At 44.4% G+C, this 71,325-nt stretch overlaps 1 protein-coding gene and 1 long non-coding RNA gene across 13 annotated transcripts; one reads left to right on the top strand and one right to left on the bottom strand.

The window, feature by feature from the left end:
• Positions 1–12,579: 12,579 nt before the first annotated feature.
• LOC118147823 (uncharacterized) lies at positions 12,580–38,070 on the bottom strand. The gene is made up of 4 exons (XR_004734427.3): positions 37,792–38,070; positions 18,349–18,463; positions 17,308–17,388; positions 12,580–13,678 (listed from the first exon to the last, which is right to left on the bottom strand). It is a non-coding gene; the product is annotated as an uncharacterized LOC118147823 (long non-coding RNA).
• Positions 38,071–38,153: 83 nt separating this feature from the next.
• On the top strand, positions 38,154–62,132 carry BCL6 (BCL6 transcription repressor). Of its 12 annotated transcripts, XM_078350121.1 has the most exons (11): positions 38,413–43,313; positions 44,385–46,379; positions 49,109–49,147; positions 49,997–50,167; positions 51,765–51,986; positions 53,640–54,611; positions 55,121–55,305; positions 56,741–56,908; positions 57,990–58,120; positions 58,233–58,370; positions 60,937–62,132. In XM_078350121.1, the coding sequence occupies exons 4-11, from the start codon at positions 50,007–50,009 to the stop codon at positions 61,078–61,080; spliced, it is 2,121 nt and encodes a 706-aa protein (XP_078206247.1). In that variant the 5' UTR covers positions 38,413–43,313; positions 44,385–46,379; positions 49,109–49,147; positions 49,997–50,006; the 3' UTR covers positions 61,081–62,132. The 12 variants fall into 12 exon arrangements, with proteins under 12 accessions (XP_035130620.1, XP_078206250.1, XP_078206247.1 ...); XM_035274729.3 differs by lacking the exons at positions 38,413–43,313; positions 44,385–46,379 and adding an exon at positions 38,154–38,264; XM_078350124.1 differs by lacking the exons at positions 38,413–43,313; positions 44,385–46,379 and adding an exon at positions 38,154–38,264 and having other exon boundaries at positions 49,912–50,167.
• The last annotated feature ends 9,193 nt before the right edge of the window (positions 62,133–71,325 follow it).

Genomic DNA, 71,325 nt, shown 5'->3' with positions numbered 1-71,325 from the left:
GAAACAAAGAAACTAAGAGAACGCGTATGAAACATACAGGACATTATTTTCCACAGTTGGAAAGAAAAAAATGCCTATATACTTATCAAAGATAGTATTATTTGCATTACTCTAGAGAGGCAGAACCAATCACATAACTAAATTGAGTTTAAACTTCCTTAAACTCTCTCTCTCATGATTCAAGCCTTTAACTATATGTTATCCTCAAACTTAGCCCAGTGATTTCTCTTTATTTGGTGCCAACACTATAGACTATTATGGTCCAATCCACATTCATTTTCAGCTTTGAACTAGCCTGTTAATCCATCTCCCTTCTCACCCCATCCCACCCTCCTCCTCTGATCACTCCTCCAAGTCTGTTCTCCACAGAGCATCCAGGGTGATCAGATCGAAACCCTCCAGGACTCCCCTCTCCCTCCAGGTCATAGTCAACATGGCATAGTTCTGGGCACTGTTGAGGGGTCAACAGAGCAGTCAACTGGAAAAAAGTACAGCAGACTTGAAGAGTCCTATCCTGTCATCCCCTTCCTGGGGCCATTTCTACAAAGTTGTGGAGTCCAAATGACTTATATTTTCTTTTTCTCCGGAGAAGCTTAAACAATTTTGCAGACAGAGGTGCTATGTAACTATGTCATCCAACAGCGACTATACTGATGTAGAGCATTTTCTTTAGATTATAAGGCTGTTATATTATCCTGATTCTATGAGTGTTAACAGTACCAGATGGCTTGGGCTCAGGCGGGCAGCATTTCTGTTTAGCTGGCTGAGATATCAGGAGGTGCCAGAGATGTACACAGAGTAAGAACTCTGGGAACAGGGCCCAGAGCCTCGGTGGAAGATTTCAAATCCAGGCTCAGCCACTCCACACTGGGTGAGCTCAAGCAAGCCACCTAATTTCCTGAGACCACAGTCTTCTGTAAAATATGAGTCACAAACAATTCCTGCTTAACCACCTTATGGCACAAAATAACCAGTTTGAAAGTTTCTCAGAGTATATACAATTCCATGAAATTGTTCAATAAATGACTAAAAGACTATCTGAGCTCTTAGACTGATTCCTAAAAAGATCAGTGGTCATGTCTGAGTAGACAGTCCCAGCTACGTCTTGCCCATTACTAAAGAATGAAATCAGGAGAGAAAGAATTCCAGCTCTGTAACTAGTCTGACTTTAAGATCTATTCCAGGGCCAGGCATGGTGGCTCATGCCTGTAATCCCAGCACTTTGGGAGGCCAAGGCAGGTAGATTACCTGAGGTCAGGAGTTTGAGAGCCACCTAGCCAACATGGTGAGACCTGGTCTGTACCAAAAATACAAAATAATAGCCAGGCATAGTGGTGCATGCCTGTAATCCTAGCTACTCAGGAGCCTGAGGCAGGAGAATCGATGAACCCAGGACGTAGAGGTCGCAGTGAGCCCAGATCACGCCACTGCACTCCAGCCTGGGCAACAGGAGGGAAACTTTGTCAAAAAAAAAAAGATCTATTCCTGCAGATATGCTCATTTGTCCAAAATACATCTACTGAGCACCTACTATGTGCAAGATTTTGAACCTCAGATTCTGCAGGGAGAAGAAGCCTGAATGTAACCCAGGTCTTATCCTCAGAGACCATGAACATGAGCTCTTTTACAAAGTAGAAGGCGATATGTCAAAAGAAAATGACATCAATTCACTTAGCCCATGGCAATGACTTCAGTTCTCTTGGCTATTGTTTCCTCTTCTTCAATCATGTAATAATTACCAGTTGTTTATGAGAATTAAAATGGGATATATCACTTTGCTTAGGTTCTTTGTAAACCATGAATTGCCATCCATGTCAATTCCTCCTTCCCTTTTTCTCTCTACATTTTTTTCCTTCACCTCCTCCTCACTTTTCCTTCTTGCTACTACTTCTCCTGTTTGCTCTTTGTTTTGATAAGAGACCCGCTGCCTATCACTGAGACATTCTCATAATTAGCTGATCTAGTCTGATCATTAAAGTGACAGCACAGCTGGAAATCTTTTGATCCAACTTGTTCCCTTCTTATGGCACATGAAGGCTGAGAGTTTCTGGTAGATCCAACTCTTGCCTGATTTAGATGACATTTTTTCCAGTTTGTTGTTATACATAAGATACAGAATGGAATCAAGGTGAATAATGACCTTTATTTCCTTAGGGTTTGAATATAACTATGGGAAAAAGTTGTGTAGACACAAAATGTAAAGTATGTAATATTTCAAATCAATTAACATTTATGAACCAAAATAGGCAAACCCGCAACTACTGGGTTCAGCCCTTGTATGTTTCTAGTTAAACCTTGGTTTTCTGGAACTTGTGATAGAATATAAACATGGAAAGAAACCTTAGAGATCAGATTCTCTGATGGCCCCCACCATTTTTTTTGAACAATAAACTGAGGCTTCAGAAAACAGAGGAATCTGATGTCACATGATTGAATTAGCAACACCGTGCCTAGGACTCCTATCTCCTAATTTCCATTCTATTGTTCTTCCACACTCTGTGGTTTACCTTCCAGGTCCAACGGGCTGGGCAGCCACAGACTCCGATTCTTTCCATAGGCTCGCCCCCTTTCTCTTGGTTTTTCTCCTTTCTGACACCCCTCTCTCCCAACACACCTTGTTCTGCGTCGCACCTTCTGACAGTCAAGACTCTCCAGCCCCAGGGCCATCAAAGTCAAAGTTGAACTGGTAAATAGCCCAACATCATACACAAGTGCCCAGGGCTCTATGTGTCTGTCTTATTTAAACTTCACAATCATCAGTGACATGTTGTTGTTCTATCTTATAGACTAGTCAATGAAAGCTCAGAGAACTGTGTGACTTGCCTCAGGTCAGACAGCTAGGCAGCAGTGGGGCTAGGATGTAAATCAGACCTATCTAGTGCCAGAGTTAGTTATTGCCTTATTCCCTCTTCAGCATAGCCTTGACCTTAGAAAAGAGAGACTTTAGGAAAGAGAACCCAGTGGTTTAACTGAACACCAAGGAATAATTGAGTCCTAGCTCTTTTATTTGAGAGAGATAACACTGTGACTCTGGGTTCCTGAATATTTTTGCATTCCTTAACCACATATAAGCAGTGAGAAGTAGGACAAGTCACTTCACTCTCAGATAGGATAAATGATAATACCTCCCTAATGCAGTTGTTGTGAAAATTAAGGATTAAAATAGAAAATGTTAGGAAACACATCAGGTAGTCTGTAAAGGACTATATAAGTACTGAGTTTCAATAATGGACTTATGTTTTTACTAATGCGAATGTTGACCATAATATTGTTTATACTATTTTATTGTAAGCCTTTTCAAATACTTTAGTTAAATGAATATCTACATATAATAAATGCATGAATAATTAAAACATTTTATTGGATTTTTATATCTGATCGCTAACCACAAGAGAGGAAGTTAATTTACAGCTTATGATATTATCATATCATTTCTTTCATCTAGGCAAAAGAGAATCACTACTGCCATCTTAACAAACATTTACTGAGCACATACCAGAGACTGAATAAGTGTTTTACTTCTCATGATCTCATTTATTGTTTTTATTTTTTGAGATGGAGTTTCACTCTTGTTGCCCAAGCTGGAGTGCAATGGCACAATCTCAGCTCACTGCAACCTCTGCCTCCTGGGTTCAAGTGATTCTCCTGCCTCACCCTCCCGAGTAGCTGGGATTACAGGTACATGCCACCACACCTAGCTATTTTTGTGTGTGTGTGTCTTTTTAGTAGAGAAGGGGTTTTACCACATTAGCGAGGCTGGTCTCGAACTCCTGACCTCAGGTGTTATGATCTCATTTAATTCTTCATTGTTATCTCCATTTTAGAGATGCAGAAACTAAAGCCCAAAGCATTTGAGTAACTTGACTAAGATCACATAACTGTTAAGTGAAAAAGACAAGTTTTTGGAAGTATGTGTGATGTTCTTGGTATTATTTTATAGCACTTCTGTAAAAATAAAACTTTCAGAACTCTTGAGTGGCCTTCAGTCAAGGTATTCAGCACAGTAGAACACAGGCAAAATGTTAAAGCTAACAAGTGGATGTGTGAGTGTCTGCATCTGTGTGTGTGTAGCAGGCAGAAGGTGGGGAAGAACAGGCGGGAATGTATAAGAAAACGTAAGCTAAAGAAAACCACTGTAATGGATCTCAGCTGGTAGCTCTGCACTTCATACGAAGAAACACTTGCACAATTATTAGCTGATTCATTTACCAAAGATGACTGATAGCTTACTATGTGCAAAGACTACTGTTCACATTTTAGACAATGCGGAACACATAGTCACAAAGCCTCCTTTTTACACCTCACAAACTTCTGGATAAATTGTTAGATAATTACCCACATACTTAAATTATTTTATATAAATAATTTACACTTGAACATCTTGCCTATGTGGGTATGCTTAAAAATCGGTTCTTATCCAAACTGCTCTTTTATATAACTGCTTAAGGAAAGCTTAAAAAAAAATTGCCTTATTAGGAAGAATGTCCAGCTTCAGGGAATATGACAATAGGATTTGGAGCAGAGGAAGATAAGTTATTTAAATTGGTCTAGATACTGGGACATGGGATACTTTTATCTTCAGTAGAACTTGGAGTTCTTCACACACACAAATCCAGTGTCCTGAAATCTAAATAAAGCCAGCTGGGCCTCTGCTTGCCCCAGGTTCACATGAAGAGCCCAACTCTTCCATGAAGGACATAGGAAATGAGAGACTGGATTTTCATCATAGGTAACTCCAAAGTTTAGTCAATAACAAGTTACTTTGAAGCCCTTTTACAGAGAAAAGGTACCTAGTAGGCCAATCAGGAGAGGAAGGAAAAATCTATAGCTGATTTCATTTTGCATAGCACTTGTGCTGCAAATCACAGCAAAAGAGAGTAGCCAATGGTGGCAGAAGCAACCCCAAGCTGGAGGGCCCCGTTGTCAAAACTTCTTTTCTTTGCCTCTAAGGAAACATGGCCTCGGCTTCCCTCTCAGAGTGGGCTTGTATAGCTCTATCTCAGAAATCAGAAAGGGTTGTAGAATCAGGAGCCATGAAATTCACACTCCAACCCATCCAAGTAGCAGCTGTTGCCACAGACGGGTTATGTCACCTCTCCCTGTGAGTTTCTTCATTGGTAAAATGGGTTCATCTCTACCATGAACCTTCTTCACAGGGCAACTAATCACTCAAGTGACATGAGGGATGGTTAAACACATTGAGAGGTGATCACATTCTCCAAAAATGAAGGAATAGATTACTTAAAATCTAAAGGTGAGAATACAGATGTCCACACTTATCTACAGTTGAAAACAAAAAAGAAACTACTGAACGATGCACATAAATGTACAGATACACACCTGGCCCATTTTGTATGGAGCCCAAACTGCTCGACTAGTTTTCATGGTACTCACCAAGATATTTCCAACTCTTTTCTTTAGGATTGGATGTCTATCCCCTTTATGTCTCCTATACTCCTGTCAAATTATTCACCCAATGACCCCAGAGTTCCGAACATGAACTTACGCTTTAAGATCTCCACTTGCTGGTTGGGCCATTTCCACTTCATGGAATGCCTGTCCTCTGCGTTTCTGTGTGTGCAAATCTGCTGAAATGCAGCCTCCTTTTAAAATGAAGTCTTCCTTGATTTTCTCTGTTGTAAGTCATCTTAGCCTTAATCTGAGCAACACTTATCATTCTAAGAAAATTTACTTATTTATTTATTTTAGAGATACAGTCTCACCCTGTCACCCAGGCTGGAGTGCAGTGGCATAATCATGGCTTACTGCAGCCTCAAACTCCTGGTCTCAAGTGATCTTCCCATTTCAGACTCCTGAGCAGGTGGGACCATAGGCATATGCCATCACACCTGGCTATTTATTTTTTTTTTAGAGATAGGGTCTCACTATGTGTCTCAGGCTGGTTTTGAACTCTTGGTCTCAAGCAATCCTCGCACCTCAGCCTCCCAAAGTTGAGATTTCAGGTGTGAGTCACTGCGCTCATCTCCTTATCATTTTTATTTGTACCTCATGTTCTAATAATTTGTCTCCTGGGTTTTTTGGTTCCTTGAGAACAAAGATTATGGCTGATAGCTAATGGATGACATTCAACAAACACTTAACATGTGTGATCTCCTTTAACAATCAGCTAACTAAGGGTGTTGATGTCGGCATTTTTCATTTTGTAAATGAGATAACGGGGGCCCAGAGAGGTTAAGAACGTTGCCTGAGTTCACAGGTATTAGGTGGTGAAGTCAAATTGGAAACCAGGGATTTTCAGCATAAACCATTAATTATTAACATCCATGCCTTTACTTATTGTAGTTGTTTGGCACAGGAAGTGCTTAATAAATGCTTCTTAATTGAGTGAATGAACAAATAGATGAATGAGGAAAGTGTGAATCTTCTAATATGAATGTTCTCACTCCATCACAGGACCTCACATACCCTATTGATAGTGACTGCACAATGAATGCTTGCTGAGTTAAATGACTGAAGGACTGAAGGAGCTATACTAGATCAGATGTCTAGGGGACGGCTGAGACAAGAGAGGCCGCAAAGGCGAGTCATTCACGCGTTTTTCAACAGACGTGAGTCCTGTTCTTTGGGGTCTTACATTTTGGGAAGATGAGAACTGACTGGTGTTTTTCAAGTTTAGGGAAGAGTTGATGCTCACATAGAAAAGATTATTCAACCTCAGGGAGTGATCAGCAGAATACTCAGAGGTAACCTGAATTTACCTTTATTAATAAAGACAAGTCTAATTCCGAGCATGAAAAAGCTTCTCCTTAAAGAGGAAATTGAACTGAAGATCACGAAGAATAACTAGATGACTCATCGATCAAAATAGGAAGTTCTCTCTGGTAAGGAAGATGGTGGCATTGAGGTGGCAAAAACCACAAAGATCCTCCTGAAACACTTACTACATAGTAGACTTCACTCTTGCTACTTGGGCTACTGTCTCCACAATGGAAGACCTACCCACTGACCAGGAGATGATAGAGCTGGTGAAGCACTGTATTAAAAAGACCCTGGGCCCTGGAGCCACCAGGGTCAGTTTGTTCTGAACAAAGACTCCCTCAAGTATCAGCCCTATAAACTTGGGCATTTGTAAAAGTAGAGATCATAACAGTTCCCTATGCACTTAGTTATTATGAAGACTGAGAGATCATAGCTGTAAGTGTGTAGAACAGTGCCTGGCTTGTAATAGGCACTCACTGTAGGTTAGCTATTTTTATTGTGCTTCCACTGCTGACTCTAATTGTTTGCATATTTGAACTGAAGAATCCTCAGTGAGTTTTAGAAAGAAGATAAGATGCTTACATTTCACTTGAGTATGAAATAAGAGTATAAATCATACATCTTACATCTCATAACAACTTTATTCACAAGATGACAGTTCTTTCATCAGCCCAAGGACTGGCTTCTCTAAACTGCCATGTAATTGTCTTCTGCAGTGTAACTCCACATGGACCATTATGTTTTACGTTTATAGACTTTCACCCAAGACTTTAATAGCAGCAATAGAATGAATCTGCTAAAATGACACGTTTCATTTTCTTTTGCTTTTGGACTGTTGGAACTATCAGAACCCATGATCTACTCTAACATGGAAAGTAGCTATTTCTTTATTAAGGCGGATGCTTATTTAATCCATGTTTTCTATTTAAAACATCAGTATATGTATTTTTAAAATGTATACATGAAAGAAAAAAAAATGTCTGCAAATAATTTATAACCAAATGCTGGACTTAGCATTACTGCAAAAAAACCCCACAAGTTCTGACTTTGAATTTTGCAGATAGTCTTTACTATAAACATGTTTTAGTATAAACAATTTTTAAAATTATGACTGAAATATTTCAGAATATTGTTATTTATTTATTTAAGCTTATATATCAAACATTGCTGCTTAACACCAGATGCTACAGTTTTAATGTGCATTAATATTATTAATTTAATATATTAATAATATGCATTAAATATGAAGAATACACCAATAAATGTAGGAGTTACTTCCTAAGTTGACTGATGAGCTAATTAAACTAATAGCCATGGAATTTTTAAAAAGTCTCAAGTTTTTTCCATACCAGCATGAGCCATATAAAACGTTTGGCCTTTGTTAGTGGATGGGTCACAGAATGGGTTTGAGAAATATAGAGAAGATGGTAGATATGGTGAAAAACAGCACAGATTTTGAGGCCAGAGACTGGGCTCTAAATCTTATCTCTGCTATATTGGCTATCGGTCTTGTGGGCCTCAGTTTACTCACCTGGAAAACAAGCATAATAACACCCATCTTACAGCAGCATTGGGAAGATTAGTGCTAATAATGCATGTAAAGTGCCTAGATCACAGCAGATGCTTACTAACTAGCATCGGGGGATCATTTTGATTTATTTGCATGCAGATACAATCAGACAGGTTTGCCAGTGTTTATTTGTTGTGTTTTGATCATTTAAAAGGTCTGTTAGCAATCCTCACTCAACAAGGTTGATACCTGCAGAGACCACAGGGTTGGCTCACTTTTCAATTCCACAAAATTTTCTATAGTTCTTGCTACAAGGGACGGCAGAGAAACCATCACACCCTGTACATACATAACATATTATTGATAATAAAAAGTAGAGCACTCCACTAGGAGTTGGGGGATTTATTTTAGTTCTGGCGTCATCTCAAAAGAGCTCCGTGAACTTGGGTTAGCTCCTTACATCTTCCAGGCCTCAGTTTTAAGATGAGAAAATCAGATTTCTTCTCATAAATTTCAGTTCTAAGACTGTATTAGGAATTTAATTCTATGATTTGCTGACTTAGGGCATAGGTTCAAGACAAAAGAGAGGAGGAAAACCGGTATAAATGACCAAGGACCTTGGACACAGTAACTGTCCATCTCATTTCCAAGTGTGGGGTATCAGCCTGGTTTTCACATGATCACCTAAAAGACAAAATCAAAGTAGACCAGATCTAGCTTCTTTCTCTGTGACGGAGGAATGATTTCCATAGAACACTTTATCACCAATACTTAGATCTGTAATTCGTAAATATTTCTCCAGTCCTGTCCATAGATGTGCACTACATACAGCACATGATTTTGTCTGTTCATTCTGCTGACCAAGGACTTAAATATGAGTTGAGAGTAGGGGCGTATTCTGTGGTCATAGATCCTATTTGCATCCACTGAGGTCAGCAGCCACACATAGCCCCCAGATATCATTGGTAAGTGGTAGCTTGCTGTGGTAAATGTCGTCCTATAATTGAACCAATACATAAGCCCAAATTTAAACTGTTTGACTTCTAAATATAACCAGCCATGAAATGAGCCACTTTGGAAGGAGAGTTCCTTGCCCTGGAGATATCTAAGAAAAATCTGGATAGACACTTTGGTAGGGGTGTTACATGTTGGAGATTCAGATATGGAGTAATCTAACAGTTTTATGATCCTTTGGTTCTATTTGCTCTTACGGGACCAACTCTAGGAACGTGTGTAATGAGTTTTATTTTTGGACATATTAAAAACAACAAGTTGTCCTGCCCTGTGGGCGAAGAGAGAGAAGCCAGGTCTGTACATGGACTGACTGAGTCTTTTAACACTAAAGACACCAATAGTCCAGGATTCTGAGCCATGGTGTTCTGCATAATGCAATTCAATTAAATATAGATGGCAGCATTGCGAAAAGAAAAAAGAAAGCTTAGTATAGGTAACTGACATGCCCAAACCTGGACCTGGCAAACAGGAGGGGCCAAGATCCCCTTACTAGTATTTGCTGTGGTACCAGACAACTACCCGTCAGTTCTCTTCTCCTTGGATCCTCTCAGAATCTATGAACCCTGCTTATTTTGTGCCCAGTTCAGTGCTCACAGCTTAACGGAGTGTTCTATAACTAGTTCAGACCTTCTCTTGGCATACCGCCTACTCCACGTCAGAAGTTAAACGATTGCACTTCCTTAAAATGCAGTATTTTCTAACAGAACCTGCATCAGTCAACCGATTAGTGTAATTACGCATGCGCTGCTCAAGGCTCCACACTGGCTAATGATCGCTGGCTTTGTCTTATGCAAGGCTGGTCTTTCCTCGAGATCCACCTAAGAAGAAACCACTTGAAAGGAGGTACAAGGGTAGATTTCAAATACCACAAGAAGAACATCACGTCCATTTGTCAGAGTCTTACAAAAGGCAGCATTTGCATCATCTGTCCATACCTGGTAAGACCCATGAGTCTCAGTTTGAATGGTGGGGTATGGAGGGGGACGCGGGAGTTAAAGAATGGCCCGGTGAAGGAGTGACCGAAGAGGTTTTCTGCCCTAACTCTCACTTCTTGGGCTCCTTAAAAGGCTCTGTACCTTCCTTGTTTTCCTGATTTCTATGACTTACCCAGGGTCTGTGCTGTTTTGCTGCTTGGATGAAGGAGTAGCACAGTCCAACACTGGTAGGCGTGATCGTTGGATCTGTGTATGTAAAGAAGGGTTCAGAATTGGTACAGGACTCACCCTGGCTTCAGGCAGAACCTAAGACGGGGGTGGTGGGAAGAGGCCCATCCCTCGTGTACCTGAAAGGCCAGGTCCATGCTTGTAAATGCAAGGCAGAGAGCTAAGCCTGGCTTGCTCCACTACACTCTCTCAGGAGCCACAAATGAGTGATGACACCACTAGCTGGAAAGCAGGGCTCACGTTTCTGCTCCTGCCTGCTCCTGTCTGGGGTTGCTATGACCTTCTCTGTTGAAAGAAAACTATTTGGCTCTGAAGTAAAGTAAGTCTCATTAACCATCATCCTTTCAAAGAACATGATTGTATCGCTCTCTTTCTACCTTCTGTTCACTTGCTTCATCTTTCTTTTGGTTGTTTCTGCTCTGGTGTATGTTTAAGTGGGGGATTTAAATGTTTGGCGTGTTCATCAGAGAAGCCCAGACAGATCTTTGAAGCGGTTGGTGAAAAAAGGGAAGTGATACTTCTGGGTGAGGGATGACATCAAAGAGAAGCCCATGTTCTGTTCCCTACAGCGTGGCTGGGAGTTTTTCCTCCAAGAAAAGAATTAAACAACAACGCTTCCCAGGAAAAGAGTGACTTTCATTTTTTCGCTCCTCCCATCTTCTTTCCCCAATCCATTCAGATATATAAGCATCTGAAGACCTATTTTGTTTTAAGGCAAAGCCTGATGCAATTGAGCACTAATACTATAATTATAATTATTGAAAATGATAATATTTAAATGTTTTATACCCATTCTGTTGACCTTTGAACAACATAGCAGTGATTACAAATGACAAATATGAATATTATCCCAGTGTTTCATGGAGGAAACCAGGACCAGAAAGTCAAATGCCTTGCTCAGGGTCATACATCAGGGCATCATTATATCTATATTTATACACTGACCTGATATTTAGCATCAAAATATAGTCTCTACTCTTTTGACTTTAGGCTCAGCATGTTTTTATCTATACCTTGCTGCCTCTTCCCACACATAATCTTTTAAGATTAAATTTTCAGATTCTAGAGTCAGGGCCATGGAGTTACTAAAAGGTCATGTTCTCATCCTTACTCTGCACTGTGTCTGAATATCAAGGAAAGGATTTTTTTTAAAGGCTGCTTTGAAAATTCATTGTCCCACAATTACTTGACTAATGCCAGTACTGAAATGTGCATATCAAAACTACACACTTTTATTTGATTTTTCTCGGCCCATTACTTGTCTTAGCTGAGTGGCCAGCTATGTGTAAGCCTGAATGGCAGGGAGGTGTTCTGGGAGCAATGACCGGTTACAAAGTTTCTGTTGAGATCCAGGGAGCAACTGTAGGTAAGCACATTTTTGTTAACATGCAGAGGGGCAAGAGGTAGAGCTTAGATCCAGCTCATCAACGCCAGCAGGGAGCTTTGCCGAGCAGCGTCTCCTCTTTGAACACCACCTGGATCACCTCTGGAATCCTGGGAAGGAAAGTGATGGGTGTTGATCAGAATGCTGCTGTGGGCAGGGTTTGGAAGAAAACTAACCAACCGAGTGTGCCTGCTGGTGGGAGAAATTTTCCAGTTCCTACAAATAAGGCCCAAATTACAGGACCTTTTCTCTCCTCTTTCCTCCTATTGATCATTATCAGCCTCATAAAGTCAACCATGGGCATGACTTTGGAGAGATGGAAGTATGGTGAAGAGGGAACACTCAGCCAGGGGTGTGCAGTCCCAGGTTCTCTCTGTGCTTTGTAGTCTGGGACAATAGTTTGACGTTGTGCTCTTTAGTATTCCCGTTTATTAAATGATGAGTTGGATGACGTTGCCTTTGACACTTCCAGGCCTATATTCTCTGATTCCCATCTACGTTGTCTCTCTCCCACAATTAACTTTATAATTAAAAGTGCCTCTGATACGTTATTTTGAGTTTTCTAGAGAGAGAAAAAAAAAGTGCAAGGCAGAGTAAGAAATAAATTGGCAATAAATATTAACAAATTATTTCTAGTTTGAATAAGTGTGTATTTATTTTTATTTTTATTTTTTATTTATTTACTTTTGAGATGGAGTTTTACTCTTGTCACCCAGGTTGGAGTGTGGTGGTGCTATCTCAGCTCACTGCAACCTTCACCTCCCGGGTTCAAGCAGTTCTCCTGCCTCAGCCTTCTGAGTAGCCGGGATTACAGGTGTGCGACACCACATCCAGCTAATATTTGTAATTTTAGTAAAGACAGGGTTTCACCATGTTGGCCAGGCTGGTCTCGAACTCCTGAAATCAGCTGATTCACCCACCATGGCCTCCCAAAGTGCTGGGGTTACAGGCATGAGCCACTGCACCCAGCCTGAATACTTGTTTAGTGTACAAAATTAGAAAGCAAGTAAATGAATGTGAAAATAAAACCTCTCATTATCCCATCAATCAGAGATGTCCACTATAAAGATTTTGATTAAGTTTTCTTCCAGTGACGTGTGTGTGTGTGTGTGTGTGTATTTTATTTATAAAAATATTTTTCATTGAGGTTTCAAAAGATTTTTTAGGACTTACTGTCACTATATACCTTTGGCTTTATGTCAATTGCAGAAGATCTAATTCCTATAATAAATCCATTATTCCATGTTACTTGTGGTGGTTCTGCCTTCCTGATTCAACACTGATTGGTACGAAGAGTTGTTGAAACTGCTAAGACTTGTCACATGTGGATTTTGGTATTGACTTCTCCACTTGGCAGTTTTCAAGAAAGGATTTTGAAGCACTGAATGGTGTGTTCCAAAACAGCTGCAGGGTTTAAAAGAATCAGCCATTTCCGATTACATTTAACATTATTGAACATATACTATACACGTCAGACCTGTGCTAAGTGATTTATTAGTACATGTATTATATTACTTAATCCTAACTCCCTGGGGGCAAGTATATCATTCCCAGTTACCGATAAAGAAACTGGGATTCATGGATGGGCCAAAGTTGCACAGCTAATATTAGTGGCAAAGTCATGATTCAAACCTGGACATTTTGCTTGTGAAGTCCACACTCTGGATTCAAAATTAAGTCATTGACTAACGTACCAGGCTGGAGAGGCCCAATCTATGAGGGGATGGCAGGGTATTGGTTAGTTGCGCGCACTGTGGGAGTGCATGAGCTTGTGAAATGAGTCCTGGTGAGGAAGGTAGCAGGTGTGCTGGAATAAGCACTAGACGTGGAGTCAAACAGACATGGGGCTTTCCCATCACTTTCTTGTCTCAGCATCAATGCTTTCATCTGTAATAGAGAGATAATAGTATCAGTCTTACAGATGCAGATTGTGATGAAGATAGAGAATAACACGTAAAAGCCCCTGGCATGTTTCCAGGCATATAGTAAATGCTAATAGGGTTTAATTGATTCTGAATCTGAGCAGAAAATTTTAAGTTGAGACCTGGTTCTTAATCTTGAATGGAGCACTCTTGATATGCAACTTTGAATAAGATCTAGGGCCTTTCTAGGCCCAAGTTCCTCATCTTCCTAGGAGGTGGTTAAACTAGATGATGACTACAAGCCTGTCTAGGATTCTAGCCCTTTAGCTGGTATTAAGAGGAAGGAATGTGGCAGATGGTGTCCTCCCCTCTCACCTCAGTCTGAAACAAGGCCAGATTCTCAGAGTACAGTGTGTTTCTCCCTTGGCCCCTCTGCCCTGTGGATATTCTTGACTAGATCCAAGCCCTTGGAATTTTCTGAAAGGTTTGAGGTCTGATGAAAATCACAACCATTTCTTAGAAGGAAGGGGTGAGGCCTGTGTCTTTGACTGCCAGGATGCGGTTGCTTTTATTAGCTCTTCTAGGAAAGGAAGGTCACAGCTTTATGGAATTCCCTATGAAGAAAGAAAATAACTCCTTTGACTTGCTCCAAAGAATACAGTTGGGAAATCACAAATACAGATGATTTCTTGGGTCCCTTATACTCTATTATTTTGTGAGTCAGCTATAAGTGAACACATGAACTGAATGTAACTGAAGAGCTAATAGACACTAAGTACTGTGCAGCACGGAGACGGGGCACGATTCTCCCTCTGAAGATACCTCTCTTGAATCTGCCTCCTTAAAGGAAATACAAACCAATCGTTGAAGAGGAGGTGCAAATTTCGGTTAGATTCTCCAGAAAGAATGGTCAAGATTTTCTCCTATCTCCCTGGACACTTCTCATTCTCCTGGGCTAGTGCCTTCTCCTCTCCCAAACCTCTGAACCAAGAGTGCCCCATTGAACTTCTTCTTGTTCTGTGCTCACTTCCTTGGAGATTTTATTCCTTGTCACAGGTTTAATAAAATCTTAGACCCTGACAACTCCTAAATTTCTACCTCCAGCTTAGATTTCTCTTCAAAACTAATTTCAGAAATCCAGCTGCCGGCCAAGTTCTCTCCCTTTGAATGTCTATTATCCTTCTCTAACTGAACATAACCCAAATGGGAGTCCCTGATATGCCCCCAACTCCTTCAAACTGGCTGTACCTAAAGCCTTTCCTATGTTAGTAAATAACAAGCCCATTTGTCACACTTGCTCAGGCCCAAGTACTTGGAGTCTGTTTGAGTCCTGTTTCTCCTTAACCACTTCAAATCTGTCAGAACTTCTATTGTCTCTGGCTTGAAAATACGTACAGGAATCCAAACATTTCTCACTACCTCCCAGTCCAAGCCACCATCATCTCCCTCCAGGATATGGCATTTCCTCCTAAATGTCCTCTATACTTCCACCTTGCCCTTCTCAAAGAGCACTCAGAGGGATTCTGTGGAAGCAAAATTTAAATGCTGTCTAAACCGTCAGTGGCTTTTCATCTCACCCAAATTGATGTGGCTTCCAAAGCCATACGAGGTGTCTTCCTTTTCTCTCCATCTTCATCCCCCACTGCTCTTCCCTCCCTCACTGCCTCCACCACGTCAGCCTTTCCAAACACTCCAGGCATCGTCTGGCCCAGGCCTAGGCAATTACACTTCCCTCTGCCTGATGTTCTTACCTCGATATCTAAATGGTTCTCACCTTCACCTCTTCTCAGCCTTCAGTCAAATGTCTGATGCTCAGTGAAGCCTTTCCCAGCCATCTTATTTCTGATTGCATTTGTCCCTTCATATACATCCTATCCCACTTCCTTGCTTTTTTTTTCTTACTTTCAGCATTTATTACTGTCAAAAAATATCACACAGGCCAGGCATGGTAGCTCATCCTATAGTCCCAACACTTTGATCTCCTATGTTGCCCAGGCTGGTCTCACGCTTGAGCTCAGGAGTTCCAGACCAACCAACGTAAGAGACTCAATCTTTACAAAAAAAAATAAAACAAAAGATTGGCTGGGCTTGGTGGCTCATGCCTATAATCCCAGCACTTTGGGAGGCCAAGGAGGGCAGATTATGAGGTCAAGAGATCAAGACCATCCTGGGCAACATGGTGAAACCTCGTCTCTACTAAAAATAGAAAAATTAGCTGAGCGTGGTGGTTGGCACCTGTAGTCCTGCTACTCGGGAGGCTAAGGCAGGAGAATTGCTTGAGCCCGGGTGGTGGAGGTTGCCGTTAGCCAAGATCGCACCATTGTACTCCAGCCTGGCAACAGAGCAAGACTCCATCTCAAATAATAATAATTTTTTTAAGTCAAGAAAATTATCAGGGCATGGTGGAACACACCTGTAGTCCTGGCTACTTGGGAGGCTGAGGTGGGAGGATCACTTGAGCCTGGGAGGGCGAGACTGCAGTGAGCAGTGATTGTGCTACTGTACTCCATTCTGGGTGACAGAGTGAGACCCTATTCTCAGAAACAAAACAACAGAAAACCATACATATTTACTGTTGAGTTTATTGATTATTTCCTTCTGCTAGAACAAAACTTCACAAGGGCAGTGGAGCACAGTGGAGGGCATTCAGTAAATGTTAACTGAAGAATTGGGTGGGATGGTTGGCCAACAGCTTCATGGAGCAGGCTGGGTTTGAGCTATGTTACTGGCCACAGAGAGGGTCTGAGCAAACAAATAGGATGAGAAAGTGCTTGGGAGAGAGGGACACTGAGGAAAGTCTTGGGTGGGAGCCCAGGGGGGCTGGATAGGTCTGGACTAACTGGCCTGTTCTCCATCAGCCTTCACCCTTCTGGTTTTATTTCTTCCAGAATACCTAGTGTCTCTTAGCATGTGGTAACAATTCTGTGGCGGCTTGGTACAATAGAAAGCTCGTGGATGAAATTCAGAGTCATAGACCTGAATCTAGAAGCATAACCCAGACAAGCCACTTAATCTCTCTAACCCTATCCTCGTCCACCTGTCAAAGAAGGATGACAATGCTGGCTCTTGTTTCTCTTGGGGCTGTAGTGAAGACCAAATGAGGTAACAAATGGAAAAACGCTTCACACCATGAAAGATGGATGATTGGGCCGGGCACGGTGGCTCACGCCTGTAATCCCAGCACTTTGGGAGGCCAAGGCGGGTGGATCACAAGGTCAAGAGATTGAGACCATCCAGGTCAACATGGTGAAACCCCGTCTCTACTAAAAATACAAAAAATTAGCTGGGCATGGTGGCATGTGCCTGTAATCCCAGCTACTCAGGAGGCTGAGGCAGGAGAATTGCCTGAGCCCAGGAGGCGGAGGTTGCGGTGAGCCGAGATGGCGCCATTGTACTCCAGCCTGGGTAACAGGAGCGAAACTCCGTCTCAAAAAAAAAAAAAAAAAAAAAGAAAGATGGATGATTATAGTGGGGATTAGTAAAATGCATCTGTGTATGGCTGAAATAATTACTCAGAGTCATGTACAGATTTTTCACCACAGTGGTAAGGGAAGGGCAAGAGGATTCCAATTGGTGACTAGCTCAGAAATCCTCCATCATTCAGCTTTCAGATATGGGAGCTACATGGGAGGAGAAATTGGAAGATGTACCCACCTGAGGACGTGCCAGTGTGCAAATGAGGAGCTATTAATTCCTTTGCATCAGGTTCTGGTGATTAATTCTTCTCCTTTCACCCTTATAAAAAATTTATGAATTAAATATTACTATCCGATTCTTTAGAGGTGGGAAAACCAATGGTCAGACTGGTTAAGTAACTTGCCTATGGTCACACAACTATTTGGTGTCAGAGTCAGAAGAAACCATCTTGTCTCAAGAGCCTGTGTTCTTCCAGTAGGCCACCTTTTCAGACACCTTGGCGCAAATAATTAAGCAGCAGCAGGACTACCCCAGTTGCTGAATTTGGGCAAGTGAATAATACGTTAAGTCTAACATTGGGGGACCCAGGCAGATAACAGACTGAGCTATTAAACACAATTCCCAGAGTGAAAAGAAAGGCCAGTGTGCATCTAGACTCGTGAACCCTAACCCTTGTCTACCACTGCAATTCCCAGAGTGAAAAGAAAGGCCAGTGTGCATCTAGACTCGTGAACCCTAACCCTTGTCTACCACTGCAATTCCCAGAGTGAAAAGAAAGGCCAGTGTGCATCTAGACTCGTGAACCCTAACCCTTGTCTACCACTGCAATTCCCAGAGTGAAAAGAAAGGCCAGTGTGCATCTAGACTCGTGAACCCTAACCCTTGTCTACCACTGCAATTCCCAGAGTGAAAAGAAAGGCCAGTGTCCATCTAGACTCGTGAACCCTAACCCTTGTCTACCACTGTTCTATGAATGCAGCAGTACCTGGTAACGATTTAGAAGAAACCAAGATTTTGAGTGAAAGTTTTAGTAAGAGTGTAAGAATAATATAGATGGAACAGTGACCACTGGCCTTTCTAAGCATCAGAATTTAAAAAAAAAAAAAAAGCAGTGGTATAAAGGTCAGGTGTGGTGGCTCATGCCTATAATCCCAGAACTTCAGGAGGCCAAGGTGGGTGAATCATCTGAGATCAGCAGTTTGAGACCAGCCTAACTAATATGGTGAAACCCCATCTCTATTAAAAATACAAAAATTAGCCAGACATGGTGGCAGGCACCTGTAATCTCAGCTACTTGGGAGGCTGAGGTAGGAGAATCACTTGAACTCAGGAAGCAGAGCTTGTAGTGAGCTGAGATCACACCATTGCACTCCAGCAGCCTGCGTGACAGACTCTGTCTCAGAAAAAAAAAAAAAAGGCAGTGGTATAAGAAATGATATGATTATTTTGAATGATTAGCAAACTCAGCCTAGATTTTAACTCATAACACTTTTGCAGCAAGTTACCTGCTGCCTGTCACATAATGACTTAATAAATATTCACTGAATATATGAATATATGCATCTCTCTCTCTATATATATATAGATAGATAGATATATGTGTGTGTGTGTGTCTGTGTGTGTGTGTGCGTGTGTGTGTGTGTAGCATGTATGGTGATGGCATTGTTTTAATAATTATGTCTGTAAGTTCATTTGTATAGAAGATGAATGTACAAATGGATGGATACTGGGACCAGATGTCAGAGAAATGTCTCCCAAAATAACCTGTAATCATGTATAGGATGCTGACAGAATGCTTACTTTGAAAATGTATGTACCAGAAAATTTTTACAGAGTACCTACTGGGTGCTGATGAAAGGAAATACAAGGCATATCTCTTTGTATTTGCCTCAGATAGCCACAAAAGGCATATATACAATTTTAATAAATCATTTGTATAGTTTAGAGCTGCTTGGATTTGGAAGCAAAGGAGGACCATTTTCCGTTTGGTGTGACTCACCAATCACAGAGTGTGAGGGGTGAAGGAGGCCAGGGTCATTTGGTGCATTTACCATTTTAGATTTCAAATTGAACTGCATAAAGGAAAGTTACACAGTGATTCATAAGCAGATGTTAAAAAAATAGAAATAAAAAACTCCCTCTCTAGCTGCCACTGTTTTCTGTAAGTGCTACGGAAACCCTAAGAAATAGGTGTTTGCAAAGATGTGGAAAATTTGGTAGGATGGTATAAAGTCAGGAGCATGGGCTTTGGATTTAGTTCAACCTGGGTATGAACCTCCTTCATCTGCATATCGGCTCTTCATCTCAGGGAGTCTATTTGCATTTTGAACCTCTGGCCCCTGACTTATGAAATGAAGATACCTACCCCTCGTGTCTCCTGTCAGGATGAAATGAGATTACATTGGAAGGGGCTCAGCAGAGTGAGTACCTGCTCACATGGTTTCTCAGTATTTCATTCCTCCTCACACCCACACATACTCCCTTTATCTCTAATGCCCTGGGTACCCTTGGGCCAGGGTATCCAGACTGCTTCCTCCCTTCCTCATCTGCCACATTTAGGTTGGACCAGATGGTATCTAAGATAGCATTAAATGAGTCTAACTGTCTAGTCCTATTTTTTACCAGAAAGCTGGGATAGCTGGACAGTATATAAAACAGCCTACTTTGTACACATTTATATTTACAAGCCATTTACTACGTTTTACCGCATTTAATCCTTAAAAATACCTGCCAGGCAGTGGTGCTTTCACCTTTTACAAATGAGCAAACCAAGGCAAGCGTCATAGAGAAGATAATCTCACACCTCCTCCGGCTGGCAACTGGCATGCAGGGAAGACTTTTAAAGACTCAACAGCCGCGTTCAAAAGTGAGGCCCTTAATGATACTCTTGGCTTTGAAAATCAAATGTAAACTTCCCAGTTTCACTCTGTCCCTTCTCCTTCCTTTTACACTAAGAGCTTTAGTCATCTTATCTTTCTTTTCTGTTGTCTCTTTTAAATGTTGCCATTCTGGGCTGAGGTCACGACTCTCTCTCCTAAGAGCCCTAATCAAATTCGGAAGACAACAGGATTGAACACAGAGTCTTCCATACCCGGTTCCCAGACCGAACATGCACAAACAAAGCTAATGGTTGGGAATTCAACCCTCGCCGCCTGAGGCTGTGGGGCTGGCTGTGAAGTTTCACCCAGCTCCTACCCGATTGTCTTTCTTTAGCACTTGATTTGCCTGCTGCTGGATCCATGATAGAGCTACTCTTTCAAGACACTGATTCATGTTCTCCCTTGGGGGGCCTAGACTTGTGCCCTACACAATGAGTGCCCACTGAGCTGGAGATGGTATTGCTGGCAGTGCAGTCCAGAGTTGCATCAAGTGTTTTAGAAATTGCACAAAACTATCGGCCAGTCTGATTTGTAGCCTTTCCCACAGAGATTCACGAAGCCTACTTTCAGAATCTAATTCCTAATAATGCAATCAGTTTTTGGAAACTGAAGCCGAGTCTCATATTTGAATGTTGACTTTCACCATGCAGGAAAGGTTGGCCACATGCAGGAGTGACTGGAAGATTTTTGGCAAGTATATTAATTGGGATTTTCCATTCGTAGAGAAGCCGCATGTGCTAAGGCACGGGCAATACTCCATTCTCAGGGTTCCCAGGGACAAAGAGTGGGCCAAACCTGAAACTAAAAACTAATATGCCTCAGAAGGAATCACTAGCATTCTTAAAATAAATTTAAAAATGTCAAGTAGAGGCAAATTGAACTGTTTCCCCCTTTGAAATGCAATAACACCTTACTCATCAGGGCTATCGTGGGGATGGAATTAGAAGAAACAGGAAAAGTCTAGCACTGAGCTTTGCTCAGAGCATTGAGCAAATGTATTAGCTGTTGGGACTCTTGTTTGAAGTAAAAGGACCAGGTTTTGAACCTCATTCTGCTGTTCACTAGCCCCAGTGCCTTCCCCATTCTGGGTCCTAGTTCTCTTATCTTCTAATTAGAGTAATAATTGCCACATATTTCACAGAGTCATGATGAGAAACAAATTGAAGAATGGCTAGAAAGTTCTTTGCAAACTACATAGCTCAAACAAACAAACAAAAAGCATTATTAGGTGTATGTCTAATCTCTGTGCCATGGCTTCAGCCCTTCTTTTTGTATGAAAAGCCCTCTCTCGCCATACTTCCTCTCTTTAACCTACCTGTTAAGTTCTATCCTTTATTCACAGGGAAGTAAAACATTAATAGCTAAGATCAAAGGCTTCAGATTGCTAGGGTTCAAATCCCAGCACTGCTTTTTATTAACTGCTTGACTTTGGGCAAGCTACCTCACCCTTCTGTGCTTCAGTTTCCAGTCTGTAAAATGCAAATAAAACAATACCCATTTTATAAGCTTGTTGTAAGGATTAAATAAATTAATAAGTGTAAAGTACTTAGAACACTATATTCTACATACTATATAAAATGCTAGCCATAATTATTTCAGGGCTATGCTTACTGTTTTGATGTCTATTATTTCAAGAATATGTTTATCAGTTTGCTTTATTTTATTATTATGTTCAAACCCCACCCCTCCAAGAAACTTTCTTCTATCTCTGAAGCAAACATGTTCTCACATTCAAGCAAAGTTTATTGACTGTAGCTTAGTGATAGCTCTGGTCATTCTTGTGTGTTTGTTTGTATCTCTCTCCTCCACCAGCTTTGGGGCCCTAAGTGACAGAGCCTTACTCTTTTACCTCTGTACACTGGCCAGTGTACATTAAATATTTGTTGAATTGGATGGAAGCTATGCAAATGTATACACATGAATAAACCTAAATATATTCTATAATAGCTAATAATACCCTCTACATAATAACTACGCATTCAAGACTGAACAAAATTACAGCCCTTTGCACTCTCCCTAACACACAGTGTGTGCTAACTAAATGTATTTACTTGAAAATATGGGAGGACAGATAAAGGTGCATAAAGTCCAATAAAAGTTGCAATCTATTGGGTCCTTTTCTTACAAACATGTACGAGATGGGTAAGTTGCTTATCTCAGGCACCAGGCAAGGATTAAGATACCAACGAGAAGAAAAAAATAGCTACTGGTCTCCAGGCACTCACATTCAAAGGAGAGACAGTGCAATTACTAAACAGTCAAAAGAGGACATAGGTGCTAAGCTGAGTGCGATAAAACGGCACAGGGATGTATATTCATCGGCTCAGTCATTTCTCTAAGATCTGGACCTCCTCAACATCAAATTGCCCAGGCATGTTCATTGCCCAGGGATGATTGTACCTTCTTTTTCAGTAAGCAAGGAAGCAAGGAAAAAGATTCCAAGTTGACTAAAGGCAGAGAGGAACGAGTCAGTGATAAGAATGTGGTAGCTCACAATATAGCAGGTGAGAATATAAAATGAGGCGGTGAGGCCATAAGCCACGTCTCTAGAACCGTATCTCATAGAAAGTGTTTATCAGTCTCAACCATTTTGATGTCAAGTGTGGAGAAAATATTGTGAAACAACAAAAACTATCTTTGCCCAGGAGAAGGGAGACCTAGTTTACTATCAACCCCATTTCCATCAGTGACTTTTCTCCTTAAATTCCCAATTTCACTATCAGTCGAGGAATGAGTCTGAACTTGAGTATTTCTAAGGAGCATCCCACTTTCACTGCTTTTTGGTTCTATTTGACACCTGGTCTGCTGTGAAAGCCAACTCTTTCTTCTAGCTTCAAATACTACCTCTAGCTTGATGAATTGCAAATGCATCTCTCAAAGCCAGACATCTCTTTTGAATCTAGATCTTGAATATCCACTTGCCTACTTTGACGTCTACCTCAGAGATACCTCAGACATATCTTGTTCAAAATAGAGTTTTCAACAATTTCTCCACCTCCAGAAGATTTTCATTTTGCAGTGTTTTCTTTTTTAACTCAGTAAGTGGAAACCCATTCACCCAGCTGCTCAATCCAGAAACCTGGGTTTCGTTCTTGACACCTCTCTTTCTTTTACCACACACTCTGGCTCAATCTGATTCACTGTTAAATTTTGCCAATTCTAATTTCAAAGCATCTCTCAAATATTTCTACACCTCACCACCTATACTTCCAAGGTGTGTAGGCCAGGGTACCTTCCTCTTTCATTAAGACTCCTACAATAGTCATTTAGAAAATCGCCTCTTGTCTATTTCTAATTCATCTTCTACACAATAGCTGGGATCGTTTTCTAAAATGTAAAACAGAACACGTCAATCAAGTCACCATCCTGCATAAAAACCTTAAATGACTTCTTGATGCACTTAAACTATAAATTCCTGACCATGGTCTATGAAGACCTAAATGATCTGATTCTCCCTGCAACTTCATCTTCCACCATGCTGCCTCTTTCAGGTCTCTGAACATGTCAGTTTTACCCACGTTAGTGTTTTCTGGTCTCTGTTTCCTCTGCCTGGCACACTTTCCCCTCACTCTTGGCCTGACTAAATCATCTTCCCTTTTCAAATCCCAGATTAAAGTTTACTAGAGAGTTTACATGTAGGTAAGTTATCTTCTTCCCCTGTATTTTTTTTTTTTTAGATGAAATCTTGCTTGATCACCCAGGCTGGAGTGGTGTGATCCCAGCTCACTGCAACCTCTGCCTCCTGGGTTTAAACAATTCTCCTGCCTCAGCCTCCCGAGTAGCTGGGATTACAGGAATAAACCACCATGCCTGGCTAATTTTTATATTTTTAGTAGAGGCAGGGTTTCACTATGTTGGCCAGGCTGGTCTTGAATTCCTGACCTCAGGTAGTCCACCCACCTCGGCCTCCCAAAGTGCTGGGATTATAGGCGTGAGCCATGGCGCCCGGCCCTCCCCCTGTCTTACAGCACCATATTTCCTGTATCTCAGTTGTCATGCTTATCATGACATTATAATAAAATACTCACCTGTGGATTTACTTGTGTAATGCTTGTCTACTCAACTAGACTCTGAGCTCCTCTAGGAATGGGTCTGCAGTATTCTTTGCATCTGCAAAGTTCTAGCTCAGTGCTAGTGTAGAGTAGGTGCTCAATTCATAATCGGCTGTTAAGTTTAAAACCTTTGTGCCAGCATATTAGTAAGACCTAATGATACGGATACATGTTTATTCCATGCTGGAAAAGTGCTACCAACTGGGAGATAATGAGGAAATATACTTGACTATGCCCCGTTTCTCTAACTTTCTCAGTTCCTAACTTCTAGGATCTTGCGGCACTCCTCCAATCTCTTATTGAACCTTCCCGGTTTTCAGGGTTGAGTAGGGAAGTTTGGTATGATATTCCCTGTGCTTTGGTACCCCAAGGTGCGTTTAGCTTTGTGAAGGAATGTGGCATCCACAGGTATGTTTGGGTGAGAGTTGGGAACAGAATGGGTGGAAATAGGAAAAAAAGAAAAAAGAAAAGAAAGAAACTATATGAGAGAGGCGGCTGGCCTTGCTCAGCATGAGTGTTGCCCAGGATTTCTGATTTTTTCCCAGGTCACCCACTTTGGAAATTTTATGTTTATTTATAAATACCTTTTTCATTAATTTATTTTAATATTTAAGATAGCAGTTTTTATGCCATATGCATCAGCATTCTTGCCCTTCCACCTCTAGAAATCCAAAAATAAATAAGCTGTTAAGCATGGACTTGGTGCTGGCAAAGCTGGCAAAACTGGCAAGTATGAGCACACAGCTCCTGATTCCAGGAGTTTTCCTGCGCTACCTGCCATGCTGGTGGTCTCTTTGGAAGCTGTTGTGTACCTATTCCTGTTGAATCTACTGGCCTTCTTATTCCATTTAGTTACCTACTGTCATAATCTACAGAAAGTAGGACGTGGCTTTTTGAGTAGTTTTTCTCTCTTTATTAATTTTTTTTAAACACTAGCAAATGTCTGTCACCTCATCTGCTTGGCGGTTGCCTGATTCAGTTACTGCAATGAAAAGGCCTTACCACTTCTCTCCAGTCCCTGTACTCATCAGTTTTGGTTTGTTCCCATTGTTTGTAGACAGGGTTTCATTCTGTCATTCAGGCTGAAGTGCAGTGGGATGATCATAGCTCACGGCAACAAGAGATCCTCCAATCTCGGCCTCCTGAGTCACCAACAGTGGCACATGCCTATATTTCCTTTCATTCCTATCAAAACTCACTTGCTCCTAGTTCCTTCTTATATTCACCTTGACATTCATAGGATGCACTCTGCATGTGTTGCAGAGGTTGGAAGGAGAGATTTAGGAATTCTCTTAGCAGGACACGGCTTTTCCTGTCATTTAGGTCTTCGATAAGAAATTACCTAACTCTGTTTTAATAACTCACTCATCAACTCAATTGCTTAAACAATTTATAAATAACCACCTTATCGATCCTAGAAAACAGCCCTAATAAATTGGGATTTTGCTTATACCTTTTTCTCAGACTGAAGTTAGCTCGAAACAACTGATTTTTCTCCATTTGGGTGCAGGAGAGGGGTTGGGTAGAGCTAAGGTAGAAAGAGGGGGAAGAAAGAGGAAGAAGGTACCAAAAAGGAGGATCTAATACTGGATTTCAGTTCCCGCTACTGGGAAATGGTTCATTTCCAATTCTGCATTTCCATTTCAAGAACAAGAAGACTTTCTGGTGGCTTTAAAATTCTCTTTGGATTGGTATGACTCCTTAGTAGCAATTTATGTCTTCCTATACTTAAAGGGTTAAAAGATTTTGAGGCTGGAAGCAGTGGCTCAGGCCTGTAATTCCAGCACATTGGGAAGTCGAGGTGGGTGGATCACGAGATCAAGAGATCGAGACTATCCTGACCAACATGGTGAAACCCTATCTTTATTAAAAATATAAAAACGAGCTGGCCATGGTGGCATGCACCTGTAGTCCCAGCTACTTGGGAGGGTGAGGAAGGAGAATCACTTGAACACAGGAGGCGGAGGTTGCAGTGAGCCGAGATTGCATGACTGCACTCCAGTCTGGCAATAGAGAGAGATTCTGTCTCAAAAGAAAGGCAGAAAAAAAAAGATTGTGGGAAGTGAAATCATTGTATTTGAGGGTGGTTACAAAGTCAAGCAGGACACTTTAAATACATTGTTCTTCAGATAATAATCTAAGCCTCAGAATCTGTTCCTTAATAACCTGATGGCTTTACTTAACTGCAATAGTTCGCTCATTAGGCCATTCATTCATTCATCAGTCACTCAGAACTGTGCATTATGATTTTCAAAGGATTTTCTCCTCCATTGTGCTTGATTCCTATGAAAATCGTGCAATCTACTCCCTTTACAGAAATTACCATTTTAGAGAACAAGAAACTGAGACCCAAAGGAGTTAGTCAGTTGTGGAGATTTAACTGAAACCTAAATTCTCAGATCCCACATTGAATTCTCTTTCAGTTTTATCACCTTTAATTGAATCATTATTTTCTATATGAGCACCACGTATTGAACACAATTCTAAGAAAATAAAAACCAAGTACCTTGAGGAGCTTATAGCTTAGGAAAGAAAAACAGAGAGCAAGGCTTGGGTGTGGAGAGGAGAAGTGCATGGATCCTTGGAAAATGCTGAGTCTGGTGTAGAAAATTAGGGTAGGAGATGGGACTGGAAAGAAGTGAGAGGACTTGAAATGTTTGATTGATTGATTCATCATCAAATCATCAAGTCTTCTTCATATGCCTTCCCAAATTGAGGCCTTTATTAGCATCATTACTCATATTTTTTCAGTCCCATTGCCTTTTTTTTTTTTAGATGGAGTCTCGCCCTGTCACCAGGCTGGAGTGCAGTGGTGCAATCTCAGCTCACTGCAACCTCCACCTCCCAGGTTGAAGAGATTCTCCTGCCTCAGTCTCCTGAGTAGCTGGGATTAGAGGTGTGCGCCACCACACCCAGCCAATTTTTGTATTTTTAGTAGAGACAGGGTTTTACCAAGTTGACCAGGATGTTCTTGATCTCTTGACCTTGTGATCTGCCCGCCTTGGCCTCCCAAAGTGCTGAGATTACAGGCATGAGCCACCACACCTGGCGTTCTGTCCCATTTTCTATTGAGCACTCTGCTGGCATACTAGTGCCAGTGCCTCCAAAGGGCAAAATTGGTTTGAACAAGTTGATGTTTAGACATTGAAAGCTGCTGGACTTCAACTAATTGTAACATTGCTAAGATTTTGTCTGGTGGCATTATGAATGTGCCATTATGTCACCTTGCCCTTGCCTGGCCACAGAAAATAAAGTGGTTACAACTTCTGGCAGATAGACCCAACCCTGGGGCAGGCTTGGCCGTGGAAACTAGGATGCTGTGGAAATTGGCCTGGGTGCAGAGGTGGCACCTGGAGATATCACCTGCTGTCAATCTATCACCCAAAGGTCTGGAATGCCCAGCGGGCCGAGGTCAACTTGGTCTTAGTTGAGTAGGCATCAGTATCTCCTAAGTGTCAACTCTTACTGGGGGTGGTGCTTGGTTCTGGAGTCCAGACTGTGGACATTAATTGAGGTTGTGCACTTTGGAGCAGCATAATGTTGGTTGACCTGTCTGTTCGCGGTAGAACCTGATGGGTACCAAACACAAGAACCTATCAAAATCAGAGTTGTGGCTCTCCAATGAGAAAGCTGACAGAAGTTAAACAGGAGTAGAGGCCTGCAGTCCAATACAGGGCTCTAGTCTCACCGGGGGGAATGAGCATTCTTGCAGTAAGGCTCTGGCCTGCAGGCTGAGACAACATGGTGATGATGGTGTAGAGAAAGCTGAGGTTCTGTTGTGTCCCAGGCTTTTGCAGATCTTCCTGCTTTAGGTACTGGTTGCCGTTGAATGGTATGTTGAGGTGGCTGCGTTATCCTCCATTCTAAGACAGACTAGATGAACCACTCAAAGTGGCTAAACTTGCACAGGGAAGGACTTAATGCCTCACCCTGATGAGGAAGTGGGGTCAGGGAATAGCCTCTGAGAAGAGGTCATAGAGTTTTACTGGGAGCAAAATCAGGACATCTGGATGCCAATCCTGGCTCAAGGACTATCTTTTGCATAACCTAAAGCAAGCTGCAGAACCTTTCCAAGCCGTTGTTTCCTCGGTAGACTATGTGCCCTGAGGAGTCAGGGGACCGTGTTTTATTCATATTTGTTTCACTAGCATCTAGCACAGTGTCTACCTCACAAGAAACAGTCAGTGAAATGCATGTTGTTTGAAAGAGTGAATGTGAGAGTGAAGAGAATGAGCTGAGCATAAGGAATCCATTGGCAGTTGAAGAGAGGAGGGCCTTATCAGGCCCATGCTTCTTACCCTTGCCCTTAGATTCTTTCCTTTTTCTTTTTTTTCCTTTCCTTTTCTTTTCTTCTTTTCTCTCCTTTTCTTTTCCTTTTTCTCTTTCTTTTTCCTTTCTTTGCTCAGGCTTTTCTTTTACCATAGACTTTGATTCTGAGGTCTACCCCCATGCCCTTCTTTAAGACCTGAGACCCAATGAATGGGTCTTCTTAAACCTCTGTGATTCTCTGATGAAAAAAACATTGAGATAGTTCACTTGAAATTTTTTTCCTCAACACTCACTAACCAAACACTATAAAAATTAAAAAAAATTTACCTATAGCTCCCCCCAAAAGTTCTATCTACAAGGAGAGCTCATGAGTGGCCTTACTTAATACCCAGGAAAAACTCTGACATTTGCAAATGCCATGAAACACCAACAAACAAGATAATCACAGTACGATCAAGGGTGCGAGACCTACAGAGTCTACTGCGTCTCATTATGGTCAATGTGTTCAGAAAGGGTGACATTTTGTTGGCATGGAGATAAATGTCTGCTAGAGTGAAAGGTCTTCTCCAAGAGTGTGTGGATACTTTTCACTTTTGCTGTAGTCTCTAAAGATGTAGGTGGCTTCAACTTTAAGCCAGATATTCACACCTGTGAATAAGGGGATTAATTGTTTGCATTTAAAAGACTTCACTTAGGGCTGTTTATTTCCTGAGTGGTGTTTGTGAGATAGAGAGATAGAGAGATAGATGATAGACAGATATTAAGCATTTTAGAAGATGAAGAAAAGAATAAAGGAGTGAAAAGCATTCATAATCCTACTACTCTAAGACAGCTACTATAAATATTTTTGTCCATTGTGTAATATTATTTACATCCAGCCTATTTTCTATAAAAAATATTTTTTAAATTGTTATGAATACACTGTATACAAATATTATATAGACATACACTATGCATATATATCTATATACATATTCTACTTTTTTCACTTTACATATTACCATATTTTTCAATTCTATTGTTTAAAAATTAGTTGTATTGTAATTTACTTAATTATTATTCACCCAACACTCTTTATTCCAGCCTAGTCATGATAGAACATGTAGGTTGTTCAAATCTTTTGTTGTTAGATACAGTGCTAGGATGCATATACTCATTTTCTTATATGTTGAATTATGCATTAAAGATAGATTCCTAGAAGTGGGTCAAAGGGTCTGACTACATTTATGATTCTTGGTATATGTGACCAAGATATCTCAAAAAGAGTCATACTAATAAACACAGCAGGACCTAGTCTCACTGCATTTCACCAAGAGTTACTTAAACATTGGCTTTCATAGTGAACATAAATGTTAGTTCAAAGATCTTATAACTGCTTGGCAGAGAGGCTGACAAATATTGGAAAACATGAAGGAAAGAGAAACTTAAAACTCAAGGTCAGCATTAGTAGTAAAAGCAATTGATAACTGACAATTGGTTAGAAATTTAAAAAGCATTTTTGAAGTCATAATGTACATTAATACAATAGCAGGCCTCAGTTTACCAAAGTGGATACTGCAACAAAATAAATGATTTGGGGTGAACTGGTGATGGGAATCCACTCTACCTCTGATACACTAAGTGGTCTTGCAAATTGTTTTCCTCTCTGGACCTTTCTCAACTGTAGAACTGGTAAGCTGAAAGATGAAGACAGACACTTTCAGAATTTAAAGTATTAGGTCGTACCCAGATAATGCAGACAAACTCATAGGGTAAGGGGTCTGATAGCTGCTTCCCCTCATAGACACCCAGACTCACAACTCTGATGAGATCTATTGGAGTTATGCAATGAAATAGCAGACACTCTTGGAATCTCTTGGCCTCCCCCCTCCAAACTTCATGAATGAATTGCTAAGTTCCACATGTCCCATATAAACTGATGACAAGATCTTTGAGAGCATTGTTTCCTTAGAGGATATCCACAGAGAAGTTTTGAATATGGGGATCCATGAAGTGGTTTCAGCCATCTACCCCAACAACAGCATTTGGTCTTTGGTGCTTCCCTAGTGTTCTTCTGATGGTTATCCAGATGGTGGCATATAGAAATTGAGTAAATTAGTAAACTAAAAGAATCAATGAGGTGCCCCATTTCTCTGACTCTATTCTAGGAAAATGAGTGAGAAGCAGCAACTCCCAGATTTCAGGAGAGGTCTAGGTCACTTTCTGGAGGTTTCTGGTATTGAATATATCCTCCAAGTAATAGTCATTATTATTATTATTATTATTATTTTGAAATGGAGTCTTTCTCTGTCACACAGGCTGGAGTACAATGGCATGGTTTTGGCTCACTGCAACCTCTGCTTCCCGGGTTCAAGCGATTCTTCCACCTCAGCCTCCCAAGTAGCTAGGACTACAGGTGCATGCCACCACACTTGGCTATATATATATATATATATATATATATATATATATATACATTTGTATTTTTAGTAGAGACAGGGTTTTATCATGTTGGCCAGGCTGGTCTCGAACTCCTGATCTCGAGTGATCTGCCCATCTCAGCTTCCCAAAGTGCTGGGATTACAGGTGTGAGCCACCATGCCCAGCCTTGGACTCATTAATATTTATTTTATACTTTGGGTTATAATGCAAAATACTATTCTATTTTGTTGCTCAAATTATTTCAGCTTTGGTCACTGGGAGATCTTCAAGTGGCTCCTGTGTCTTTTTGAAATGTCCCTCACCAATGTAGTTTTGTTTTTGAATAATTCCTTACTTTAAGATGCTAAAAGCTCTTCCATTCTCCTTTGTGTATTTCCTGACTCAGTTTTAGACTTAACCATTTCTCTAAGGAGTCCTGGTTCCAGCTGCTGGGAAATGGCATTAAAACTGAGACCAGCCTGACCAACATGGCTAAACTCCATCTCTACTAAAAATACAAAAATTAGCTGGGCATGGTGGCGCACACCTGTAATCCAGCTACTCAGGAGGCTGAGGCAGGAGAATCACTTGAACCCAGGAGGCGGAGGTTACAGTGGATCGAGATCACGCCACTGCACTCCAGCCTGGGTGACAGAGCGAGACTCTGTCTCAAAAACACAAACACGAACAAAACAAAACTCAGATCTGAGCACCAGGTGTGCTTGTTGCTTGTTATTGCTTCTAGGACAAATATATTTTAAATCTTACATTTTTAACACAAGCATACACAAAACTACAATACAATTGCACTATTCATAAAACAATTATAAATGTATTAACAACATTCAATCGTGGTATCATAGGAACCTGTGGTCCTACACTGGGATTCACACACAAAACTTGCATATGACAGTCATCTTCTAATTCAATCCTATTAGAATTACAAGACAGATGTTTAGCCTCAGTGGAGACAGTACCAAAAGTCTAATTATAGTTATTTATGTATTTATTTTGAGACAGGGTCTCATTCTGTGGCCCAGGCAGGTGTCATCATAGCTCACTGCAGCCTTGAACTGCTGGGTTCAAGTAATCCTCCTGCCTCAGCCTCCCAAGTGGCTAGCACTACAAGTGTGTGCCATCATGCCTGGCTAATTCTTTTTTCCATTCTTTGTTTTTTTTTTTTTTGAGACAGGGTCTCGTATGTTGCCCAAGCTGGTCTTGAGTCCCTGGTCTCAAGTGATTCTCCCACTTCATTCTCACAAAGTGCTAGGATTACAGTTTTGAGTCATTGCATCTGGCCCAAAAGTTCAAATTTGAGGCCTTGGAATGTGTGGCCACAGTAAATGGCTCTTTTGCAAGGCTGGCCACCCCATAACCTCCTTCCGTAATAAGCCGTAAGAAAAGCACAATGGATTTAGAGCTAGGGCATGAAAGTTCTGAATCCAGTTGTGTTAATGTTATAGCATATACAGCAAGTGGATTCTGTCTGGACCTCAATTTCCAATGATATAAAATCAGGATCATTGGATTGGTAATGGCTAAGGGCCTCCCAGTTCTAGCGCATTGTAACTTTCTCCTAACACTGGGGGAATGCGATTGGTTCCACTAGTCTTTGTATACAGACCCAATATTCCAGAAAGTCTAAACCAGTGGAGAAATGGGTGGTGGGGAGTCATTTTATTATTTTCTGAGGATGCCAAGGCCTGTTAAAAGCCTTAGATTGTCTAGAAAATCAGGCCTGAGAAATTTTAGACCTTTCTTTTTAAAGAATGAAGATCAAAAAAGTCCAAGAAATATTTATGGAAAGTATCTCTTTCATTGCTTTCAAGTTCTGTTAGATCAAGACTTCTCTTTTCTTCTCTTTTTTTTTTTTTCCTTTAGTAAGGGAAAGCTCCTCATTTGTTATTTCCTCTGACTTCAAATAATTACCTTTAATACAGTGATGGCTGAGCCACCTCTACATTTCTTACCAGGAATCTCTATCTAGGTTTTTTGTTTTCCTCTTCCTTCCTTCTCTCCTCCTTCCCTCCCTTCCTTCCCTCGAACATTATGATGTATTTTTTACATCCACATACTACCCAGTGTACAAATGTCATCTCCTTCCCATCATCGACAGGGACAGTTTCTAAAAAACACACAGAAGAAGAAGAAAAGAAATATAGGGCAGAAGAGACACTTGGGAATGGTCACATTTGATTTTGAATGCTGGAGATCAAAGGTGCAAGGTCTTAGAAGCTGCCTCCTCCACTTCTTAACGTTTAAAACCTTCAGTTGGCTTTTGAACCCACTCAGCATAATCCCAGACTTTGGTCCACAACTGGTTAAAAATTGATAGACATGAGGATCCTGGGACTGCCTTCTTTATTTAGAAGTTTATTTGTTAACTCCTTCCCTAGCCCCAGGTACACATATGCACTCAGCCTCTTTCCACTCCTCTTGCACAGTTCTGTAAATGCATATTGAAATGTAAAGGTATAGCATTTAGCACAGACAGGCATCCTGTAAATCACAGTGGTTATTCCTTCACACAGCTGAGGAAACGGAGTCCTCACAAGTGGCTTTGCTCAATGTCCCATAAAGAGTTTCAGGCAGAGCTTTAATTAGAAACCAAGGGTTTTCTTTCTGTTTTTTCTTTTTCTTTTTTTTTTTGCAACAAATACAGTATTTTGCATTTTCCCCTTCTCCCTACACTGTGCCCCCGTGGAGTTACATTTGTGTGTGTGTGTCTCTTTATGTACATAAGTTACACAGACACTGATATGTAGGAAGCGTGCACCAAAGTGTCTGTCGTCTGACCTCAGGTAACAGTATAATGACTCAAATTTCAGGCAGCTGAAAGGTTCCTGCGGGTGGAGGGTGAAATAAACAAGAAAAGCCACTGTGGAGATGTGAATGGAAAAGTACCGAGCCCTCCCTCCCTCCGTACATTCTTCCGCTCTCCAGCTCTCCCTGCCATGGAGCTGGCTTCAGATAGGCTTCTGCATGGTCAGGTGTACAAGAGGGCGGTCTGCAGAAGAAAGGGGAAAAAAAAATGCAGGCACAACACGCAAATCAAGTTTTTCCACTTCTAGTCTTAGGTAGTAGAGACAGCTAAGTACAGCCACCAGCAGCCCGGCAGCGGCAGCAGCGGGTGGACCAGCCATCTAGAGTTTACACACATTCAAGTGCTTTCCTTCCCTCATCCCTCTCAGAGTCCAGCTGCTGCTTTCCTTCATGCTAAGGTTTCATAGGAAGTGAAAACCCTGCTATTCAAACCAGCGACTGAATGCAATAAACAAATGATTACACACCCCCTAACCCCCATCACTTCTCTATTTTAAGCTCCTAATATTTATTTCCATTTTAAATGAGTGAGAAAAGTGTGGAAAATTAGTGTTTGGGGTAAAGTCTGAGCCAGGCTGAAAAGGTTTCTAAAGGGGGGAAAAATCTCAGAAAAACAGTAGGCAGCGTATGGATGAAAATTAAGCATTGCTATTTCCTTTTCAGAAGGTGGTGGCTGGAAATTATACATTATTTTAATGTCTCAAAACTTTCTGTTCATCTTGCCATGTTAAAAACGCCTTTCTTTCTTTAAGGATACTATAAGGAGCTTGTTTACAACAGTTCTAAATGAAGGATTTGAAATAAAATGAAATGGTAAAATTTAACAAGGCAGATAGATAATACCTCCCCAGTCTATCCAAAGTAGCCGCGAACTGCAATGTAGCTGGCAGGCATACATAAACCCAAATGACCATCGAAACTCATCATGACTTGGAGTTGGCGCGGAGTTTTACCGTTTACAAAGAGACCATAGCAGCCTTGCTTTCCTCAGTTCTACAAGGAAACAAGATACCCACCTACAGACTCAAGTTGTCAGGTTACCCCGATCCTCTAAAACGACAGAGGGCCAGCAAATCATGCAGACCCATTTTCAGTTGTGTTCCTGCGGTCACACAGGTTCCTATCGAAGGCCCAGCCTGTAATCCTGAAAGAAGAAAGCCTAGGAAAGATGACTAATTTGAAAAATGCTTTCCAGTTTTAAAATCTATAGTCCTGTGCTGTGATAGCTTAAAGACCTACCAAGGTGCCAGAGGTTCCTTACAGGTGAAACCAATTCCTCTTGTGAGCCCCTCAGAAAGAGGATAGAACGGTGTTTATTCTAAGGATAGGTTCTTTTTCAGCTATGACTGAATTGCGGGGAAGGTTTTGCAAGGGGGAATTGAATGTGAAATCTGTTCTTTTTCTTAAATAGATGGAAAGGACCAGGTTACTTATTTTGTAATAAAGCTTATATTTACCCAGCAGCAATGATCAGGGACCTATGCCCAGTCCACGAGGCAAAGAGTTTGGCCTGATCCTCTATTCTCAGTATTAACAGCCAGTACCTATTAAATCATGGGACTAGTGCCCCCAAGTCTGCAGGAATTATTCGTAAGACCCCAGACATGGAATCACTCTTTAGAGCTTCTTACGGATGATTTAAAAGAATCAGAATACATTCAAGTCAGCCCTTTCTTTAATCCTGTAACACAGCACTGCAGGAGTGAGGGAGGCCCACATAGTGATGCCAACTGGATGCTGAGGAGAGGTCAAGAATGGAAGAAGAAATGACATTCTGGAAGAAATTCAACTGGTACAATGTTTGACAAAGTGACTTTCCTAGGAATTGAAAAAAGATTGAGAGGTGGGTGCAGTTTTCTTCACTGTTCATTCAGTTGAAAGTAAAAGAGACTCATCAAAAAATAAGTGTGTATCTTTAGAAAATTTTCAATCATCATTTTCTTTCTCTTTCTAACTGGTCTTCAGTTCCGGTCAATTTCTTTCAATGTAAACACATTGATTTGGCAAAAGGCAGTAGAAAAATGTGGCACTCTGGCACTTGGTCCCAGAAATAATTCCCTGGAAGATTTGAGGTCCCTGGTGATGAGGATAATTATCTATAAACCAGGCCTGGTGGGTTCTCCCTCTAGGGGCTCGGGTGCAGAGAATTAGAGAGGGCTGAGGTATGAGAAGGGTGAATTCCTTCCCAGCCCCCACTCTGGCTGGTTCTACTGCCTTAAGGAGCAGACTTCCCTTTGCTCTGCAGCGCCCCCATGGGGCTAAGAGTGGAGTGGCAAGGGAAGCACAGGAGTGACAAGCTGTGTGTGTGGTTGTGGGGGACAGTGGATGAGACTGAATGGCAGTTTTGACCAAAAAAAGTGACCAAAAATCATAAAAGTAATCTTTTGAAGGACCAATAATAGGGCAGAGCCATGCAATTCACATTCCGAACCATAGAGATACATCTGAGAAATCCTAAAGTGCTAATTGCTCATAAAAGAAGAAATTATCACATATATAAACACACAAAGAAAATCCCTTCTGCAAAATTAGGGTGTCATTTTGCATCCAGTGGGATTCATTTTAAACTCTTTGAAAATGAGGAGGAAGGGGACTCAAATGAAAAGCAGATAGTCTGCCTTCTGGCAGAATAAATCTGAACTTGACAATATCATGTGCCTTTGGGGGTAAAGCGTACATTTCAACAACAGTGACAGGATTAGGCCTATGTATATTTTTCAAAAACCCTTCACAAGACAGGCTTTTCTGCAGAGGCTGCAGTAATCCATCTGTCAATAAGTATTAAAATATTCAGATTTCACAGAGACAGACACTTAATGCATATTTCCTAAGCTCCAGCCCTTGTGGAAAATAATCAACCTCTTTGCACTTTCCTGAGGTCTAAAACCTACAATACTGCCTTTTTAAAAACGTGTGTATGTAGGGGAGGTGGGGGTGCATCACCAACAGTATTTTAAGTGACAGATGAAACTTCTTACGGGACTGTCAGTGGAAGAGATCCCAGATATCCCAGCAAACAGCAATCTTTCACAGTTCTGATCACTCCTCCATTATAAACCCAAATTTGGGGTTGAAACAGGTAGATTATTTTAGGACATATCTTTATTAGAAGTTAACATGTGATGAGATTTTGTGGAACCTTTAAGAATCCATCCGTAATTTAATAAGTCGCTTGAAGGACTCTCATAGCCAAGGCTCAGAACAGCCTGACCTTTGAAAGCTGCTTCTGGTCCAAACATTTTGGGTTTATTCTTGAGGAATCTGAAATATTATTTTCCCCTCACACCCTTCTTTTAAGAGACAGGCATAAAAGAAACAAGAGTCTCCCTTATTCAGGGATGAGTAGGAGGGGAAAAAACCCCAACCAACATTTAAATAAGGAAACTAGCAGCTCTGAACAAACAAACTAGGACCCACAATGAAATGATTCTGCACTGCAATTGCCTTTAAAAAGAAAGTAATAAGAAAAAGAGAAGGAAACATTTTCCCCTTCTTCTCTTCCCCCCCAACTCTGCTTCAAAGCTAAGATCACCGTGCTGCGTGTAGTGCGTTGTAGTTCTAGCAGTCTGTTCTAAATACAGGCAGTATCTGTATTTAGAGGCCTTTAGAATTCCCTCCGGCTGATCTCTTAAACACAGACTGAAGAGATTTTTTACAACGACCTTGAAACGAGCCCCGAAAATAAAGCAAGACCTTAAGAGAAAACAAAACACAAACAGGTATTTGGCTCACAGAATTTTGTAGAACACACACACACACACACACACACACGCACACACACGTTTCTTGCAACAAGAAATTTCCCAAGAGTCAACAATAACAGAAAGATTAAACCCACCACTTGCTGTCCTGGAAAGAAACAAACCAAACCAAAACAAATCCTTTGAACATTTCTCTCAAGTACAGGAGAGACATACTTCAGCAAAAGTCCAAGGGGGGAAAAAATTTGCACCAAAGTGGGGGGGTCAAAAATAGAAGTGGGGGCTGGGATTGTTACATATGGCCAAAAATTTAAGCTTCTTTCAATAGTATTAGTACCGAAATAATACATCTTCTTTAAAACGCTTGAGAGATTAGATAGGGAAAGAAAAGGCACGCACAAAAAAATCCAACCGATGCCGATCCTATGATTTACGTAACACCACAAACTTGCAAAAGGCAAAAAATCAGAAGCAAAAAATCCATAAACCATCAAAACACAGCAACCAAAAATCCCAAGCCACCACACCAGAAAGAAAAAACCCCAGAACAACAGCAAAAACCCCTGTCCTAAATAAAAATAAAGCAAATGAACCCACCGAAAACTGCTTGGCAAATATTTTTCTCGTGGTGCTTAATATTCTAGCTGGAAAGAGCTGTGGTGTTTATTGTTTTGTTTTTTTTTTTTCCCTCTTACTCGCCTCTCCAACCCTACTATATATAAGATACTTTTTCCAGTGGTTCAAATCTCTCGCTCCCTGTTGTGCATTTAGCTCAAGGAGCTGAGTTTATGGGTAAGAGAGGAGGAATTAGCCCCAGACCCCGGGAAAGCAAAGCGCACTCCCCCTCTTATGTCACCGAATAGCAAATTAGTTCTCAGAATTCCAGAGGCCGAGCTTTGCTACAGCGAAGGCGCCGACGTCACAGAGGAGGAGCCCACGTGACGGTGGCGGAGCAGGCCAGACCATCGTCACGGGTCCGAGGAGGGAGAGCCATATTCAAACCCCTCCAGCCTCGAACCAGAACCTCCAAATCCGAGACGCTCTGCTGATGAGGACCTCGAAATATGCAGGCCAGTGAAAAAATCTTGTGGCTTTGAGGGCTTTTTATCGGCCAGGGGAAGCAAAAATCTCGGCGAGCTGACACCAAGTCCTCCCCTGCCGCGTAGCAGTGGTAAAGTCCGAAGCTCAAATTCCGAGAATTGAGCTCTGTTGATTCTTAGAACTGGGGTTCTTAGAAGTGGTGATGCAAGAAGTTTCTAGGAAAGGCCGGACACCAGGTGATTATTGCTGTTGCTGCCGCCGCTGCTGCTGCTGCTGCCGCCGCCGCCGCTGTTGCCGCTGCCGCCGCCGCTGCTCATGATCATTATTTTACCTTTTAATTCTTTTTTTTTCCGCTCTTGCCAAATGCTTTGGCTCCAAGTTTTCTATGTGTATCTATTGATATAAATGTATATATTTATTTATTCTAGCTGTCAGGTGTTAAAATAAATGCCGAAGATTAGTCCCACGTCTCTCCCACTCTAGGATGTAGATTTTTAAAAATGTATTTATTATTATTATTGTTGTCTTTGAGTGAATCGGCCGGTTTGGGGAGGCTTTTGCCACCCTCCCTTGTGCTGTTTTGGTTTTTGGAAAGGAGGTGGAGGAGAGGAAGGAGGGGAACTAGGGGGCGGCCGGAGCAGAGAGGACGAGACAGTGCTTGGGGGGCGATTCGGGCAGGTCTGGGGGCTGTCTGGCCCCGGACCGCGGAGAGGACGCGCGCTCGCGCTCTCGCTCTTTCTGCTGCTGCTTGCGTACGGCTTGTGCTCTCTCTGGATTCGTGCGGCTGTGTTTTTTCCCTCTTTTCTCGCTTGCAAACTGCTTTTCTTGCTCCCTCGCTCCTGGCCTCGCCTTCCCTCCCTCCTCTTTTTCCTCGCCGCTTCTTCCTTCCCTTCCCCTGTCCTTCTGGGTAACTCCGGGAGGCGAAAAGGGAGGCTGCCCGCTCGCTCGCCCCGCTGGCTCTCTTCCACCGGCCTCGGTCCTTTAGATTCCCTGCCTTCGAGCCGAACCGAGATTTGGAAGGAAAAAATGCAAGCGAACTCCTCGGGTTTTTGTTTTTGTTTTTGGTCATAAATCCAGATGAGATGAAGTATCGTGTCTACTATTTCCTTTCAGAGCCTTGATCTTCCTAACGAGAGACGAGTGTTTTGGTGTCCCCTGCCCCTGTGTTTTGGGGAGCTTGGGGGCGGGGGTGTTGAACACTTTGAAAATTATTCTTTCTTGGTTGTAGTCGAGGGAGTCGGGAAGCTCCGCGCGCTCTCCCTGCTCATCCCGAGGAGAGAGAGGCTGATGGCGGGACAGGGCTTCTTGGGGTGGGTGGGAAAGGGGTGCGCATTGCACCTGCGGTGCCTTTCGGCGTGCGGGGGGACTCAGGGCGCCTCGACAGGACGGCCCGGGAGAACGAGAAAGGTGGCGGGATTTCTGGCCGCCGCGGTGTTTGTATTTTGGGCTCTGCGTGACTCTGTGTTGGCTCCCAATGGCTGTTCCCTCCCTTTCCTAAATTTTATTTTATTTTCCCATGGTGCGAGCTTTGTAAAAAAAGGAACTGCGGGCCTAAGCGTAGTGGACGCCGGGCGTCAGATTCCCGCGGTCCCTACCCTGGGCGAGGAGAAAGACGAACCGAGCCCCAGCCCGCGTTCCTTCTGTGCGAGACTCGGGAGGAGAGAAGGGCACTTTGTGGCTCTGGCTGGGGGGGACCCAGCGCGGGAGGAGCGGGCGCGGGCGCGGGCGCGAAAGGAAGATCTTTGTGAGTGATTTTGCAAAAAATAGATTGCGAGGTTGGTTGGATTTGCAACCTGTGGCTCTCCTCGAGGGAGTAAGAATGGGGGAAGGCGGCGGCGGCGGCGGCCCGGGGAGGGAGTGGGCAGAGTTGGAGCCTCAGAAATCGGCTGAGCTCCGGGGGCGGGCGGGGAGAAGCGGGGGGGCAGCAGGAGCTAGGGGCCACCCCACTGCCGGATGTAGTGACCGTGGTAAATGTCTTGAGAACTGTGGGTTGCGTTGCCTTTATGATGCCGTGTTATTGGAACCCTGGCGAAAAATGGAACTAGTGTTGCAATAATGAGTTTTAAAGCTCCCCCATGGAAAACAAAAACACAACCAAACCGATTTAAGAAAAAAAAAGAAAAAAGACCCTCTGTGTTGTGTTCCCTCCCGGGATGGTTGAGTTGGTGGCTGGGTTTTGGGGGTGGGGGGTCCTGACAGTTGAGCAGATAAATGACCCCAAACCAGGTGCTGAAAGTCCCAAGCTGTTACAGGGCCCCTGACCACCTCAGCGAGCCAATCTCCACTCCCCTCCCACCTTCCCATCACCCGCCACCCCACAACCCGCCAGGATTTAATCTTTTATGGATTTTTTTTCAATCAGTTTATAGTTTCCAGGAGGAAAGTCTTGTAACGCTTTACTTTTTCTCCTCCTCCTCCTCCTCCTCCTCCTCCTCCTCCTCCTCCTCCTCCTCTTCTTCTTCTTCTCTTTCTTCTTCTTCTTCTTCTTCTTCGTTTTAAAGTAAAGTGAGTCTCAGTAGCTGTGTTTTTTACAGTCTGGATTAAAAAAAAAAGTGGGGCAGGAGAGAGGGAACCAGGGAAAGGGCTGTTTAGAAATACAGTTTGTGGCTCTGAGCAATGCCACGGGCTTCCTCTACACAGACTGCCAGTTTCCCTTTTTCTTTGCAAGGTGTGTGTGGTTTTAATAAATAACTTAAAAAAAAAAAAGAGGGGCGGCAGGATCCATCAGGAGACAGGTATCTATTTTGCTCACTATTTACTACCAAGAGCCTTTGGCACTGGAACAGAACCTCGTAAATCTGCAGCCCAAGTTGAAGTTCATCTGGCCCTAGTCCACACGCTATTCCTGGAGGTAGCAAACACGAACTCAAAGGAGAGAGATGAAATCACATTATTGCTTTAAAATATATACTTTTTTTAAACGAGAAAAAGATATTTGTCTCTGGGGAAAGAGGAAATGGCGAATAAGTATCAGGAGATGGGCATTCCTTTACTCTAATGACTGCAGTTGAGTCTTCGGGCCAAAATAGAAACCTGTAGATGGGAAATAACACCCCACCCCCACCCCAAGTTCATAAATAGAAGTTTCCAGTATCCTATTTGGAAGACTTTCCAATACTAGAAGCTGAAGTATTGGCTAGTTTTAAGGATCTGTTGATAGTGACAAGAAGCCTAGATGCTGTTCATCAAAACTAGGCGACTGGAGGGAGAAAGTCAGGAAAAGTGGGAATTCTCCAATTATCCCTTTCCTCTTCTTTTCAGTTTTGAAGGGTGTTATCCCAATGCTTTCTTGAAAAGACTAATTTATTCTGGGTTTGGTGGACAGGGATGGGACTCTAGATTCTTAAGTTGTCGTTTGCTGAGCCCTTGAAGAGTTCCAGTTATTGGTTGAGTAAATGGTAGCCATGGATAGATGTCAAAACCCTTCCTTCCCTCTATCCCCCGCAGGGTAGTCACACTCACAACCCACTTTGTTGTGAAAAACTTAGAGATTGAGAGGAGGCGGTGCGGCAGCGCCACCCCTCGGTAGGTGAAACTATTGGCAAAAGTCGATTTTGGGGAAATATTGGGAAGTGACCTGATGAAGCATTATTTCCCCCCCAGAGATTTAAAAAAGAAAAAATAAGGGAGATAAAACTAATTGAAAAAAAAAAGGACTTTGCAGTTTATCAAGTACGGAAGAAAAATGTTGCTTTCCGACTAGGATGGTGTTATAATAGGCAACGTGGTTCTGATATATGTATATATATTTGGGGGCGGGGAGGGTGCCTGGTTGACTGTAAGTAGAAGAGTTCTCCAGGCGGAGGTAGCCCGCCCTTCCCCTCGGAATGACTTCTCCGGGCATCTGAATTCTGCTGCCTGCCTGATGCCGAGACCGTGCGGGATGTTTTGGTGTAAAACATCAGAGTGGCTGGAAGTGCTGTAGTTTTGCCGGCGGTGGTAGGGCGTGTGTGTAGGGGTGTGTTGAGGAGGTTTGTGGATGGCGTGGAGCAGTGGCAGGCTGGTCTGCAGCCCTCTGTGAGTCAACATGGAATGGCGCGTGCCGCTTTCCAGCACTGCGCAACAAGTGGGACCGCCGCTGCCAGCACAGCGAGGGTGCAGCGCAGTGGCAAACCAGGCCGGTGTGGAGGCCAGGAGCGGCTCCTCCCAACCCTCCCGATGTCTACTCCGAGACCCTCAGCTTCACCAAAAGCCCACACCCAACTCCCCAGAACTTCCCCGCTTTGCCCGGAGCCGTGAGCCTGAGTGGGGACCCCGCCCTCGGCCCCCAGTGCCCCCTTCCTCCGAGACGATCAGGAGTTTATTCCCGACTTTCTTTGCTGGAAGACCAGTGTTTGGCAAGAATCTCTGCCGATGCCATCGAGTGCTATTCTACCTTTTGAAGACAAGTGCACCTACTTTCCCTTTCCAGTACATAAAGCTTTTCCGGGGGAAAAAAAAAAAATCAACTTATAGTACATGAAACCCGCTCCGGATGCCCGCGTTGTGGTTGCTACAGGCGGGAGCGTCGGGAAGAACGGAATGACATCCACTAAATTAAATGTTTTCCAGCTTTGCTTTTAGAGGCAATCCCACCCCCACCCTCGCCGCCACCAGACAGAAAATAAAGCGGGGCGGGTAGGGATCGGAGTGGAAGCTGCGGCAGCGCGGCGATTCTCGGACGGGCTGGCCTGCCACCTAGCGGTGGGCTGAGATCGAGTTCGCGGCCAGGGGCGGCGGGCTCGCGGTGCCACCTCCCGGGCGGGCGGCCGGTCGTACCAGATGCTAGGAAGGCACCCTTCAGTGGGCATGGCCTACGACCTCCAAAGTTTTGTTTGACAAGAGGGATGAAAATCAGAAAGACCTCGCTGCTCGCCCAGTCCACAGTCACTCAGCGACGAGCATCTATTTTCACTAAAAGAAACCACAAATAACCCGCTTCGAACACACCATCTTCCTGTCCCCGCGGCCCTTCTCAGGACTCGGTAGTGGGAGGATGCGCTCTAGGAGCTCAGGGGCTTTGGGACGTACAACTCTTTTTTTTTTTTCTTTTTTTCCAACAGTTGCGGAAACAGGCCCGACGAGGAGGCTTGTTAATGGTGAGTTAGTGACTTAACCAGGACCAGATTTTAAGCTTCTGAATTTCATGCCCGTGTCCGAAAGTAAAAGGTGGGTTTATCTCAGCTCCTTTGAAGTATCTATGAGAAAGGAGCGGCGGCCAGAATCAGGAGTTAAACCTCTTAGGACACCTTATTTGCCAGTGCTCATTGGAAACCGTTCCCCAGCAGTTTTGGAGGAATTTTTTTTTTAAAGACCATATGGCTTAAGATTTTCGGTAATAGACAGGAAAAGCCCAGATGGTGCTGAGGGGTGGGGGTCTCAGAGCTCGGGGGTTCGCGTGTTAGACAGGGGGGCGAAGGCCTGGGCCAAAGACTTGCAGGGACGAGCCTCGATTCTGAAAGCGCTCTTTTCCCCTTCCTTCCATCCCTTGCATGGTAGCCTGGCGAGAAACCGGGTATGTGTGTGTGAGGGGGCGGGGGTCATGCGGACTGGCCAGAATCTGTGCCACAATAGCTCCTCCGTAAAGTTTTCTTTTTCCGAGCTCGTGACTTAAGATGGCAAACGCTCGTCCGCAGGCTGGCGGCCCCTAGCGGCGGCCGGCGCGCTCTGCAGCGGGAGACGGCGCCGTCTCCCCTGCCCTGGTCCGCGGGGATCGAGTTCAGCCTCTCCCACTGCGGGAGCCGTCAGAGGCCGCGTCGGAGAAACGCGCCTCTGTTCGGGCTGGAAACGAATCTGGGAACGTGTTTGAAGCGCGGTCAAGTTTGACTCATCGCTTTCCAAGGACAGTTAGTGCCTTCCATCTTCATTAACGTGAATAAGGACCTTGGCTGACTTCTTTCCAGATCGGATTTTTAAAGGCATTGTTTGCTTGAGGAGATCATGCCTCTCCCCTCCCCCGCCAGCCTTTTTTTTTTTTTTTCTCCAAAAGCTGAGCCCAATCCAGCCAGGATGGCCCAGGGATCTCTGCCCCGGGACGTGATTTGCTGGCATTGTCTTCGAGCCCTTCTGGAAGGCTGTCTTGAGCTGAGCGTATGGGGAGCGTCCCTTCTGCAACTCCTCTTCAGATCTTGATGATAAAACACATCCTTCTGTTTTATTGCATTTCCTAGAAGCTTGCAGGCTTGTAAGAGCGCTGTTGGCAGGAAACGTGATAGAAATGAAAGTCAGGACATCGTGTTCCCGGACACCTCGGTTACCTAAAGCGGCTGCCGAGGCCATCGTGTTATCAAATTGGCTTCTATCCACTGTCGCCTCCCGCACCCTCCCGTCCCCCAGACAAGAGGGCGAAGAGTGTTTTCCCCTAAGAGTAAAAACAACTCAGCGGTCTGACCTCACCCTCTGCCGCCGGACCACGGTGGTGTCTACGGCCGTGCAGAGACTCTGCGGAGACCGGGAGCCCCACCGCAGGGCCCCTGATGCGGGGTTCACTCCGGCAGCTTCAGCCTTATTAAAATTCCTTGTCCTTGTCCCTAAACAGTGCTTTACACTTTCAAATTCCCCTTTGGATTTTTCAGCGAGTTATTGGAGTTATTAGATTACCAATAATCCAACAGCCGGCCTGGCTGGAGAGGCAGGGGGAAGGGCGGAAGGCATTCTCCAAATCAGGAGGCTGTGGCCAAACTAGGTCAATGGGAAGGAGGGGAGGGGCGAGAAAGGGTTGGACGGTTTCAAACCTTGATGGAGGGCTCTCTCTAGTGTTAGGCAGCGGTAAAAACACTTAGGTTTACCTTAGGTTTGAGCTCCCGGAACCACGGGACTCCCAATTGCTAATAAACGCACTTCCTTAAGCTTAACTTCCCAGATTCTCATCCCTACCCCATATTAAAACCCAACCTTCTCTTTCACCTTTATTTCCCCAGGCGAAGGGGTGAGAAGGCCTCAATGTAGAATTTTGAGGCCAAAGAGGCTCAGCCTTTGCGGACCGACTCTGACCTTTCCGCTGCCGCAGAAGGGCTGAGCGGCACAGTGTGGCGCCACTGGCTAGTTTTAGGACCTGACTGCGGCCTTGGTTGCTGAGTCTTTCGCTGTCCCCTGACCCCCAAAAGCGCACCCCGGAGCCTGCTACCGAGAGCAATTAGGACAGGGCACCCCGGGGTTATAATTCCCGGGAGGGCCGCGGGAAGATGAAGCAAGCGTGGAGAGCGCCAGTGCGCGCGCAGGGGTCGGGGCCGGGTCTCTGCCGAGTCCAAGCCGGATCTCTACAGCTTCGGGAAAATCGGATTCGGAAATCCTTACGGCCTGGCGGCTCCTTTTCTAAAGACTCTGGGCTGAAACCAAGTGGAGCTGGGTTCCCGTGCTTGCCAACGTAGGCGGAAGGGGCTTTCGGTTTAGTTTTACTCCAACCTTGGCTGGGGCACCTTTGATGGAGACCCTCAGCCCTCGGGACTCCATCTTTTTGACCTTGAAGTCTCGCCCAAACATCCCCCTAAAAGAAGGGGGGCGAGGGAAAATGGAAGGCAAAAAGAGGAAAAAAAGCAAATAAACTTCGGAATCGGGCAACTTAAAGTCACGATATGAGCCTCGGATTGGATTCCAACTCCTGGGTTCTAGTCCCAGCTCTGCTACTAACTGACCTTCCCCGTTGATAAATTGTTGTGGGTGAGAGGTTGGACTAGGTGAACTCTGAGAGCCCTGGACTCGGTGCAGACGAGGGATTTAGGGGAAAGTGTGCTGTATTCCCCGCGAGCCTTCCCCGGCGGCCCCGCCTCCCCGGGTGAATCCCCGGCGGCCAGCGCAGCGCAGGCAGCGATCCTGGCGGCTGCAGGGCCCGGCAGCTTCCTGGAAAGTTACTTCTCGTTGGAGCCGGCGATAGGCAGAGCATGTTCTGTGAAATCCGCAGAGCCGAGATTGACTACGTTCCGGGAATGAGAGGGCTGTGCCATTCCCCTCATTGCCTGCTGCCTTGACGGCATAACAGGAAAAAAAAAAAAAAAAAAAAAAAAAAAGGCATACACACAATGTTAGCTACTGAGGTGCACGAAAAGTTTTATTTGAATGTAACTAAATTAAGGGCCGCCACAGTCATCCCACAAAGCCTCCGTCTCGCCTTGCGGGGGGGGGCTTGGAGGTGGATCGCCCAGGGTCGGGCAGTCCCTGGAAGACAGGTACGGCGTCGTCGGGGTGGGGTAGTGAGGTCTGCCCAGGCTTGCCCCGACCCGCAGGGCTCCTGTTTGTGCTCTTGTGTGTGAAGGAGAAAATGGGGCTGCCTGGTGCCAGCCCATGGGGAGGAGGGAGGAAAAGGATGGGGTCTTTTGTATTGGCTAGCTGTCTGTCTCTTAACCTCGCCTCTGGCTCTTCTCTCATTTCCTCTCTTTCTCTCCATCTCTCTCTCTCTCTCTCTCTCTCTCTCTCTCTCTCTCTCTCTCTCTCCCTCTCTCCTCTCTCTCTCTCTCTCTCTCTCTCTCTCTCTCTCTCGCGTCTGCTGCTGTCTTCTCTCTTTGCTTTTTTATTTTCGGTTCCTGTTTTCGTCTTGAGTGGAAAGCTCTTTTAAAGGATCTGCCTTCTCAAGGAGCCTAGTTGGATATGCACAAGGAAAGCTCCAAAGGAGCTAAAGGGAAGAAGGGAGGAGAAAACATCCAGCTCTCCTGTGGTGGTTACTGAGCCCGCGGGGGTGCGGGGACATTGGGATGGGAAGTCCGGGTCTGGGGACAGCAGTTGTCAGTTTCTCACTGACAGCCCTGCTTTTCCTCGGAGATTGTTTTTGTGGGTAGTCTTGTGTGCGGCATTGGTGGCATGGCTGAATCTAGAAGATGTGACCTGTCCAGGATTTGCTGGAAATTTGGTTTTGAGATCTTGGGCAAGGCTTCTCACCTGGAGCTTCAGTTCCCTCCCTGATAAATCAGGGCTGTTAGAAGGATAAGATGCAATCGTGAGGGGTGGGAAAGGACTAAGAGCTGTGTACAAAAGCAAACTAAATGCTGGTGGTACTTTCACACCTGCGGCATCTAGGGTGGGGGTGGTGACAGCATTGCCCACACTCAACCCACAGGCTCAGGAGTTGGGGGGAGGGCCTCTTAAGAAGGGCTGGCTTACGAAGGAGTGAGCTTGATAAGGACCTGTGCCTTGTGTGTGTATCTTTGCTTTTGGTCAGGCAGAGGCTTAAGGTGAAAAGCCCAAGTCCCAGCTGACAGTGGACACTGGGAAACTGTGTTTGTTTGTTTCATTCTGCATCTGGAGTGAGTCATTGCCACTTGTCATGGTGAAATGGCAAATCTGGGCTTCCTGTGGTTCCAGAAGCCTGCGCCTGGAAATCCACAAGCGAGCTGGTGGTTGAAGCTGGTTAAAGAACAGCCTAGGTATTCCAGAAGTGTTTGAGGATCCCTTCCATGAGGGAAGAGAGGCAAGTTTATAAGTAAACCTCCCATGTGTCTTCAGCTTTCTTTTGCAAAGGAGAAAATCCTTGAAGTTTGGTTAAGACTGAGTTAGTATATCTCTCTTTGCCTATCTTGAGTTGGGATGGGGAGAGGAGGAGATGGATTCTTCTGTCTTTTTCTGTCCTCTCCCTTCCCCACTTCCTTCCCTCCAGTCCCCCACTTGCTCACATGCACACACTAACTTTGGAGTCGATGGGATTGAGTGGCACTTGGGACCACAGAGAAATGTCAGAGTGTTTGGTTACAGACTCAAGGAAACCTCTCATTTTAGAGTGCTCATTTGGTAAGACTCAGCAGCCTGGAATGGGGCAAAGTGTTTGTGTGGGGGAAGGAACTTAAAAATGAGATTCACCCACATCAGGGTGCTGTCTTGCATGTTCTACAGCACGTAGGCTGATTTGGAAAGGGGACAGGAATTTGAGCCAGAAGACCTAGGGCCGGGCCACTAACCATCTACATGGCCCAACATGACCTTGCTGGCCTCGGGCCCCTTTACCCGGAAAATAGCTCTAAAAGGTTCTACTTTTTTTTTAAAGGGGGAAAGACAGTTCAAATATTGTTTTGTTTTTCAGCCCACATTTGATTGTAAATGAGAGTCTTACACCTGTGCTTTTAATGATTGTGTTTTAGAGAAGCCAGTTTGGAAGAGGTACACATTTCATTAAATCTCTTTAAGGTTTAGTGCTCCCTGGCCAGTTCTCAGCTAAATCACGTAGTTAAGTCTTTTACCAGCAGGGAGAAGCACAGACTTGGAAGCAATAGCACTCTGTCTGGTCTTAGACCCAGTAGGGCAGGGAGAGTAAACTTTGAAAAAGAAGACAAAGGTTTTCAAGGAATATATAGACATGACATCTCAGGTTGTATTCTCCAGAGCCTATATCCACTCTTAATGTTTCAGAGAGGCAGGAAATACTGCCTAGCTGTTTGTCTTGAGCAAGCCACGTGAACCCCTAAGTCTCAGTTTCATCGCCAGTGAAATAAGGATAAAGATATTGTCCCTATCATCCTTGTGAAATCATCCTAAGACTTGAAAGATAATATTTTAGCCGGTTTTGAATGGCGTCTAGTATATTCAGGCCACGGATGGATCATTATCATTCATGTTGACAGAACTACTTTTCTTATTTTTCTTTCCCTTAAACTCAAGTGGCCTTTGGATGGTATAAATTTTTTTCTTTGAAGCAGGAAATACATGTACGTATGGATGGATGGATAAGTAATTAATGTATGTGATTGTACTCCTAGTACTCAGGATAGAAACATTATTATCTCATAGCTTCGGGTGCCTGTCGTTTCCGTAAGAGCAGAGCTGGAAAACGTTTGTTAGCTTGTGGTAAAACCACAGCAGCTGGCAAGCTGCAAGTATCAAAGCAAAACTAAGTGTGTATGTCCTAAAATAAGACCGTAGTGGACAATCTTACATTCGTTAAATCAATTCCTGTTTGCTTTCTTCTCTGCAGGTTTTAAGCAAAATTTTGGACTGTGAAGCAAGGCATTGGGTAAGCAAATCAAATTATATGCTTTAAATTGTTGGGACGACCTGTTTCTTTATGCCAACGCGTGTGTTTGGTGAACTTTGCCACTGTTCGTTATACGAGACAAGGATGACCAGCTCCCTCCACATCACTCCTAGTCCTCACCCCTTCACCTCTCTATTAGACTGTCTTAACGTTTGTGTGATCAGTCACTCTCTTACCATTTTTTTGTACAAACTAATTCAGCCAGCTCCTATTCAGCAATGATATGCTAGCTCCTCGAGGTACGAAAGTCAGGCAACTCTAAAGCCTGATGGTGGATTGACCAATGGTGACTGAGATAATGAAATGAGATACGTACAAGAATAGCTGTGAGTTTTGGGAACCTACTATGAACGAGGAATGTATTTCTGATTTTTGTAACCAAATAGGTATTATTACTTCCATTTGGGGAAACCAAAGCCAAAAATGAGTAAACGACCTGCTTCAAGTCCCACAGCTAGCAAAAGACAAGTGTAGCCTGATAATCTGAAAGCACCTGGTCTCTCCATCTCTCCATCTCAGCATACTCACTGCCTCTCAGTGCTTGCCAGAATCTTTGGTATGTGGGAAAAACACTCCGCAAATATTCATTCCCTTTGCTTTTCCCCTAAAGAGCTTTCTATCCCAAGTTGTTGGATAAAAGTTATTCTCCCCATTTTACAACTGTGAAGAATAATGGCCACACTTGGGGTATGAACTGTTCAGAGATCAAACACAAGGGACCTGAGTTGCACTCTGTACCTCAGCAGGCTGAGCCACCTACTCTGATACCCGTGGCAAGCAGGAAACAGGTTCTGGAGGACTAACAGGATTTTGGCCTCTTTTTTCAAGTGAAGACAAAATGGCCTCGCCGGCTGACAGCTGTATCCAGTTCACCCGCCATGCCAGTGACGTTCTTCTCAACCTGAATCGTCTCCGGAGTCGAGACATCTTGACTGATGTTGTCATTGTTGTGAGCCGTGAGCAGTTTAGAGCCCATAAAACAGTCCTCATGGCCTGCAGGTGAGGGGTCTGAAAGGAAAGGGGGGGTGAGTCAAAGTAGGGTGATGGTGCTGGCAGCCGAGCAATGTGAAACATGTAGGCCTTTTACTGCATCTGGGACGATGTCTCTCTTCGTCTCCAGATCTCAGCACCATGGCCTGGCAGGGTAGGCTCCCAAGGAGTGAATGAATGAATACACTTTTAGAAAAGAAAGAGGCATATTCTGTAGGAATAGTGGGAGAAAAATCGTATACCGCCCCAAGAAAGGATGTGTTTGGGGCAGACGTGGAGAGTAACTTCAGTTAACCAAGTGAAAAAATGACAAAAGATTTCAAATGAACTTTCATCTTTAAGTAGCTTAAGCAAGTTAATTTGAAATATTTTGCTCTTTTATGCTATAAATGTATTTATTTTGTGCCACAACTGAATTTCCATGGGTGTTCAGAGTATATGTAAGAATAAGAGTGAACTAGCTGATTCTTCATGTTTATCAAGTATTTTAAGTTTTCAAAGCAATTTTGTATTACATGATGTCATCTCCCTGGATCTTCCCAGGAGCCTTCAGTGTCATGCATGGCGCTATTGCCTTCATTCTGTAGATGGTAAAAAGAAAGCACAGGGAGGGGAAGTGACATAGAATCAGGGATTTCTGTTGCTGCTTGATAACATATCCAATGTTCACTGTAAGCACCTGCTTTTTAATAGTGGAAATAACAGAGGTTTATAGAGATGTAAAAGTAATAGATGACGTTTAGATGCTTACCACGACAGGCATCATTCTATATCCTTTGCATTTTCATTCTTGCACAACACTATAAGGTAGACGTGATTGTTCCTCCTACTTTGAAGAAGAGTAAAGCAAGATGCAGAGCCAAGTGTCTTACCAAAAGTTGCATAGCTACTTGAGGGAAGCCTGGCTCACTTCTGGCAACCCACTCAGAAATAGTAGAATTGAGAACCAAGAATGGTAGCCCAGCATTCTCGTTTACAACTGAGTCCTCTTTCCACCACCAGACAGCGTGGCACCTGGAGGCATTGCTTGGGGTTTGGCTTGGGTCTTCTAGGAATAATTGACTCTCTGTTAATCTATGGACTTTGATAAAAGCAGTAGAGCATAGATAAAGGCATATTTTTATTTCTTTGTCATTCATACCTAAATTCTAAAAACAAAAAAAAATAGAATAAAAAAAAATAAGTATAAGTGCAATAGAACAAGAGGGAATGCTTGAATGCTTATGCCAAGGATAGACTAAGAATAGTTACTGCAAATGAGTGCTAAATTTAACTCTGGTAATCCATATAGTTAAGACTAAAAGGAAAACAGGCCCTGTGACTTTAAGAATATTCACTTACCCGCTCTGATCTTCGTTCCTCCAGTTGTAAAGGCAGAGAATGATAGTACTTATCTTGCAGGGTTGTAAGGAGCAAAGGATCATGTGCGTAAGGTGCTTCATGACTCCCTAACATTTGGTGAGCTCTCCATAAATAGCAGCTATTATTAATTACCGTGGAAGTTCTGGAGGTAGGCCCAGGGGAGAGGGGCTGAGTGTCAGTGCTGACTGTAATGGATCACACATTCCATACGTCTGCTGTAGTGGGACATGTGTTTGTTTTACAGTGGCCTGTTCTACAGCATCTTCACAGACCAGTTGAAATGCAACCTTAGTGTGATCAATTTAGACCCTGAGATCAACCCCGAGGGGTTCTGCATCCTCCTGGACTTTATGTACACGTCTCGACTCAATTTGCGGGAGGGCAACATCATGGCTGTAATGGCCACAGCTATGTACCTGCAGATGGAGCATGTTGTGGATACTTGCCGGAAGTTCATCAAGGCCAGGTGAGTTAGCACCTGGGTAGACGCCTCGGAGATGGCAGAGACAGTCCTTGATCAGAGACCTTTGATAATTCATGCACACATAAAGAACAGTCCTCTGTGATGTGCTGCAAGCCCCATTTCCACTCGTTGCACACTTACGCTCTTCTTAACTCTGGTGTCCCAGGCAGACTTAACTCCTGTGGCTATACAGAGATGTCCTGTGCTTTACCACATCTTGCTTTCTTCCATTCACTTAATACATCCTCTCTTCCTACCCATCTTGCAGAGCCAATCTTGGATTTCAGCCCTTCCATGAAAGGTTTTCTGATTACCAGTTTTCCTCCCTCAAGCTGTTCCTCTGTGTTGCGAAGCGTTTGGCCTGGGCTTTAAGCTTTCCCTCTCTGTTAATATTTGCATATGTATTTTAGTTCTCCTTCTTCTGTTATAACTATTTACATATGTGCCTTCGTTCCCTACTAGACTGTGGGCTGCTCAGGTTATGGGGCTATCTTGCTTACCTTTTACGTCACGCTGCTCCTACTAGGCAGGACATTATTGAATTGAGTGGAGTTCCCTGAGTTTAACCTCCTACCTAAGGGTTGGTAAGACATGACCTTCATTTAAAGATGAGGAACTTGAGATCCAAAGAAGTGAAGAGCTTCGCTAACTGGAACAGAGACTCAGAGCTTAACTTCTTCAGAACCACTGGATCCAGCCATGCTAGGGTGACTGAATCCTCGCTCAAACAGAAGGGCTTTCCAGGCTGTGTTTGAAAACCTTCAGGAGCCAGGAACTCAGTGTTCCAGGAACCACACAGCATGCCTTGGACAGTTAGAATTGGCTTCTCTTTAACCTTCTGATTGGTTCTAGCTCCATTAGCTGTGTCATGGTGAGCTGGCCTGTTTATTTTGCCCACATAATGTCCCTTCAGGTGTATACAGCTAGAGCTCTTCGTCTCCTGTGGGTGATAATGGTGGCAAGATCATCATTGCTGTCATTTACAAGCACTTTCAGTGGGTCAGGCCTTGGGCTTAGAATGGCTAAGTAACTTGCTCCAGGTCACCTAGCTGCTAAGTGACACAGCCGGGTTTGCAAACCAGGTCTGGCTGTTCTTGCATTGGCATTTGCTGCCCGTTTTCTGTCGCAAACTTTCATCAGCATGTGGGGCAAGTTTTTTCTTCAGGTTACTCATTTGTATGAGTCTCCAAAAGGGTCATACCAACATGGTATAAATTCTTCTTTTCCTGTTTCCCTGGGTGTAAAATGGAGACAATAATCACTGCCTTTCCTTCCGTTCAGGATTTTGCAAGGGCGAAATGAGATAAGAGCTTTGAAAGTTTTATGTGAGCCATAAAATTTTATACCATAGGAAGGGCTATAGATTCACACACATGCATAGATATGTGCTTTAAACATAGAAGATCATGTCTAATGAGGCACAGATCGTGCCGGGAACTCACTGCCCTTCTCTGGGCCTCAGTTTTCCCAATCGTAGGCTGGATTTTCAGGCTTCTAGCATAGATGGGTTGTAATTCTGTTTCCCTGCTCTGGAACCACGTCCCCTATGTCCAGCTAATTCAAGCACAGATGTGGTTATATAAGGTTCCCTGGAAGGTCATCTGTTTAACAGTTCTGATTTGGGGCCATTGTCTTTTCTCCTTTTTCCTCCCACAGTGAAGCAGAGATGGTTCCTGCCATCAAGCCTCCCCGTGAAGAGTTCCTCAACAGCCGGATGCTGATGCCCCAAGACATTATGGCCTATCGGGGTCGTGAGGTGGTGGAGAACAGCCTGCCGCTGAGGAGTGCCCCTGGGTGTGAGAGCAGAGCCTTTGCCCCCAGCCTGTACAGTGGCCTGTCCACACAGCCAGCCTCTTACTCTATGTATAGCCCCCTCCCTGTCAGCAGCTTCCTCTTCTCTGATGAGGAGCTTCGAGATGTCCGCATGCCTGTGGCCAACTCCTTCCCCAAGGAGCGGGCCCTCCCATGCGACAGTGCCAGGCCAGTCCCTGGTGAGTACAGCCGGCCAGCCTTGGAGGTGTCCCCTGGCATGTGCCACGGCAATATCTATTCGCCCAAGGAAACAGTCCCAGAAGAGGCACGAAGTGATATGCACTACGGTGTGGCTGAGGGGCCCAAGCCTGCTGCCCCCTCAGCCCGGAACGCCCCCTACTTCCCCTGTGACAAGGCCAGCAAAGAAGAAGAGAGACCCTCCTCAGAAGATGAGATTGCCCTGCGTTTTGAGCCCCCCAATGCGCCCCTGAACCGGAAGGGTCTGGTGAGTCCTCAGAGCCCCCAGAAATCTGACTGCCAGCCCAACTCGCCTACAGAGTCCTGCAGCAGTAAGAATGCCTGCATCCTCCAGGCCTCTGGCTCCCCTCCAGCCAAGAGCCCCACTGACCCCAAAGCCTGCAACTGGAAGAAATACAAGTTCATCGTGCTCAACAGCCTCAACCAGAATGCCAAACCAGAGGGGCCAGAGCAGGCTGAGCTGGGCCGCCTTTCCCCACGAGCCTACACTGCCCCGCCTGCCTGCCAGCCACCCATGGAGCCTGAGAACCTTGACCTCCAGTCCCCAACCAAGCTCAGTGCCAACGGGGAGGATTCCACCATCCCACAAGCCAGCCGGCTCAATAACATCGTTAACAGGTGATTTCAGGGACAGTTGGTGTGAGGTCAGGGGTTACCTGGGCAGGGTTCTGCATCATTTCTTCTGATGGATGCAGGGGTTTGTTCTTTTCTTGTCTGAATTGCTGAGCCTATTAGAGGTGTGGAATCAGTACCTATTGACTGAGTTAGTCTAAGTAAGGAAGTAAATGACACTTAAGTAGTGTATATTTTTTCATAGCAAGAGAGATAATAGCATTCTGTCAATATCACAGGCACTTCCTGTGATCTTGATGTGGCGGAGACCATCCTGCTACCCTTGATTGAGAGAGGTTGTGGGCTGCGGGGTAGCTCTGGCTCAGTTTGACCCTGGCCAGTTTGACCCTTTCTATAGAGGCTGTTTGCAGATAAGCTCGAGAACAACTCTGGGGTCTCAGAGCCTGAGTAGTCAGCCCAGCTGCTGCCTCTGGGCTTGCATAAACACAGGGAGGAGAGGGTGGTCTTGGGGCCCTGCCCCAGGTGCTGAAGCTGTCTTTACTCCTGCCCCACAGGTCCCTGACAGGCTCTCCCCGCAGCAGCAGTGAGAGCCACTCACCGCTCTATATGCACCCACCGAAGTGCGCGTCCTGTGGCTCTCAGTCCCCACAGCATGCGGAGATGTGCCTGCACACCGCCGGACCCACGTTTCCCGAGGAGATGGGAGAGACCCAGTCTGAGTACTCAGATTCCAGCTGTGGTGCGTCCCTTTCCCTTCTGCCCCTTGTCAGGGAGAAGGAAGACCCCTCTGCTCCATGGGTGTTGTGCTCCACTTTACTTACGCTGTTATCTCTGATTGGAGCAGTCCCCAACTGGACGTCCACTGGCACTCACAGTCACCAGCCGTTCATCCCACGCTTCGCTTCTTAGGGAGCTCGGCTAACCAGAGCAAGGAATGGGGTATTACAGTTCACCTGGGGTATCAAGATTTATCACACAGAATTCAGGTTTATTCCAGCAAAAGTCGTTTGTGGGGCTGGCTGTAATGCCCAGAGCCTTCTCCATTCCTCAATACCAAAACTACTGGGACTGACCCGTGTACATGTTATTTTCCCACCAGGCTGTGTATTCTATAAGGAGAAGCATCCGATCCATTCTTGTATCCCCCACAGGTGGTAGTAAGTCTCTAGCACGGAGTAGGAACTCAGTAATGTTAGCCGAGTTAAAAGAGTTGAAGCAAATTACCAAATTGGCATTTCTGGATAGTCGGTGATTGGCATCCCCAGTTTTCACTAGACAAAAAAATGCTAGTTATTCACCCATCTCTGGCTACAGGAATAGAGCCCGGTAGTACCTAATCAGAGTTAAATCACCATGACTTGTCATTTTCAAATCATTACAACAAATGAAAAAAATAATTAGCTACTTATACCAAGAGATTTGGTACAGGGTCATGGACCCCTAGGTGGGAGAGTGAGGACTGTCCCCTCCTGCCCCGTGGCCATTTTGCCTTTGCTCTGCACTCCAGTTCCTTTTCTCTGGGCCTCTGTTTCCACTTCCACCATCGACTTTGGTCTCCCAATCTCACGGGAGGATTTGGGAGACATGAGATCCAGATAGGTGCAAGGGTGACCACAGAGTGTTCATCGTGAATTCCTCCTTCAGTAGAATTGAATTTGACCTATATGTTACACTCCTAGAATGCTCTGTTTTATTTTGTGTAACGTAGTCGCCTCCTGTCAGATAGGCGGGACAGGGATTTATTATCTGACTTTGAAGACACAGATACAGAGAGAGGCTGGGAGGTGGAGCCTTGCCTGAGGGCTTCCGTGTATAAGTGTAAATAAAACTGAACACTTATTTTTAATAGTCAATTCTCAGAGCTCTTGGGGAAAGAATCTCTGTTGTGCTTTCCTCAAACTGGTGTAGGCCCTCTGAGTACCTATGTGTTTGAGCTTCCCTTCTGTACCTTAATTCAGTCCATCTCCTTTCTCCCTTCTCTGGCTAAGACTAAATGCTAAGAACAATAAAGTCCCCACAGATCCTTTGCTCCAAGCTCTCATGAATGTCGGGCGGGTGAGTGAGGGGCTGGGGGTTCAGTTTGGCACAGGGGATAGCTACAGAGGACGGAGGCCTGAGAGCCCTACCTCCCTTCCTCCTGCTGACTTTGGTGTCCCCCTCCCACCCTCCAACAGAGAACGGGGCCTTCTTCTGCAATGAGTGTGACTGCCGCTTCTCTGAGGAGGCCTCACTCAAGAGGCACACGCTGCAGACCCACAGTGACAAACCCTACAAGTGTGACCGCTGCCAGGCCTCCTTCCGCTACAAGGGCAACCTCGCCAGCCACAAGACCGTCCACACCGGTATGGGCCTGCCCCACATGACCGACCTCTCCACAGTCATTGGAGCAGGACACGGAGAGGATCCTAGAGAAAGCCGAGTGGGGCGAGGCAGGGAGCAGGCCCCATCTTGGCCTGAACGAGGGGCCCGACCTTGTCTTCTTTTTGCTTAGGGACTTGACTTATTCACTCCCTGTACCCTCTGTCTTTCCTCTGAGATGCTCTATCCTGCATTCCTGCCTTTGCTGAGGTCAGAAGTGTTAATCTCATTTCACAGGTGAGGAGACTAAGTCTCGGAGAGGCAAACGGATTCGACTTTTTAAAGTCAGAAAAAAACTGAAGGCCTCTTGATTTTTTCAAATGACTTGTTCCTTATTAGCTCACCTTCCATTACAGATAGCTTCTCCTGGCCTGATTGTTGTTTAAAATTTACTCCCTTAGTACTGTATGTGGCCCCATTATCCAGAAACTTTCCATGAAGGAAGGTCCGGCCATTCTATTGGTTTCCTCTGCCTGAGCATCTACTCAGACCCAAGCCCCCTGCCTCTTGCAAATGGAATCCAGCTATAGTTGCCACAAGTGGAAAAATGTTTGTTCTAAAAGAGAGAAACTAGAGCAGCCTGATTGTGTCTCCCTGGTGAATGAGTTGATGAGCGAATCTGTCTTATCCAAGTGAAGAGCTAGAAGAGCCTTCCCAGGTAATCTAAAGTAGCCCCTCAGGTTCCAGAGAGGGAAACTGAGGCCCAGAGAAGGAGAGTGACTTGTCCATGTCCCACAGGCAGATAATCCTAATGACAAAGCTGGTCCTAAAGCCCAGGCTTCCTGGAACCTCCCCCTCCCCTGTCCCACAGCTGGCATTGTTGCTACTCCATGCCACCACTTGTTTCCTGGCTCTGGTCCTCTGCAAGATATGCAGGTGTGTGTGAAACAGAGCTGGCAGGCGTGGGGGCAGGCCCCTGGATTCTCTCTCTGACATTCCCTAAGGGAAAGGAAAACATGAGTGACCTCAGGGAGGAGCAGTCTGCTTAGAAATCCAGGAGCCAGGGACTGTGGAGACCTCCCTTATTGAATATGGGTTTCCTTTTTCCCTTTTTCTTGGTAATAGGTGAGAAACCCTATCGTTGCAACATCTGTGGGGCCCAGTTCAACCGGCCAGCCAACCTGAAAACCCACACTCGAATTCACTCTGGAGAGAAGCCCTACAAATGCGAAACCTGTGGAGCCAGATTTGTACAGGTGAGCAGAGTGGCCTGGGAAAGGCCTGCTCAGTCCGTGTGTGCTGATGAGGGGGTGCCCAGAGGCTTGCACTCCACCCCAGAAGCCCTCTCATGTGTTCCTCTTCGTTCAGGTGGCCCACCTCCGTGCCCATGTGCTCATCCACACTGGCGAGAAACCCTATCCCTGTGAAATCTGTGGCACCCGCTTCCGGCACCTTCAGACTCTGAAGAGCCACCTGCGAATCCACACAGGAGAGAAACCTTACCATGTACGTAAGCCTCTTGCGGCCTCTCTCTAGCCTGTGGGGATGGGGAGGGCGGGTAAGGAGGTGGAGCAGGCAGGCAGTGGAACTGTTGGCTCCAGTCTCAAGCACACAATGGGCCAACCACTGTGCTCATAGTTGGAAGACCTACATCTGAGCCTGATGGTCAGACACCTTGCTCGACCTTGGCCCAAGCCTTAAGGGGACTCATCTTTAAAATGGGGGGTATTAGAATAGGAGATCTGGGCCTGAGGGGAGGAGTCTAGACTATGGACACATAGATTTGATTCATTCCACATAGATTGATTCATTCATTTCACAAATACTTACTGAGTGCCTGCTGGACACTCTATACTGGGTTAGATGCACATTTAAGATGAGCTAAGGTGTTTGAGAAGGAACAGTCTTAGGAGGAGGAGGAGAACAAGAAGAATGTTATATTAATTAATGGGGTGGGTGTGGTGGCTCACGCCTGTAATCCCAGTGCTTTGGGAAGCCGAGGCAGGTGGATCACGAGGTCAGGAGTTCAAGACCAGACTGACCAACATGGTGAAACCCCGTCTCTACTAAAAATACAAAAATTAGCTGGGCATGGTGGCGGATGCCTGTAGTCGCAGCTACTCAGGAGGCTGAGGGAGGAGAATCACTGGAATGGGAGGTGGAGGATGCAGTGAATCGAGATCACGCCATTGCACTCCAGCCTGGGAGACGAGAACGAAACTCTGTCTCAGAAAAAAAAACAAACAAACATAGAAAAAGTCATGTTAAGAAAGAGGAGGTGGCCCGTGTGCAGCACGACAGTGTGGACAGGGATTGTAGTGCTCTAGGGTGGGGTCTCGGCAGCTACAGCCTGTGTGCCAATGTTTGAACATTCCATGAACTAGGAATGTTTTTTCGCAAAAGTAAAAGAATATTTTGTGCCATATGCAAATTATATGAAATTGAAATTTCAGTGTCTCTAAGTAAAAGGTTACTGAAACATAGGCCTGCTCATTTGTGTACACGTTGCCTATGGTTGCTCTGGGGAGTTGATGACGTCCTTCTAGGTGGTGATGGGAACAAGGATGAATCAATGAATGGCTAACCTACCTGCCAGAGGTTAACCTGCAAGACATGGTTATTTTTGTTCACTTGTATATCTAGCAGTGAGTGAGTATCTTCTTACTTGCTGTTTGTTCCTGGGCAAATTCATTATCCTCTTAGTAGCTTAACTTCCTACCCTGTAAAATGAGTTTGATAGTGATATCTACCTCATGGAGTTGCAGTATTAACCAACGACTGAAGTGTTGAGGATAGTGCCTGCACATGCTAACTGTACAGTAAATATCTGTGATAATAATGATTTGCTGGATGATGCATGGGATAGCAGAGTTGAGAATGACTTTTCAGTGGTTATTGACCCAGGCCATTCAGAAGGGAGACCCAAGGCCCAGAGAGAGAAATGACATGCTTGGGACACACAGCGGTGAATGGCACAGAAGCAGTGGACCCTGTGTCTCCCATGACCAGAGATTTTACACAGGGCTCTGCTCATTTTTAATTTTTCTTAATCTATTTCCATTGTTGCTTCAAAACATTTACTCTACCTGAACATATTTCATTACACTTTTTATTTTAGAATAGTTTTAGATTTATAGAAAGGTTGCAGAGATTGTACAAAAGGCTCCTACATGCACCTATTTTACCCTATTGTTAACATCTTACATTAGTTCAATACATTTGTCACAGCTAATGAACCAATACTGATACATAATTATAAGCTAAAGTTCATACTTTATTTACATTTTCTTTGTTTTTATCTAAGAATGTCCTTTCTCATTCAAGATCTCATCTAAATTACCCCATTACATTTAGTCATTCATTTTATTTAATTAACTTTTATCTAAACTAAAATGCTTCATTGAATTAAATCAAGAAATAGCTGCACTTGCTAATGTTTAGTTATCTAAGATATATGCCCTAGGAAAGCATATAACTGCATTTAAAAGTATACTCTAGACTCTGGAATTTCCATGAATTCAGATTGGCCTAGTCCATTTGTCCAGATGTGTTCAGATTCATTGCATAATTTGACTAAGAGGCATATTCTGTTAGACACGAGGAAGATTATAAAGTTTAGAGAAAATTAGCCACTGCCCTCAAAGTGTTACTCACTTAAGAAGGATCCATGCACACGGAGGGCTGGGTGGCAAAGCCAGAAATCTTACAAAGGTTCAAAGGAAAGAGGGATTATTTTCATCCTTGAAAGATTCAGAAATGCCTTAATAATGAGAGGAGTTTGTATCTAACCGTTTTTGGATAAGACTTGAACTTGTGAAGTCAAGGCAGGGAAGGACGTCTCTAGCAAGGGAGAAGCAGAAACAACCCTTGGGAAAGCACGGAACGGACATTCGCAGGATGCTAGCTTATCTGCTGGCAGAAGCCGGGATTCATATGGGTTCATAACCTCCTCTTTGAGAGTCAAGAGCTGCCCCAGTCCCTTGCAGGGAAAAATCTTCCTCTCTGGGTCTTTGAGCAATGACACGTTTCTTGGGTTGATGACAGCTAAGGTTTGTCTCTGCTGTCCCTGCAGTGTGAGAAGTGTAACCTGCATTTCCGTCACAAAAGCCAGCTGCGACTTCACTTGCGCCAGAAGCATGGCGCCATCACCAACACCAAGGTGCAATACCGCGTGTCGGCCACAGACCTGCCTCCGGAGCTCCCCAAAGCCTGCTGAAGCATGGAGTGTTGATGCTTTTTCCTCTCCAGCCCCTTCTCAGAATCTACCCAAAGGATACTGTAACACTTTACAATGTTCATCCCATGATGTAGTGCCTCTTTCATCCACTAGTGCAAATCATAGCTGGGGTTGGGGGGTGGTGGGGGTCGGGGCCTGGGGGATTGGGAGTCACAGCAGCTCCCCCTCCCCCACTGCCATACAACATTAAGAAAATAATATTGCTTCTTCTCCTATGTGTAAGGTGAACCACGTCAGCAAAAAGCAAAATCATTTTCTATGTCAAAGCGGGGAGTATGCAAAATGAGGAATGTATATGTTTCGTGGGAACAGATGTTTCTTTTGTATGTAAATGTGCATTCTTTTAAAAGACAAGACTTCGGTATGTTATAAAAGAGAGGGCTTTAATTTTTTTAACCAAAGGTGAAGGAATATATGGCAGAGTTGTAAATATATAAATATATATATATATATAAAATAAATATATATAAACCTAAAAAAGATATATTAAAAATATAAAACTGCGTTAAAGGCTCGATTTTGTATCTGCAGGCAGACACGGATCTGAGAATCTTTATTGAGAAAGAGCACTTAAGAGAATATTTTAAGTATTGCATCTGTATAAGTAAGAAAATATTTTGTCTAAAATGCCTCAGTGTATTTGTATTTTTTTGCAAGTGAAGGTTTACAATTTACAAAGTGTGTATTAAAAAAAAAAAGAACAAAAAAACCCGCAGAAGGAAAAACGTGTAATTTTGTTCTAGTTTTCAGTTTGTATATACCTGTACAACGTGTCCTCACGGTGCCTTTTTTCATGGAAGTTTTCAATGGTGGGCGAGCGTGCGCCATCCCTTTTTGAAGCGTAGGCAGACACAGGGACTTGAAGTTGTTACTAACTAAACTCTCTTTGGGAACGTCTGTCTCATCCCATTCTGCGTCATGCTTGTGTTATAACTACTCCGGAGACAGGGTTTGGCTGTGTCTAAACTGCATTACTGCGTTGTAAAATATAGCTGTACAAATATAAGAATAAAATGTTGAAAAGTCAAGCTGGCTTGGTCTGGAGGGCTTTTCTTGTGTGGGAATGGGGCCCGGCCTGGGGCTGGCGCCCTCAGCTCCTAACCTAGTGGGAAGTGCTCTTGGAGGGGAGGGGCTGCTGGCTGCTGCATTTTCAGAAAGGAGTGTCATTTGAGATGAGGCTAGGACTTGTTCCTGGTACCTTGGCATGGACGCACATTTGGATCCCAGCATCAGAGGAACTGTGGCCTCCAGGCCCTGTTTCTGAAGAGCTCAGGTGGGAGATTTTGGAAGGACTGCCCACTCAGCTCTAAGTTAAGCTTTCTTTCTTTTTCCTCCCTCCTTCCTTCCCTCCTCTCCTCCTTCCTTCCCTCCTTCCCTCCTTCCTCCCTCCCTCCCTCCCTTTCTCTCTCTCTTTCTTTGTTTCGTTCTTTCTTTCTTTCATTCTTCTTTTTTCTCTTTTCTTCCTTTCTTCCTCCCTTCCTTCCTCTCTTTCTTCCTCTCTCTTCTTTCTTTCTTTCTTCCTCTTCTCTCTCTCCCTTTTCTTTCTTTCTCCTTCTCTCTTTCTTTTTCAGAATCTCGCTTTGTCTCCCAGGCTAGAGTGCAGTGGCACGATCTTGGCTCACTGCAACTTCCACCTCCTGGGTTCCAGCAATTCTCCTGCCTCAGCCTCCCAAGTAGCAGGGATTACAGGCGCCCACCACCACGCCCAACTAATTTTTTGAATTTTTAATAGATATGCAGTTTCACCATGTTGGCCAGGTGGGTCTCAAACTCCTGACCTCAGGTGATCTGCCCACCTCAGCCTCCCAGAGTGCTGGGATTACAGGTGTGAGCCACCCCGCCCAGCCTAAGCTAAGCTTTTAATGACTTCCCTTTTAGCTCTGCTGACACACAGATGGGCATCTCATCTTCCTCTGGACCTCAGGTTACCCATTTTCTGAAGTGAGAAGGCCTGTCGTGCTCCCTGGCTTCATGAACAATTTCTCTCCACTCGGCTCATGGGGCAGTAGGAAGGCATGTGGCCCCAGACATATGTCTCAGCCCGAGTGCATTTGAGGTTTTTTGGTGTCTGCTGGGTGACTGCCAGACATCTGCAGACTCAGAAGCTTTATGGATGGTTAGTACCCAAGCAAACCTCTATCCCTGCCGAGGTGCTTCCACCACCAAGAGCCCTGTGGTGGAACTCAGCCACCTCCTCCAGTGTGACTTGGGAAAACCATTTTCCCCCTGGGTCCCCTTTCCAACCTGTCAGTGAGAGTGAACTACACCATTTATGATTCCCTGATTCAGATGCAAGTTCACCCTTGCTTGCTTTGGCATCTAGTTTTCCTTTACCTTAAAAAACCCCAAGGATCAAGTGTGACCTGAGAACACTGAGGACAAGTGTGGTTCTGGTCAGTGGCCCAGAGGAGAAGCCTGCAGTCTCCCTTCCTGTTCCTGGGTGGCAGTGGGGAGGGCATGTGGAGCTGAGCCTGTCCCCCGGGCCGTGGGCCCACTTGTTGGGCAGTTGTGTCCCTTGGCAGTGCCTCTGCAGCAGGCTCCGAGCACGTGCTGGGAAGCTATGGGGGCTGACCACCCAGCGCCCCACAGAGAGCCTCAGAAAGGCACAGCACCCTCTGCCAGCTGCATGGCCTTTCAGTTCAGGTTTCCTTTGAAAATGACTTTAAAGGACTTGCCAACTCAAGTCCTCAACTCACCCTGCTCTTTGAAACGGGAGAAAATGATCCCTCTGCTCCCATAGAAACTTGGCAAAAGAACTTACAAAACAGACAGCTTCAGGAATGACAATTCACAGGCCTAAGGGAAACTGGCCCCAGGGTCCCTCTGCTCCCAGAGTACCTCCAAGTTTGTTTGCATTTCATTACTGTTTAATAGAGAGAAGGAGGGGCGAGGGCAGATAGTGTGGGTGGCCACTTAAACAAAAGGGAGGATCAAAGCGTGGGTAACTGCAGCCAATTGACAATCAATAATAACAACTAAAAAGAAATGTCTCTAAGGAGATAAGTCAGGGCAAAGGGAATATAAAATGTTTACTAAAAAGCATGATGTAAATAAATGCAACTTTTCACCAATACATGGAATCTGCACGATGTTCTTCTCTACATTGTGGGATTTTTAGAGAAAGGGTTTCTGAGGACCAGGACGATGAGGATGAGTAAGGGGTAGGCCCAGAGAATTGGGGTGATTAGAATTATGCAGAGCTATTTAGGAGTTGGAAAGGATGGGATGGTAAGATCACCAAGCTCGAATCTTGTGTCTGACCCATGAAAGGATTGAGGCAGGAGGGGTGAAGGCACTTTCCTACTGCCACCCAGAGCCTGGGGTGGAGAGTGGAGTACAGGCCCCTGCTCTTACAACCCCGAGGGAAGGAAAACCAGAGGCAAATGTTCCATTTTAATTTTTAGTATTTTTTGTTATTATTTTATTTTTCTTAGAGATGGAGTCTTGCTCTGTCACTCAGGCTGGGGGGCAATGGCACGATTGTATTCACTTGAAATCCTGAGCTCAAGCAATACTCCTGCTTCAGCCTCCAGAGTAGCTGGGACTACAGGGCCATGCCACCATGCCGCGTTACAAATGTTCCATTTTAGACGTGGGGAAATGGAGGCAGGAGCTAGTCCAAGGTCATGCAGCTAAGAAGTGTCCAGGTAGACTGAGTTCACACGATGGTTGTCAATAGCACCTTAATCAGTTCAATTCAATTGTTAGGCCTCAGGCTTCTCGGAGAAATGAGCTATTCCCTTTGGAATCTGGGTTTCCATTTTCTCTCTCTGTCTCACTCATAGTAATAATTAATAATAAGGCCGGGTGTGGTGGCTCATGCCTGTAATCAAAGCACTACGGGAGGCCCAGGCAGGTGAATCACTTGAGGTCAGGAGTTTGAGACCAGCCTGGCCAATAAGGAGAAACCCTGTCTCTACTAAAAATACAAAAATTAGCTAGGCATGGTAGCATATGCCTGTAATTCCAGCTACTAGGGAGGCTGAGCCAGGAGAATTGCTTGAATCCAGGGGATGGAGGTTGTAATGAGTCAAGATCATGCCACTGCACTCCAGCCTGGGCGACACAGTGAGACTCTGTCTCAAAAAAAAAAAAAAAAAATTAATACTAAGTTGACTAGTGTTCTACCAGAGGCATGCATTGGTAAGGATAAGATAATTAGAATGGGGAAGGGAAGCCGAGGGAAGCTGACCCCTGAAGAGTAGTTGGGCCGCATTAATGGCAGAGTTCCAGAATGAGGACTGCAGAACTAGGATGACCTTCCAGAATCTAGTTCTATGAAGCTTATAATTGTGTTGGGGTTTCTAGCCTTAGATTTCTAGGATTATGCATCCTTCTTATAACCACTTTATAATGAGATCACCGCCTCCGTTTCTACACACTGCCATTACTTGGACTGGCCTGTATGAGTCTATTTCCTGGAACCAAAAGAGCATAATTTACACACAGATAGTCAAGCCCCTGGGGTTTTGCCATTAGAAGGATCCTTACAGTTCTTTGATGAGGCCCAAGCTTCTCTATAGTGGAGGCCAAGGCATGCTGTAACCCCTTTAAGGTAAGGAACAAAACATCATTCACCCAAAATACCATACTCAGTTGGAAACGCAATGTTCCTCCCATCCCCAGAGCAGAGATAGGAGGCTTCCAAACGGCACACAGAAGCACAGCCCTGGCATGGGCACGCTGCCCAGCACATGTAATATAGCATCTAGGGCCTGCATCCAAAGATGGGCAAGCTTCAGCAGTCACTCAGAAAGTGGCCTTCTCTCATTCCTGATGACTCATGGGAGAAAAAGAGAAGAAACATTAACATAAAAAAAGAAAGTGGCCTTCTGGAAAGACAGATGCCCAGGCAGGAGGACTCTGGGGTCTAGGAAAGAGCCCTAGTGGGGTTTGCAGCCCCTGAGTAGTATATTGCTCCCCAGCCTTTGGGGAGCACCACTCCCCCCACACATACTCACCCCAGCACTCCCTACTCAAGCCCAAGAAAGGAAGAAAACAGAAAGTAAAGTAAGAGGTCAGCCTCCAAGGCGGTGGAGGCGGGGGATCTTGAAGGGTAAGCAAGGGGTGGGGGGTGGGGGATGTCCTGGCCAAGCTAGCAAAGGTAGGGGACTGACCTTTGAGCCTCACCCCACCCCCAATCCCCAACCCCTTATGAAATGAGGCTGACTCATTTAACCCTAGATGACATGACAGCTGCTCAACATATCTAAGAGCTGAGTTTCCTAGATGAGTTTCCTGGGCTTTCCTTCCTTTTAGGACCCCAAGAAGGCAGGTTGATTATGTAAATACATATGGAGTTGGAATCACATAATATTGTCAGTGGAGAGAGTTTAGTGATGACAATTCTCTTCTACAGGCGGAAAAAAAAAAAAAAAAAAAAGGCCTGAAAGGAAAGGTGACGTGCTTAAGGGCACACCAAGAATTCTTATCAAACATCACCTGACTCCAGTGAGGTTTGTAATGAGTTCCAGCCCTTAGAGGGTTTGTAGTCAAAATCACAAGAAAAAATATGGACATATGTGGAAGGAAAATCACAAGGAAACATCAAAAGATACAAAATTATGGTGAATAAATGATGTTCCTCAATGAGAACATATGGGCACAGGGAGGAGAACATCACACACTGGGACCTGTGGGGGGTTGGGTGGACTAGGGGAGGGATAGCAGGGGGTGGGGGGATTGGGGAGGGATAGCATTAGGAGAAATACTTAATGTAGATGACGGGTTGATGGGGGCAGAAAACCACCATGGAACATGTGTATCTTTGTAACAAACCTGCACGTTCTGCACATGTATCCCAGAAATTAAAGTATAATTTAAAAAGAAATGATGTTCCTACGGATTCAGCATATCTTGAGTAGGGGCATGCTTAGAATAGCAAATCATTCTTCCAGAGCAATACAAGGGGGACAGCCTTGCTGAGCTGGCGGCCCGTGGACAGGCGCTCTCAGGGTTTTCAGGTGTCTCCCACTTGTTCTGTGGAACTTCAGTGCCTCCTTCCATCTGGACAGAGCTGTCCTCTGATGTCATCAATAAGAGCCACCTCTAGATTTGTGTTAGTTTGCCAAGGCTGCTGAAACAAAGTACCACACACTGATATGGCTTCAATGACAGAGTGCTATTGTCTCATTGGTCTGAAGGCCAGAAGTCTGAGATCAAGGTGTTGGCACCGTTGGCTTCTTTTGGGGGCTGTAAGGAGGACTCTGTCCCAGCCTTCTCTCCTAGCTTCCGGTCATTTCCTGGCAATCTGGCACTCTTTGGCTGGTAGAAAGATCACCTCTATCTTTTCGTCTTCACATGGTGTTCTTTTTGTGTCTGTGTCTCTGTATCCAAAGCGCTTCCCTTTTTATGAAGCCATCACTTGTGGTCGATTAAAGCCCACTCTAATGACCTCCACGTAACTAATTATATCTGCAATGACCCTATTTTCAAATAAGGTCCCATTCTAAGGTACTAGAAGGTAGGATTTCAACATCTGAATTTTGGGAGGACATGATACAGCTCAGCAGAGGCTGTTTATGGGAAGGAAGATGAGGAGAAATGCTCTCAGATATGGCACCTCCCTAGCCTCCTATTTGCACTTTCTTCTAGCTGTCAAAGGCTCAGGGAATTAAGATCTGGAGAGCCTTCTCACTACCAGTAGGCTCTGCACTCATGGTCTCATTCACCCTCATGACAATTCAATGAAGTGGGTTGGTTTTACCTCTTACAGCTGAGAAGAATGGGGACAAGAAGGCCATGACTCTTGGTTAAGATCAGGCATTACATCTCTTCTTTCTTCTCTAGCTAATGTTTCTTCTCTTTTATGTCGCTGGTGGATCTCTGTCCAAAAGAACACAAGAGAACACATTAATGTGCTCTCTGCACAACCACACTTTGATTATGCAACAACCACACTTTGATTATGCAGGTGGGAGAAAGCTCTAGATCCAGGTAGGTCTTTATGAAACAGGAATCATCAAGAACTTATATACCAGACCAGACCATCACGGGCTTGATAAAAGCCCCTTAACAAGAACTGGAGACTACTGTAGTTAACGGTGTCTTGAATAATCATGGAGTATTTTAGCTTACCCCACTGATGATCTCATCCAGCAGTTGTGTACCATAGGGGGCTTTCGGACATACTTCTGCCTGCCCTACAGGCGAGTCTAACTTAGAGCCAGGCGTGAGAATTCTGATTGGATCCAACTCTATCACAAAGGAAAGAAAGCCAAGCAACATTAAGCAAAGAAATTCTATAAGGCCTAGGACACAGCCCCCCTCCCCTCCAAGCCTATGCCAGTATTAATTCCTCTAAAATCTTACTACCATGATTTCCTATTTCCAGAAAGCTTAGTGCTGCCACTAAATGGTTACCTTCTTCATATACATTCATATATCTGATTACTTATTTGGCACAACCTCGTGTGTGTGTGTGCGGGGGGGAGACCTTATTTCAACAAACAGGAATTATAAACAGGCAGAACTCAGCTTGACAGAGTAAAGGATTTTCTGCTGTCTGAAGATGGAATGGGCTTTGGGTGAGTATCTGGACTCATCACTGAAGGCAATTTAAGCTTAAGATGCGTGGTGAGTCGGCAGCAATCTTGACTTTCGGGGAGGGTTGGATTAAATGACTCTAAGGGCCAGATGCGGTGGCTCATGTTTGTAATTCCAGCACTTTGGGAGGCCGAGGCGGGTGGATGATTTGAGGTCAGGAGTTCAAGACTAGCCTGGCCAACATAGCGAAATCCCATCTCTCCTAAAAATACATAAATAAGCCGGATACGGTGGCGGGCACCTGTAATCCGAGCTTTTTGGGAGAGGCTGAGACAGGAGAATTGCTTGAGCCTGGGAGGTAGAGGTTGTGGTGAGCCAAGATGCGCCACTGCACTCCAGTCTGGGCAACAGAGTGAGACCCTATCTCAAAAAAGAGAAAAAAAATGCTCTACGGTCCCTTTCAAAGTTGAGATTGTACAAGATCGTATCCTATTTAGAAACTGATTTTGATCATGGCGAGGGATTCAGAGGATGTGTTTGCTCCTAGGAGTCTCAGGAAGGAAGGACCATGGAAATCTGGGAGCCTTGTAGGCTTGTGCAGCTCCTGTAACCTGAATTGACCTGCACGCTAGGGACCAAGTTGTGCTTTTTTGTTGTTGTTCTTTTTGTTTGCTTTTTTACTAATGTACAGAGGCTTACAGTTTCATACATATCATTTTCTGATAGTGAGGCTATAACCTCATCTCCCATCATTTCTACCTGGCACACCTTATTCTTCAGTCACATGGAGAAGCTCACCATTTCCCAAACCCGTGAGGCTTCAGTGTATTTGCAAACACCAAGACTCCTTCCTAGCAATCCTCTTTTCTCCATGTACCCTCCCTTCAGTCCCTCTCTTCTTCCGGCCTGTCAATTTCTTCAGCCTGAACAACTGTGAGCAGCTGTACAGCGTTGTTGAGTGACAGAGTAAAGGACTGAGCACATGATTAAATGCTCCTCTTGGTCCCTGTTTTCTGAGGATGTTCTACTGGTGCAGTCTAGCAAATAGCCACAAGGTGGCAGGGTAGACCGAGAAGTGAAGGTCGCAGGTGCCACTTTTTCTGGCTCCAAGGAGGCATAAAGGGGGCCAGTGCTATTTTCTAAGTTGGTCTCCCATGCCCTTGTACCTATTCTCTTCCTAAATCCTCTTCTCCGTCTCAGCAGAGCCATCCAACAGAATTGACTGAGGAGTTCTGGCCCCCAAATCTCTCTTTTGGAGATCTACTTGAATGTCTGTAAAGTTCCGCTCTGAATTGTTCCTTTGAGGATCAGGAATTTCCAGTTGCTCTTGAAAATGTAAGAGGTCATATTTCAATGCTTGGGCAAAAAAGGCCAATTCCCAGTAGAACTGTGGAGGGAGGCAGGGATTTATGATCTGACACTAATATAGTGTCTAGTATATCACACTTTACGAATCACGAACGCCTTTCATTTCCAAGGGATCACTTAATCCTCACCACGATCTTGCCAGTTAAGGAAGCAAGACATCCCATTTGTCAGGTGACAAAACTGAGGTTCGGAGAGGAGAGCCTAGAACAATCTGGCCAGTGGGTGGCAGGGCTGGGAGCACACCATTTGGGGACTCAGCTAGCACAGGCAGTTACTTCGTGTGTCAGTGGATGAAGTAACAAAAAGATACACATATATTTGTGAGGCAGGAGAATAGTGTCTGGAGGCGGAGAACCTAAGGCCAATTTGCACTGGTTTCCTAGAACTGAATAAAAAGGAAAACCCCACCTCTCCACATGCAAGTAACAAAAGGATTAGAGGCTACTTCCTTGGCAACTGGCTCCGCCCGCACTCCCGCTTTCTGCCTTGCAGATGAAAAACGAAAGGACCTCTGACTGGTCTCCTTCTGCAACCAATCAGACTTGTCGGAGGCCTGGCCTTCATTTGCAAAGGCCAATCAGATTGGTTGCGAGCCACTGCTTCATTTACATAGGGTGTGAACCAAGTAACCAATTAGAAACCCCTAGAGGGTATTTAAAGCCCTGATCGTTCTGCAACCAGTGTGCTTGAGGTGCCTGCTTAAGCCTGCTACCCTTTCGTGGAGTGTGTTTTCGTTTCAACAAATCGATGCTCTCGTTTTTTCATATGCTTAAGTTCTTTCACAGCCTTGTTCGTACATTTTGTCCAATTCTTTGTTCAAATGCCAAGAACCGGGACACCTTCCACTGGCAGCATTTGTGTACCTTTGAGCACAGCTTTTTCAACTCACAACAGTGTAAGAAACTTTAAGCTTTTAGGATTGGTGTTCTCTTAGGTTCAAAACTGTAAATTCTGGGTGTAGACAGAGAGGAAGCCTCTGGGGCATGCCATGGCACTCACCACCTGCACCACAGTGTAGGCCTGTGCCCCGCAGGGCTAGTGCCTAGGCTGAGGGCTGGGTGCATCTCAGTTGCCTCCCTGCTCGCCCTCAGTGCCGAGGGCTTGGGGAGGTGCCCCTTAAGCATTGTTATCCTGTTTACACTCAATGACTCAGGGCAATTGTGGGTGGGAGACGGCATCAAAACCCCGCTGTCCTGGGCCCTGCCACAGTGAGAGCCAGGACAAACAGCTTCCGCCTTGATTCCAGACATGGCTCTGCTGTTGACCAGCTACTGGCCTTGGTCAGGAAACTCACTGTCTCTGGGCATCAGCTTCTGACTGCAAATGCAAAGACTGTGTGGGATCATCTTCAGGACCGCTTTTGGTAACAGT

Source organism: Callithrix jacchus, chromosome 15 (genome assembly GCF_049354715.1).
Source record: "Callithrix jacchus isolate 240 chromosome 15, calJac240_pri, whole genome shotgun sequence".
NCBI lineage: Eukaryota > Metazoa > Chordata > Mammalia > Primates > Cebidae > Callithrix > Callithrix jacchus.
This window is presented reverse-complemented; position numbering and strand designations above follow the sequence as displayed.

What these genes read in the sequence shown, in the direction of transcription:
- BCL6 (XM_035274729.3), top strand. Translation starts at nt 50,007, where the DNA reads ATGGCCTCGCCGGCTGACAGCTGTATCCAGTTCACCCGCCATGCCAGT. An exon ending in CTCAATAACATCGTTAACAG is followed by an intron (nt 54,612 to 55,120) that starts GTGATTTCAGGG and finishes CCTGCCCCACAG; the next exon opens with GTCCCTGACAGGCTCTCCCC. An exon ending in CAGGAGAGAAACCTTACCAT is followed by an intron (nt 58,371 to 60,936) that starts GTACGTAAGCCT and finishes CTGTCCCTGCAG; the next exon opens with TGTGAGAAGTGTAACCTGCA.